This window comes from Lathyrus oleraceus, chromosome 3 (assembly GCF_024323335.1).
Source record: "Lathyrus oleraceus cultivar Zhongwan6 chromosome 3, CAAS_Psat_ZW6_1.0, whole genome shotgun sequence".
NCBI lineage: Eukaryota > Viridiplantae > Streptophyta > Magnoliopsida > Fabales > Fabaceae > Lathyrus > Lathyrus oleraceus.
Window position 1 is genome coordinate 239,171,949 of NC_066581.1, and position 72,089 is coordinate 239,244,037.

General features: G+C 37.0%; 2 protein-coding genes and 3 pseudogenes across 2 annotated transcripts; 4 read left to right on the forward strand and 1 right to left on the reverse strand.

The window, feature by feature from the left end:
* Window positions 1-5,278: 5,278 nt before the first annotated feature.
* Window positions 5,279-7,558, reverse strand: LOC127126585 (beta-glucuronosyltransferase GlcAT14A). Its single transcript, XM_051055538.1, has 4 exons — window positions 6,817-7,558; window positions 6,646-6,721; window positions 6,442-6,557; window positions 5,279-5,895 (listed from the first exon to the last, which is right to left on the reverse strand). The coding sequence occupies exons 1-4, from the start codon at window positions 7,307-7,309 to the stop codon at window positions 5,381-5,383; spliced, it is 1,200 nt and encodes a 399-aa protein (XP_050911495.1). The 5' UTR covers window positions 7,310-7,558; the 3' UTR covers window positions 5,279-5,380.
* Window positions 7,559-25,222: 17,664 nt separating this feature from the next.
* Window positions 25,223-26,239, forward strand: LOC127130635 (calpain-type cysteine protease DEK1-like; annotated as a pseudogene).
* A 258-nt stretch (window positions 26,240-26,497) lies between these two features.
* On the forward strand, window positions 26,498-27,351 carry LOC127130636 (uncharacterized; annotated as a pseudogene).
* Window positions 27,352-42,081: 14,730 nt separating this feature from the next.
* On the forward strand, window positions 42,082-43,097 carry LOC127130637 (calpain-type cysteine protease DEK1-like; annotated as a pseudogene).
* A 484-nt stretch (window positions 43,098-43,581) lies between these two features.
* Window positions 43,582-44,238, forward strand: LOC127130638 (uncharacterized). The gene has a single exon (XM_051059608.1). It carries the CDS (start codon window positions 43,582-43,584, stop codon window positions 44,236-44,238), a length of 657 nt encoding a protein of 218 aa, XP_050915565.1.
* The last annotated feature ends 27,851 nt before the right edge of the window (window positions 44,239-72,089 follow it).

Here is a 72,089-nt window from a genome sequence, read left to right on the forward strand (position 1 = left end):
TTAAGGAATATGTGCATTAAACGTGAGTCTCATCATTGAGAGGTTCAACAGAATTTCTTTGACACACTTAGGTTTCTAGACCAGGGAGTGACACATTTTTCTACGATGTTTAAGTGTCATTGTAATCCTGAGGCGAATTCCAACCGTTGCTTTTTCGCCTCTCCATTTTTTTCATTCTTAGTCATTGATTGATCTGCCTCGCTTCTCTATATAAGGGTCATTTGACATTTTAAAACTCTTTTCTCCCTTTTACACAAACTGCAAGCTCCCTTTATTCTACACACTTTTAATTTTCTTCTCTGAACTTTGGCAACACTCATTTCATCAATCTTTTTCCTTCTTAGAGTTATACATTTTTTGGTCTAGCACATCTTCTAAGTCATCTTCTATAACTGTTATCTTCGTTTTTGGCTCTTCTAGATACCATATTTCTCTTTCCTATTTACAATTCATTGTTCTAATTATCGCTAACATAGAAAACATACTTGCAAATATAATAAATATACTTAATAATGACGATTCCTCTTCTACTACTGGGACAATGATGTTAGCAAAATTTTATGTTTTGGATCTTGATATCATGATTTTCACAGTGTTTTAGATTCTATAAATAAAACCGTAAAAGCGTACCCGGATCCATGACGTCGATTCTTGTCTGATTTATTGATCCTTGTTTGCAATTGTTTTCTCCTCTCTTCCTTCTTCCTTATTTGTATCTTTGATGATGAAGATGCTTTTGTGTATTTGTGAGAAAATGAGAAGGAATGAGAAAAGTTGGTGTTGGTTGCCTAAATGTGTCCTTTTATAGACACTTTATTCCAACAGTCATTTTCCACCCCAAGAGTCATGTCCCAACAGTCATGAAGAGAGAGAAGAGGGATTTGTATTTTGAATTTCAAAATAAAACCCCATTGACTTAATTATCCATCTACCAAAATAATCATCACATTTAGGTGTCTTTTATTTAAGACAAATACTGTTTACATGAGTCACACCTAATTAATAATAAATTAATCCAACAGTCTCCCACTTGACTCATGTGACATCTTGATGTTTCAATCTTATACCATAATTGTGCACCATTCATTGAAAGCACCAAGTTATTATCTTTAATGAATTGAAATGATCGGATCATGGCGGTCACAAATTATTCATCAACTTGATTCCTTCCATGTATCACGAATCAATTCAATTCAAATAACTTTAGGGGATACAATAATGTGTCTCTCATGTCTTTTCAAAGACACCTAGTCATCACATATTACAATAACATGTATAATATAATATGGATGTCAAAACTCAACAGAAACATAACTTTAATTGAATTCACAATTGTCATACAATACGAACATTAAACTATACTTGTATATATACCAAAAATAATACAATGTTAACAAGGACTTTTACATAATGCCCATCCTTTCTACATGACCAATAAATGTTTTGGGCGGTAAACCTTTAGTTAACGGATCCGCTATCATTAAATCTGTTTCAATATGTTCAAATGACACCTTTTGTTTCTGCACTTCTTCTTTCACTGATAAGTATTTCAATTCCATGTGTTTAGCACCTTTGGAATATTTATCATTCTTAGAGAAGAACACAGCTGCAGAATTATCACAATAAATCCTTAGCGGCCTAGCTATACTGTCGACAATACCAAACCCTAAGGTGAAGTTCCGCAACCATAATGATTGAATTGTGGCCTCAAAGCATGCCACGAATTCTGCCTCCATAGTAGAAGTAGCAATGATGGACTGTTTTCCACTCTTCCATGATATTGCTCCTCCAGCCAGAAGAAAAACATATCCAAATGTGGATTTTCTTGAGTCCACACATCCTGCAAAGTCTGAATCTGAGTAGCCAACCACTTCAAGGCGATCTGACCTTCTATATGTGAGCATGTAATCTTTGGTTCCTTGTAAGTACCTAAGAACTTTCTTTGCAGCTTTCCAGTGATCCATTCCAGGATTACTTTGATATCGACCTAACATACCAACAACAAAATTAATATCCGGTCGGGTACATGTTTGGGCATACATCAAGCTCCCAACCACTGATGCATATGGAATAGACTCCATTTCTTTTCGCTCTAATTCATTTTTGGGACATTGCATTTGACTAAACTTGTCCCCTTTCTGAATAGGAACTGTCCCTCCAGAGCATTTGTCCATTCTGAATCTCTCTAAAATTTTATTTATATAGCCTTTATGAGACATTCCCAATAGTCCTTGTGATCTATTACGGAATATTTCTATTCCTATCGCATATGATGCCTCACCCATATCCTTCATTTCAAATTTATTGGAGAGAAACTTCTTTACATCATGTAACAAAGCAAAATCATTGGCAGCAAGTAAAATATCATCAACATATAAAACTAAAATTATGAATTTGCTTCCACTGACCTTCATATAGATACACCGATCTACAGTGTTCTCTACAAAACCATATGACAAAATAGTATTGTTAAATTTAAGATACCATTGTCTAGAAGCCTGCTTTAATCCATATATTGACTTCTTTAATTTACACACTAAATTTTCTTTCCTGCAGTAACAAAACCTTCAGGTTGAGCCATATACACTTCTTCCTCTAAGTCACCATTTAGAAAGGCGGTTTTTACATCCATTTGGTGAAGCTCTAAGTCATAATGAACCACCAAAGCCAAAACAATTCTCAAAGAGTCTTTCTTTGAAACATGAGAAAAGGTTTCTTGGTAGTCAACACCATCCTTTTGAGTGAAACCTTTGGCGACAAGTCTAGCTTTATATCTTTCAATATTACCTTTCGAGTCTCGTTTGGTCTTAAAGACCCATTTGTAACCGACTCGTTTTGAACCTTTAGGTAACTCAACTAGATCCCATACATTATTGTCACTCATTGATTTTAACTCTTCTTTCATAGCATTGAACCAATTTTTAGAATTGTCACTTTCCATGGCTTGTTTAAATGATACTGGATCCTCATCAATGCTCAAGTCACATTCATGTTCAAGTGAATAAATAACATAATCATTTGAAATAGCTGGTCTCCTTTGCCTTTCAGACCTTCTTACTGCTATTTCTTGTGTTTCTTCAGTCACTTGTTCTTGCTCATTTGTGACTTGTACATTGTCAACTGGTTCATCAACTATATGTTCATTTTGTGGGTTTTGAATATTAATTTGTTGTCTATTTGGGTTGTATGACGATACCACAACCAGAGGGACAACAACTTGAGAAGATTCTTTAGGTGAAGAAGATTCTCCACGAGTCTCCATAATATCCACTTTACGTGATTTCTCACTCCCACTAAACTGCCCATTTTCAATAAACCGAGCATTACCAGACTCAATTATTCTCATACTATGATTAGGACAATAAAATCTATACCCTTTCGATTTTTCAGGATACCCGATGAAAAACCCACTAATGGTTCTTGCATCAAGTTTCTTTTCATGTGGATTATACGCCCTTACTTCGGCTTGGCATCCCCAAACATGAAGATGCCTCAAACTAGGTTTCCTTCCCGTCCATAGTTCATAAGGAGTATTAGGAACTGCCTTGCTAGGAATCCTATTAATCAAATACGCAGCGGTCCTTAATGCGTAGGTCCACAATGATAAAGGTACATTACTATAATTTAACATTGACCTAACCATATTCATGAGAGTACGATTCCGCCTCTCAGCCACACCATTTTGTTGTGGTGTGCCTGGCATAGTATATTGTGCACATATGCCACGACTTTCGAGGAACTTTGCAAATGGACTTGGACATTGTCCCTTCTCATTATATTTTCCATAATACTCACCACCTCTATCAGACCTCACTATCTTTACCTTTTTATCTAATTGCCTTTCCACCTCATCAATGAATACTTTTAGCATGTCCACTGATTGAGATTTTTCATGCAATAAATACAAGTAACAATAACGTGAGAAGTCATCAATAAAAGTGATGAAATACTTTTCTCCTCCCCAAGAAGGGACGTCGAAAGGACCATAAATATCAGTGTGTATCAATTCAAGGAGTTCACTGCTTCTTGTAGACGAATTTTTAGATATTTGTTTGGAATGTTTTCCTTTAATGCAATCCAAACATATATTCCAGTCACCAAAATCTAATTGAGGTAATATTTCACCTTTCATTAACCTCATTACTCTTTCTTTAGATATGTGACCTAACCTTTGATGCCACAAATAAGCAGAACTCTCATTATTTGTACTTCGCTTACTACCAACAAATGAACCCATAAATCGTCAAATATTAACCCTTATAAGGTTAACCAACCTATTGCAAACCTTACTGTACTTAGCGATATCTCTGGATCTGGTGGGGTTTCAGTCGAAGATGGCTGCGAACCCTCTAGTCTTCGTTATATCAAAGGTACATGAGATTCTTTTACATGAGATGAAAGGATGATAACTTAGGAATAAAGCATTACAATCCAAAATACAAAGACTCGATAACAACTAAAAATGCCAAACTTCACAATGCAAGCTCTGGGTTTTCACATATGGAAAATGTCTCCTTAAATAGCAATAATTGTCTACGTGTATATGCGTTTTAAAATAATATATTTGATTGAGTAGAAAAGGAAACAAATCTTACAAATGTAAGATTCAATTCATTAAAACTTATGCGACAATTAAGCAACTCGAGACATGATGTGATGTAGGAAGGTTGACTACGTGTATCGAAGAAGAAGTCACGCGTCGAAAATATTCGACAAGAATTGTGCAGGTTTGACGTCTAATATCAGAATGACTATTATTATATCTTTTTGGATATGGAATCAGCTCACTAATACAACATTATGATATTTTTCACAATTTTCTATTTTATTTCTATTTTGAATTAAAAGCTTATTAGAGTTTCTTTTTGTATTTTATTTCTGTTTTGGATTAAAAGCACACTAGAATTTATTTACTAGAATTTATTTTTATGTATTTAAACACCTTTGAGTGTGTCTTTCAAAATTATCATAATAAAATTCAATTTTTTTCTCTTTTGATGGACTCCAAAACTTTGTCTGATGTGTTAGTGTTTCCGACTACTTCAGTATGTCTCGTATATATATTGCAACATCTTATTTAATATGTTACTTACAACAATTACGCCATAAAACATCTCGAAATAAAATGTCTCACATGTTACCTACAAATTTTTTGCCAATCACATATAATAACAACATTATCCCACATGAATTACCTAAAAACAACGTCTTCATCTATATAAATATTTTTGCTGCAAAAATTAAATTAGTTCACTAACAACACTCAAGAACACCTAACTATCTCAAAATCAATTTTATAAAATCATCTGAATCTCTCAATCTCTTACAAAATTATATCCAAACATACCAATGTGATATCCAATTTATATAAAAAAAATGTTCACCTACACTGCATTTGGTGAAAAAATCTATCCGACAGAATTTTTTTAAACAAATTTTTGAGCCTTCTTGAGCCAGGACCAGGTTTAAGCAAACCATAATTCTCAGTTCTCAAACCTGAACATGCTTTGTTCTTTCCACCCTTAGAACACCATCCACCAAAAGAAAACCCTCCTTTATACCTTTTCAGAAGCTCTCTATCAATTTTATCGAGAACAAGATCATTCCTTTTGAATTTTCTTGCGAACGGACGCATACTCAGAACCATTTTCCTATAATCTTTAAGTCCTAGAGACCGAGGATGTTGTTTTGGAGGATTGTCCCAAGTAATATAGTGAAGATCATGGTTGACAGTGGTGTTCTTGTAATCTTCTGAGTTGCATATTACTGTCTGGAAATATCCTTCTGGCGATGAGACGAAATTTGTGTAGTAGAGAAGTAGGGTTCTTGGTAGATTTTCCCAACCCATTATGCAATACTCAGCAAATGATCTTGATACTATTGTCCAAGCAGAACCTGAATTTTGAGAATATTAATTCATCATCAAGTTAGCTTATGCAAAAAAAATGTTACAATTGTAGATTATGTCATGCAACTTTTGAAGTCAAACAGAAAATTAGAAAAAGAAATTTATTACCAATAGATAAATAGTACTAATCTTAGTGGTTAAGAGGAAGTTGAGAGGTTTCACTCAACTTTATATAGTTAGGTAAAATTTCTTGATTACCACATTATACACATGAACACTCAACACCTACCACCTACCATTTAAATTACTTTCCATGATTAATGGATATAGATGTACTTGAAAGGGACATTACTTTTTGTACCATCCATAACACTGATAGTTTAATCCTTAATCTATAAATCCAATCATAACACCTAACTTCTGATGCAAATGTTTGGTTCAAAAGTTCTAATCCAAGTGACATAAATGTCAAACTAATCTATGAGTTGGCATAGTTGGTAAAGATTTGGGGCATGAAAGGATACTCTTTTTAAGGTGTCAAGAATAATATAGATAAGATAAGCTAAGAGATTGAAGGGAAATAAAATAAAAACCTGTGTAGAGTTTGAAAGAAGTTGGCAAATTCCTTTGCTTAATGATCCACCAAATCTCCGATTTATTCAGACTATATAGTCCTGGATCTATAATCATTGGCTTCCCTCTCTTATTTCTAAAATTAGATATAAATAAAAAGTCATAAAAATTAGTACAAATCAAAATCATAAAACAGAAAATCACAAAGCAACAATTCCACTCACAATTTCCAACCCAAACGACTACTATGTTGTATGAAATTAAAATCCCTTGGCACCTCAGAAAAAACTTGGATCAGATCTGAAAATCCAGAAAGTTCAACACAAATTCAAACAATCATAAACAAATCTTGAATCAAGTAAATGGCACAGAAAAATTAAGAACACTCACCATACCATCTTGTGTAACCAAGGGATAATCAGAAGCACTAAGATTAATAAACCAATCCCAATGACATGTCCTAAGAAGCATTGCCATAGCATGAAGAGTAGTTGCAAGCATAGTTGGTCCTCTATATGTAACCAAATTGGGTTTCCCAACAATCCAAACATTCCCAACTTGACTAAAAACAGGATCATTAGCCACAAATGTTGCAACATCTTTGTGTTCTGAATCTGGTGCACCTAAGTCCATGTGAATCAAATAGTAGTTGTTTGGATGGTACAATACTTTGAGTAATCTTTTGAGTTTTATAGTGTCTCCTTTGGAGGATGAGATCAAGTAAGCAAATGTAACTGGGTAGGTGTGGTTTGTTCTTAGGATGTTGAAGTAGTCCATAGTAGTGGGTTTCATGGTTGAGATTTGAAGGGTTAATCTTGTTGGGATGAAGAGAAAGAAGAATAACATTGAGGTTATTATGAAGGAAAACATGAATATTTTGATACCCATTTGAGAGAAAATTGTAAAAGTTGAATAAAAAAATTGTGGGTGAGAGAGAGGAGAAGGTGTAGGGTGAGTAATGTTGAATGGTTAATGATGTAAGATTTTGTTGGGGTGTGAGTGGGAGCTATGAATAGTGTGCTTTACATATATATTGTGAGTTCTTTTCTTTGGACACAAGGTCTCTATTTGTCAGTAAATTGTCGGTTGAGACAAGAAGAATGCAACTTGCATTCCACTTATAATTATAACCATTTGTTATTGTTGAGCTAGTTGCAATGTCAAAAATAGGTAAAATAGAATTTTGTGCTCATTTATTAAAACTAAGGTGGAGAAAGTATATTCCTTCTTTACATTTTATTTTGGTTTGGATAGTCATTTTGGATCCATTCCCCTGTTTTTTTTCTCTTCATTCCTATCATAACTCTTTATCTCACTCTTAATTTCACTTTCTCTTTATTACAAAATATTTTATTTTAAAGAGAGCATGAACTTAAAAGTATAATAGAAAGTTAGTTAGAGAATAAAGAAAAGAAAATGGATTTAAATGTTGTGATATAAACAAGTTACTTAGATATTTGGTTAACAAGATAGTTTATTTGCTATGATTAATTAATTGGATTATAAGTAATATATTGTATATGAATATATGCATAGTGTAATTCAATTTTATCAATCAATAATATAATTTCTTTTTATTTTCTCTCTCATTCCTTCTTCATCCAAAGTGTTTTTGCACTAATAAATTGGTATTTAGAGCCTTGGGTTCGTTCTTCTTGATCAGAAATTCAAGAACTACACGTTGGTGGTCGTGTTTCCAAGGACCGTGGATTGTATTTGCTACAAAGATGAATGATATCAATGGTAATCACAATTCTCTTCCAATTCTTGATGGCAAAAATTGGATCTGATGTAGAAAACATATGTTATCATTGTTTGATTTTCATGAAACTCTAGAAGTGGTTACTAATGGCTTCTTGAGCTTGCTAACAACGCTAATGAGGCTCGGAGAATCAACCATAAGGATGCCAAGAAGAAAGATTGCAAGGCTACGTCCCGTATTCAATCTGTATTAGATACGACGGATTTTGATCGGATTTCTCATGTTGAATCGGGGAAGGAGACATGGGATATTCTTGTCGAGTATTATGAAGGTGGTGAGAAGGTTAAAGTTATCAAGTTGCAGACACTACGAAGGTAGTATGAGTTACTGCAGATGGGAGAAAATGAAAAGATTGCAGGCTATGTCTCGAAGGTGCGGAATATTATTCGTCTCATGAAAGGTTGTGGTGAAGTCTTAACTGATAAGATGATAGTTGAGAAGGTAATGCACACGTTGACCTCTCACTTTGATCACATTATCGTAGCCATTCAAGAATCCAACAATCTTGAAACCTTAAAATTAGAAAATCTGGTTGGTTCGTTGGAGGCACATGAGTTAAGGATTGGAAAGGAAAGGGATTCAAGATTTGATACAAGCACTGCAAGCCTAGACATGGAGGTGGAAAATACACATCCAAAGTATTTAAATATTTTTGTGTAGAACATGATATTGATCACGAGGTAAATGTTCCTTACACGCTTTAACATAATGGAATAACAAAAATAAGAAACATTATCATATTGGATATGGCCAGATGAATGTTAAAGCAGAAGAACTCGCCAAAATCCTTATAAGGTGAAACAATCACTACTGTTGTTTATATTCTGAGCAGGCGCCCAACCAAAAAACTGAAGAACAAGGTTCCTGAAGAAGTATGAAGTAGCAAACGACCATTAATGAGTGACCTGAAGATGTTTGACTCTATTTGCTATAAGCATGTTCCTGATGCAAGAAGAAGGAAACTTGATGATAAAATTGAATCTATGATCCTGGTAGGATATCATAAGATCGGAGTATACAGGCTATTCAATCCAATCAATGATAAGATCGTCATGAGTCGAGACATTATGATTGATGAGAACTCTGTCTGGGGTTGGAATTCATGTGATGCAACTAACAAGCCATTGATGAGTTATGGGTTTGATGAAGAAAGTGGTGAGCACATTCTTGCAACCTTGCATGCATGTGTCTTGTCCTTTGAGTTCTGCTTGTGCTTGCTTGACATCTGACTTCTTCTTGCGAACTTCTCTTTTGACTTCACCTGCTGGTTCTTCACATAAGATTATCACTGAATCTTTCTTGATATTTTTAGTCCAATTCCATTCCTTAAGCTCATCTATGATCATGTCCCTGTTAATCACTACTTGTTTATTCACTGGGTCGGATAACTTGTAACCTCCAGTCGAATGATATCCTATTAGGATCATCTGACTCGACTTGTCATCAAGTTTTATTCTCAACTAATCAGGCACATGTCTATGTTTTATAGATCCAAATACTTTCAGATGACTCAAGCTAGGCTTGGCACCAGACCAACATTCTTCTGGTGTGATTCCATCTAGCTTCTTCGCCGGACATCTGTTCAAAATATATGTTGATGTCGACACAGCTTCTCCCCATAATTATTTGGGTAGATGTTTTCCTTTTAACATACTTCTCACCATATTTATGATGGTTCTATTCTTCATTTCTGCAATTTCATTCTGTTGTGGAGTGTTGAGTGGCACCACCTCATGCATAAACCCTTCTTTCTCACATAACATGTTGAAGTATTTTGGTACATATTCTCCACCACCATCAATCCTCGGAATCTTGAGATTTCAACCACTTTGTCTTTCGACCATAGATTAAACTTGGAAAAAACCTCGATCACTTCACTTTTCTTCTTGATCAGGTAAGTCCACAGTTTTCGACTGAAATCATCTATGAACGTGTTAAAGTATCTGTTACCTCCAATCGAATCAACCTGGATAGGAACACATACATCAGGGTATATGATTTCAAGAATTTCCTTCGAATTTCTTCATGCATCCTTGTTGAAGTTGTTCTTGTGTTGCTTCGCCTGCACACATTGTTCACATACTTCATTTGGAATGTCGATTTATGGTAACCATGAAACCATATTTCTTTTTTTTTCAGATCTCTGATGTCTTTGAAATTGAGATGGTCAAGTCTATAATGACATATCCATTCATCCTTGCTAGCTACAGTTGCAAGGCACTTGTGTTCCATCACATTTAGTTCAATCTTGAAGGTTCTATTCTGAGACATTGGAGCCTTCAAGATTAACTTTCCACCTGAGTCGAGAACTCTCATCATCTTGTCTTCGATCAACACTTTGTAGTTCTTTTCGACCAACCGTCCTATGCTGAATAAATTACTTTTCATGCCTGGTATGTACAATACATTGGAAATTACTGACCTCTTACCATCTTTCCTCATAATTAGAACACTACCAATACCTTCAACTGCTAGAGTACTGTCATTTGCATATTTTATCATATTCTTCATTGGGATTTTATGTTGACAAACCAATATTTCCTACCAGTCATGTGTGATGAGCATCTTGAGTCCCGGTACCATTGGTCCTGGAATCTTTCTTCATCTCTTGTTGTGACCATCAACAACATCTCTTCTTCTTCATGCTTTGCAAACTTTGCATCATTTTCTTGATTCTTGTGTTTTTCAGAATAATAACTAGAGTGACCATACTTATGACAATTGAAACACTGAATGTGACTTTTGTCAGGTTTTCGACCACCGCCTCTTCCTCTACCTGCAACACCACCTCTTTAGTTGCTTTGACATGAGGATTTTCCATGATTCGACTAGCCTTCTGCTTTTTGATTCCGACCAGTCGAATTATTCTGGCCTCCTCTACCTTTGTTGTCGATCCACTTCCCCCTTACCTTTCTTTTCTCTTGCTGATTATGCATGCAAGGCCACATCACTTTTCGACTTCCCTGCAACTCTTCCACCCATTCTTTTTTCATGAGATTCAAGCATCCCTTAAGCTCTTCCTTTGTTAATGTTGACAAATCATTTGACTCTTTTATAACTACTACCATGTGGTCAAATTTTGGAGCCAATGACCTCAAGATCTTTGCAACAATTGATCTTGATGTCAACACTTCTCCACATACCTTGATTGATTCACCAAATTTGTAACCCTAGTGAAAAAATAAGTTCGACAATAAATAGGGAGTAATTCTACTAACACTATAAAATTAGACCTAAATCGAAATTCCTGTCGAGGTACACTACTTCGACGTTTTGACATTTACACAGTTCGACAATTTCTTGCTTTTGTTGAGCAACCTACTTTGACACAAGGAATCAAAATTCAACAAGGTGGACTATCTAAACTCTATAAATCTAATTAAAAACTTTTCAAACTTTTCCAAAACTTTTTTACACACTTTGAATTAAATATGTAAGTTATACTAGATGCTTCTAAAATTCCATCATGATTATCAAGGTATAATAATTTATTGACACTTAGAACGATGGAGAAAGTCTCAATTAACATGGACATTATAAAGACAAACTTAACATTAAATATTCTCATTAGGAATATGACTTACCATTACTTGGCAGTGCAAACAAACCTCATACACAAACATTACCATTTGACTAGGAAGATGCAAACATTGCCTCAACTTGAGAAGCCATAATTCCAATAGTGAATGTAACCATTTTCTTGTGTGACTACGGTACTTGCGATACTTTCTCGAAATCCAAATGATCAACATCGGCGTCAGAATCAATGTAGACCTCTAAACCGGCAAGAAAGAGAAACTCTTCAGATTTTCCCGATCCCAATGATGTATAATCAATTGTGGTCTCAGTTGGGCCAAAGCTCATCGATAGCTCATAGAGAGGCCAAATCCATGAAGTTTCTATTCCCTCATTGGTACAACTTGGATGTCCAATGTGAGTTTCATGATGGAGTAGTGGGACACTCAATCAAAGAGTGTAAGTTCTTCCAAGAAGAAGTGCAACATATGATCAACAAAGGGCATTTGACTTTCGATGACCCTAATGTGGTGAATGGTCCATTACCCTCGTGAGTTTGAAGACTTCACGAGGTACTTCCCAGAGCCAACAAGTCAAGCAAAAAAGATCCTCCTCAACACTAGCAATCATTTGGATGTTTCATCTTTTCATTTGTATTTTCTTTGCATGTTAAATGCTATTTGCTTTTAAGCATTGTTGTTTTTTTTAATGGTAATATTAATGAAGTAATCATGCATTCTGAATTAATCATATCATATTCACTCATTTTCCATTTATATCAAAAAACAAAAAACATTTCTCTCATTCAATTTCTTTTTCAAACTGTTGTTTTAGCAAAGATTTGAGGGAAGATGATGAAAACCAACTATCATAATTGTTGTGGTATGCTTTTAAAGAGAACTTTTCAGTTGTACTACCCAAACACTGAAAAAAATAAGGAGTTAATCCCTAGTTAAACACTTTGAGCCTAAAAGTTGGTGTTTCTTTCAGGGAAAAAACTCTTAATCTTAATCAGAGGTAGGATAGTTATGGTCAGATAGTTTGACTGTGCATTCGATCTTCAAGAGAATTTGTCCATCTACATACCTCCTACATGAGGATCAACCATATGATATCCTTCATACACAACTGAAGTTTCGAAAAAGTTATGAAAAATCTAAGAGAAATTATTGGATGATCCTCATCCATCAATAACGTGGCAGTCACCATAATCTTTCAAAAAATAAAATAAAATATCAAAGAAAGAAAAAGTTCGCTAAGTCAAATACTACAAAAGGTGACTTAGGCAAAATTCTGGGCATCCCAGTGGTCCGGAAGCTTCAAAGAAATGGTCCAAAAAAAATCAGGGATAAAAAAAAAGGAGGTAATCAAATCCTCAATAATGAAAAACAAAGTAAGGTGATTGTCATTTCAAGAAAAACTCATCTTGAGTCTTCATCTTCACCATCACACCTTCAAACTCTTTTGGAAGTCGAATGCGTGTGCCAATTAACCAAACGTGGGACTGGAGATCATCAAGAAGAAGAGGTGGGTTAAAACTAATTTTTGAGCCTCATATCCTTTTATTCAAAAACTGCAATCCAAACCACGTTACAACCCTTAAAAGACCTAATTTAGGCAATGGTTGTTTTGAAAGCATACTACATCAATGTTGTGTTAACCTGAATCCAAAAGATCTCTGCTAATCATTTGTATTGATTGCATCATCTTTCACTAGGTGAATTGCTAGATCAACATTGTGTTCTGATCATTGACTCGTTCACTGTGTTTCACCAAGTTATTTCAATAATGATTGATTTCAAAATTTGCATTTGCATTGCATTAAAAGTATCCGTTTTTAATGAACAATTTTATTTGCAAGTCAACACTTAACATCAAAGGTATCGCAACAATGCGCAACCAGTTGAGGAACTTGATCAAGTGAATGAAGTCCATGCAGGGGCAAACCATCTAAGAGTTCAGTGAGTCCAACTCTCCAAAGGTCGATCGATCAAAAGCCTACCATTCCAAGAGTTGGATAATCAGAGGTAGAATGCTTCAAAGATTCAAACATTGGGGCAAGGCATTTCAAGGTCATTTCAAAGTTCAAAATACCTAATTTTCCTAACACTACAAAATTAGAATTAAGTCGAAATTTATGTCGAAGTACACTATTTCGACATTTCGACATTTACACAGTTCGACACTTTCTTATTTTTATTGAGTAATCTGATTCGACGTAAAGAATTACATAGTGAGCTATCTAAACTCTATAGATGTAATTGAAAACTTTTCAAACATTCCCAAATCTTTTTTACACACTTTGAATTAAATATGTAAATTGTACTAGATTCTTCTCAAATTCTATGATAATTATCAAGGCATAATAATTTATTGACACTTAGAACGATGGAGTAAGTCTGAATTAACATAGACATAGACAGTATAAATACAAACTTAACATTAAAGATTCTCATCAGGAATAGGACTTACCATTACTTGTCGTGGCAAACAAACCCCATACACAAACATTACCATTTGACCAGACGGATGCAAACATTGCCTCAACTTGAGAAGCCATAATTCCAATAGTGAATGTAACCCCTTGCTTGTGTGACTATGGTACTTGTGATACTTGTCTCCCTTATGAACAAAACAAAATAGAAAGATGTAATAAAACTTAAATAATATACACCAATTCACAAGCTAATATACCTTCAATCAGTAAGGAACAATTCACATAATCATCTGCGTCTCCAGATAGAAAATAATGACATTTCTCTTTTTGGGTGGTAAACATATGATGATGGTGTTGTTTTCTTCCCATTACACTTCTTGTTCAACTGCTTTTCTATTTGTAGCCAATTCCATAACCAAAACAGGATAACTATAAACTTCACCTTTTATAGACTCTTTCAGTGTTCGTCCATATTCAAGTGCAACATATCCAATACTATCAGAAATCTCATACATTAAATCAACCTCCCACTTGATTAATATATTTGGTTTTATGAGTTAACAGAAAGCTCAAACTATCAAATTTGTTGTAATTTTGTATTATTACTTTTATATTTCAAAAGTAAATAAAAATTATATTTATTTGATCAAAATTAGACTAAATTATCACTAATTTTTCTAAGTACTTTTTCTTACTGATTTCCCTGCTATTGCATAAAATATCATTAGTAAGATATCAAATATGAAACTTCCGACTATTAGTTCATGATTTATTTTCTTAAAAAGCAAAAGCACCCTTTAAACTTTTTAAGATACGAGAAATTATATAATCACAATTATAGTGATTGTACTAAAAAAAATCATAATTGTCAACTTACTAACTTGAATCAAAGTGATACACAATTTCTTCTCCAAAGAAACTACGAAATAAACAAAATTAGTGAATAATAATAATAATAATAATAATAATAATAATAATAATAATAATAATAATAATAATAATTATTATTATTATTATTATTATTATTATTATTATTATTAAAAGCTCATATAATAATTTCTCCGTGGTTGATAAAAGGAGGGAACACATAGCATACAAATCAAGGGGTAATTTGAGAGATTCTAGATCAAATATGAAATTGATCGGGGATTCCAAATTAGAGAATAATTGAATCCTAAAAGTGGGGATGTTGAACACACTTTTTCATTTGAAATAGGTTTCGGGGGGGCTTTGATTCAAAACAAATTTTGAATTTTTTTTTGCATTTGATTGATTGAGAAAAGAGTTTAAAAATGAGGTAGAATCTTAAATTGAGAAAGAGGGAATAAGGATTTTTTAGTTTATTTAATTTGAAGCGGGATTTTTTTGGATTTTTTTATCATAACGGTCACAAAATTGAAATTTAATTTCCCAAATGCCACACTTTAGAAATATTTTTCCAACATACAATCTCTATCACATGCTACATAATTTTTTATTAGCTTTTTTGACCTCATCCATCCAAGGTGATGGACGGGTGAGACCTCATGAAGGGGTCCGCCATCCTGAATAGTAAAAGGGATGATTGTTTTATATATTGTAATTGCCAAAGTGATGGCTATTTATAATACATGGGTGAAACTGAAATTCCAAATATTAAGGGAGTTCTTCCTTGAGACTAGGGATGGATAATCCACAGTCAGTTCCTATTAGATAGGTAGCTAACTACTACTATTAAGCAATAATACAAATAAATACAGTATTAGTTATAGCTATCTATTATGCCCCCGCAAAATTGGGTCACAGTCAACGACTCCAATTTTGTCTCTAAGATGTCTGAACCGACTACGATGTAACAGTTTTGTGAGAATATCTGCAAGTTGGTCATTTGTAGAGATGTGAGAGACTGTAAGTTTTCCATTTTGAACTTGTTGCCGCACAAAATTATAGTCAAGTGCGATGTGCTTCATTCTTGAATGAAAAACTGGATTAGAACATAGGTAAGTTGTACCAATATTATCACAGAAAATGGTAGGTATTTGAGATTGTATGCCAAGTTCACCCAAAAGATTTGAGAGCCACATAATTTCTGCTGTAGAATTGGCAGCAGACCTGTATTCTGCTTCTGTTGAGGATCTCGCGACTGTTCGTTGTCGTTTTGATAACCAAGAAACAGGATTACCACCGAGATAAATTGTGTAGGCTGAAGTTGATGTTTTGTCATCATGATTACCACCCCAATCCGCATCGGTATATGCTTGTAATTTCAGATGAATTGGCTTCGTAAGTTTCAAGCCATGGTTGATAGTGAACTTGAGATACCGTAATACTCTTTTAAGTTGCTGAACATGCAATTCAGTTGGTTGATGCATGAATTGTGACAGTTTATTTACGGCAAACGGTAGATCTGGCCTGGTTAGTGTGATGTATTGAAGAGCTCTAATGATGCTAGGAAACATTTTTAAGTCAGTAGGAGCTGATCCATCCTCTAACTTGAGGGGTGTAGTCATACACAATGGAGTTGTTGTAGTTTTAGCTCCTGCCATATTGAACTTATGCAATAGGTCTCTGATGTAACCATGTTGTGACAGAAACAAGCCAGTTTTGATTGGAATAAGTTCTATGCCAAGAAAATAATGTGGAAACCCAAGTTGTTTGAGAGAATTTTTTTTTCGAAAGCTCTGTCATGAACTGATTTAAGAATGAAGTATTGTTACCTGTCAGCAGTAGATCATCAACATAGACGAGTAAGAAAGCACGGACACCGTCTTTATTGTAGATGAACAATGAGGGATCACTTAAGCTTGTGGAGAAACCAACTGAAGTCACAAAGTTTTTAAGCGATTCATGCCACGCACGAGGAGCTTGTCTCAAACCATAAATGGCTTTTTGAAGTTTGCAAACATAATTTGGAAATTCTGAATGGATGAAACCAGGTGGTTGTTGCATGTATACATTTTTAGATAATTTGCCTTGCAGAAACGCATTGTTAACATCCATTTGATGTAAACTCCACCCTTGTCCGAGTGCGATCGTGAGGACTACTTTAATTGTTTGAGGTTTTACAATGGGAGCAAAGGTTTCTTTGAAATCAAGACCCGGTGTTTGAGTGAATCCCTTTGCTACTAACCTGGCCTTATATCGTGCCACACTTCCATCTAGATTTCTTTTAATTCTGAACAACCACTTGCAGCCGACCAAATTGGTATGTGTGTCTCGTGGAACTAAGGTCCAAGTGCCATTATTCATCAGTGCATTAAATTCTGCTGAGCATGCATCTCTCCAGTGTGATATTTTAAGAGCTTGAGTGATGGTGGACGGTTCAAGATTTTCTTGTAACTCATGTTTGGTGGCAACAAATGTTTTCTTTGGTTTGAAGATATTATGGTGAGACCTTGTAACAATAGGATCACGAACTGCAGGTTTAATGCATTCCGTATTAGGTGCATCATAGTTGTTGTTGGTGGTAGAACATGTTTGTAAATTAGACTCTAATCGTGGAAGCTCACTGACCGGTACAGACGCTGAATTTGACTCAGGAACAGATGATTGGATTGGTGATTGTGACTCGAGCATAGATGGTACAGGTGTGGGGAATGGACTCAGAGCATTTTCCAACGACAATACAGGTGACTCAGGGAGCTGACAGCATGTGGGAGTTTGAGTTGGAACAGGTACAACAGAGAGACTTGAACCAACTTGATCTTGTAGAGATGTTACTGGAGCAGTATTTGTGGGTTCACGCGGAACATTTATAATACTGTGAATGGGAGAATCAAATGTTGGAAGTGTTTAGACAGGTGATGGTGTTACTATTGATTGATAAGGAAATGAATTTTCCACAAACTTAACATGCCTAGAGACATAACCCTATTTGACAATGGTTATAGGCAGATGTAGGCATGTTGAGACATAGAGTATCCTAGGAATATACAAGGTTTGGACCTAGGTTGGAGTTTATTTTGCATGTATGGTTTTAACCATGGATAACACAAGGATCGAAATGAGTGAAGTTTGTTATAGTCCGGTTTTAGATGAAACAAGAGTTCAAAGGGGGAGTTCATCTCAATGATTGGTTTTGGAATTCTGTTGATGAGGTAAACTGCAGTAGTGAATGCAAATGACCAGAATTGAGGTGGTAGGTTAGCATGATGCAAGAGAGCACGACCTGTTTCAACAACATGTCGGTGTCTCCTTTCAGCTGTATCATTTACCTCGGGTGTGTGTGGTGGTGTGGTTAAGGGAGAAATACCTTTGTTAGCCAGAAAAGATTTCAATTTTATAAATTCTCCACCATTATCAGAGAAAAGAGAGACAATAGGCAAGTTAATTTTTTTTTCAACAATGGACTTAAATTGAACAAAAATGGTAAATACATCTGACATAAACCAAAACAAAATAACAATTAAGCACATAGACAAATTAGCAAATGAATCAAAGAAATCCTCAAGTCTTGCATTAGATGAAAGTCACTGTCAAGGATAGCTCAGTCTCAGAATGTTGGCATTGGCCAAGTCCTTTAGCACAAGGAATGTTGCCTAATTCTAAGTTCAAAGCTCAGATCAAATTCCAACAGTCCACCAAACGTTTTTTTAGGGTTTTTGTTGTTATTAGGTGTTTTAAGGTCCCAAGACCACAAACAAAATAAAATACACAAACAATATATACAATCACAAGATATGGCTCAAATGAGCAAAGTGAAAAAGGACTTAAACATAAACAAGTTATATGAAATGTAAATGGCAATGGATGATAAATGACTGAAATTTAAATTGTATAAAGTAAATGACTTGAAAGTAAAAACATAATGAATAAGAGTTAGTCAATGGTTAGTCAAATGTTAGTCAAAGGTTAGTGTTGAGTTTTAATTGATTAAGTCATTCTTTGGAGAACACTCAATCATTCATTCACAAGTATGAATCCTTAAACCAAGACATATTCCATGAGAAAGGGCTCAAACTTGGATAATTCAACAAGTATGCCACTAGCTCCCATGAAAGGAAAAAAGTTCAAGTCTTCACACAATGCCATGAAGAATGGGAGACTTAGAATCTCACTTACTAGAATGCTATGCCTTGAGGGTCAAATTTAACTCTATGTTAAGCAATCGTAATTGGACTTATGTATAAGCCACAACTATCTGGGGGCGGGCAATAAAAATGTATGTGTTAATATATGTTAGAGATTTGGTACAAAAAGCCAAACTCCTAAAATATGCCACACACTAAAGTAAAATGGAAGGGACCCATCTCAGTCATACTTGTATTGATTCATCTGACACTATGTCATTGATGAATCAATTAGCATTTAGACATTAGAGATTTCATTGGTCAAATGAGGGAAATGGGGAAGAATAGGGATGAAGATGAAGAGAGAGGGGAAATAGAAACACAAATTGATCATAAGAGGAATTTCATCTGATCAAAACCATCCATCCATTTTGGGAGATGAAATGTACATTTCATCAATCCCCTAAATACAATGGTTTTGATCCAACAAAAGTCAAATCAACCATGATCAAGGCCCAAACAGAAAGTCAAACATCATAAGACCATAAAAATGACCCAACATAATTTTCAAGTAATTATTCAATTAAAAATCAATTTAAAAATGAATTAAAATGCATTTTAATTTGGTCAAAATCTCAAATCCCTTCAAAACACCAAATAAATGGCCAAGGGATTTATCCTAGGTCAAACAAGGTCAAAGGACCTTAGACAAAAAAATTCATGATTTTTTGAAATTCAGAAGTATTTTAAAACAATTAAAAATATGCACAAAAATATTTAATTCATGAAAAATACCAAAATTAATCCAAAAAAATAATTTTAATTCAAAATATGGAAGAGAGAAATATTTAAAGATTTTCGGTGAAAGTCCCATATTTTTTGGATTAAAAATGGATTTATTATGAATTAAACAAAATAAGACTATTAAACAAAAAAAATCAGAAAATACAAAAAAATAATGGTCATCAGATCTCCCTCATTAATTGAGGTGGCAGATCTGATGGCCACGCGCATAGGGAACACGATGCACCAAGGTCAATGCGCTGCAAATAGAGTCAAACAAATCAAAGGCCCTGATTATAACATTTAAACACGATCAAGTAGTTGGGAAGGCGCCAACGCACCACCGGAGTCCTAGCTTCGGTCTTCTTCTTCGGTAGACCTCACCGGACTGGTCCACCACAAACCGCCACAAAAAATGAAAAGTGAGGACATGGTTTTAAAGGAAAAATGCTTATGAGCACGGATCTGACCTCCATTTCTTCCAATTCCAAGTATATTGAAAGATACATGGATTTGAAATTTGAGGTTCATGATCTGAGTTGCTTCGATTTTACCTCAAAGCAACTCAATCTTGTTGCCTACATTGGTAGGACTTCAGCAAACAAAAATTTAATCAAAATAGTTGAGAAATAAGGGAGAATCGAAGAAGAGAAGTTTCTGAAATTTCACCTTCGGGTAGCTTCAATTCAGCTTGATCTTGCTTCCAAATGGCCTGGCTTGACTCTAGAAGCTTGCAGGAAGTGAAATGGATCAAATCGGGGCTTGGATTCTTGCAGTTTCAATCTTAAAACAGAAGGAAATTTGAAACTCGATTTCAAGTGAAATCTTTAAGTTTATCCTTTAGGGAAGCAATGGTTCAAAGCTTGGGCAAGCAGGGATCTCCATTTTGATCACCAACGTCAAGTATATATAGCATAGCAAGTTGCTTTTCACACACTTTTAATTTCTGCCAAAATTAGCAAGTTTGCTTGCATGGATGCATGGGCGTCTACAAAGCCCAATCCAAGATGCCAAATGATCCAACATTCTGTGCTAATCAACCTGAAATGATATCATATGGTCTTACATTATCGAAATGAATTTTGAACATATATCTTACCAAATGAAGCCTTGTAAACAACCCATGCGTAAGTCCTTCAAATCTTGTCCAAATGAGGTGATCTTAGACTTTTTGGAAAGTTGACACCAAGGGGAACAACTTTGACGTTGAACAATTTTACATTTGAAGCTTGGATCATGATTAATTTTGAGGTGGAAGTTTGAGAAATCAAACATATTTGAAAATTTTCTAAGTACCAAGTCAAATGACCACTTCTTCCACCTTGAATAACTTTTTCTATGAGCTTCAAATAGAAACAATTCCTTCATCAAAGTTGTATATCTTTCATTACTATTCAATATGGTCACAAATTTGACCCCATTTGGATTTGGAATGAGGGAGTTATGCATTTTAGAAGTTGAGGAAAATTGCTTGTTCAATGGTAATGGCCCAAAATGACCTATAATGTTTCCTCTTGGCACATGCCCTTGCAAGTTGAATTTGACATTTATTAAAGCATAAAAGTTTGAGAGTACATCTTGAAATTTATCATGAAACTTGGATGGCCTTCATCTTGTAAAAATTGAGAAAGTTATGGTCCTTGGAAGTTGACCTCCTAACTAGGGCACAAACAAAATGACATATAATGTTTCACCATAAAAAATGACTTTCCAAGAAACAATAGCTCTTGATATCAACATGAAAGTTGTTTGGAATGTGATAAAGAGTAACTTTTCTCTTGTAATAATTTTCATATGACAAATATTGTAGGAGATAGAGCCTAGGGAACCCCAATTTTGACCAGTTGACTTTCTCTGGTCAACCTCTTTAAACCAACTTGCAAACTTGAAGTTCTCTTGATATTTTGGACTCATGGAGGATCATATATGCATAATATGATGTGAAATTAAGTATACCTTGATATATTTGACCAATTGTTGAAGAAACTTGCTAATGAAGTTACATAAGATGCCCAGATGAATTAGGATTTCCAAGGCAAACAAGCTTCAAACTCTTGATGATTTCTTGATACAAATGATAAATGAAGAACATGGGTATCCATATATGATGTCTATAACAATTGTTAACCATTGTTAACCATCTATTGATTGATCTCCTTGCATCGAGGGTCTCAAACCCTAGTTGTGAGCTTGATGAGGCATTGATGGATGCACACACTACCTACAAAAGAAACAATGCTATACATAGACATATTTTTTGGTATTTTGGTTAGTAGAAAAATAAAAACAAAAGTATGATAAAATCAAATGTGCTTGGTGATCTCTTCTAATGTAAACCTAATGAATGATGGGTAAGGAGGATGCCAGGGCGTGATCCCAAAGCCAATGCATATGATGAGATAGCATGAGGGATCTTAGGGTCAAAATTGGGGTCTTACAGGGTTCTAATATCTGTATTTACTTCTGAGTCAAAGGAGGAAGAGGAAAGTTAAACAACATATGGATCCTTATTAGAGAAAAATTCTCTCAATAGAGGAATCCTATGAGAGGGATAAGCCTTCGAGAATTGGTTCAAGAACAGGAGTATCAATTTGATTGGATGGAGGAGGTGAGATGTTGATGGGTGTGGCTTCAGAGATGGTTGGATAATCAGAAATGGTGTGTTCAGATGAAGGTGGGGATTGAGGTTGTTGTTGGATTGGTTCAATTTATGTTTTAATTTTAGGTTGGCTGGTTAAGATTGTTGTTTGTTGAGGTGAAGATGAAGGTTGAGAGTGAGATGGAGATGTAGAATGTTTTAGAATTGGGTTAACTGTGTTTTGTAAAGTGTATTCATTTATAGTAATGTTTACTGGTTTGTTTGTTTCAAGTGCATTTGTGGTTTCTGGTTCATTTAGTGTTGTGGATTCAAGTGTGTTTGTTGGATCGATAATATATGTGACTGGGAAAATGATAGATGAAGTATTAACATTTACAGAGTCATACATAATAGAAGTCTCAGTATTAGAAGTCTTACAAGGATTATGATGATTAGAGGCTTCAACATATTCTCTATCAGATTCCTTAATTAGATGACTTGATATCTCATTAGCCTCAACAAACTTGGCAGCTTCAACAACTTCAACAACCTTAGCTTCAACAACTTTAGCAGTTTCAACAACTTCAACAACCTTAGCAGCTTTAGCAACTTCTATAGCTTCAGCAACTTCTGTAGCTTCAGTAGCCTTATGGACTTCAACAACTTTACTTCTCTAGTCTTCAAAAGCTTCAGTAGTTGCAGACCTCAAAATCCTTATGGAGGTCTCATACTTCTTTGGTTGCATAGCTGGAGAAGGATGAGGCGAATTGGAAGTTCCTTCACCACCCTTTTTAGACTTTATTTTCCTCTTGAGAGTTGCATCTGAAGGAGCATCCATCAAGTTGTAAATGTCTACACCTGGATTAGTTCCATCTTCCAAACAACTTTTCATGTAAGCCATTAGAACATTTGGAGGATCCAACTTAGTGAATACGGGACATCGTCAATCTCTACCCTTTTGGTGGCGACATATTCCCTATCCAATATAACAGGATCCACGACATTTGGAATCATAAGCATTTTTTTAAGATTCCTTCCGTTGAAATATTTTCCCACTTCCGTGTAGATATCATCACAAAAGTTTATCTCTTCCATCTTAGCTACCAACTTTCTTTCAACCAGGATATCATAGATCAACCTACCCAAAGGAATCCACTTCCTATGTTTGCGGCCTAAGTTCTTTGTTTCCTTGACCATCTCCCTCAAGTATTTAAACAAAATAGAAGGAAGATTCATCTTGACACCTTTGGCTAGATAATACAACATCTATTTCTGATAAGTTTTAATGTGATTGGCAAAGTTCCCAACAGGACAATGATGAATGCATCCCTAGAGAATCTTAACCCAAATCCTTGACTTAGATTAAAGATTCTTGACGCCTGAATATAATCCATTTTGGAAGATGGTAGCCACAACTTCATTCATTTATCCCTCTTTTTGAACATTTGATAACATATCTTTCTCAGAAATTTGAAGTTTCTAATCCATAACACTAGAGATACCTGAACGTCTATAGCTTCTGTATGAATCCAAAAATATTTTACCAATGCAGGATACACTGGTCCTTTTAGCCTGTTGAAGAAAACTTCCCATCACTGGGATGAAACATCTCCTATGAGATCAAACCCATTTTTCTTTAGGTTTTCAAAATCTATAATATATTCACAAAGAACTTCCATTTAATCCACCAGAGTAGATAAAGAAATCTCAGGGATGCCTTCCATCATAGTAGCTTCGTGTTGAGACTGATTATGTTGACCTTGCTTTTATTGTTGTAGTAGCTCTTGTTGATGAAGTTGTTGATTAGAGATAGTTAAGGTTTTAGGTCGAGAGAGAGAGAGAGAGAGATGTCATACCCCGATTTTGCTCCTGATTTTTTTTGGCATGCTTGGCCTAACCTAATTTTGGTTTTACATGAGGTTTGGTTTTGATCCAAAGTCATGGTGTTGTGATTGTGGATACCCCTATGGTCTGGGTCATCTGAACAACCAAGTTTCTTGTGTTTCAAGCCACTTTCTAGTCATGTTTTTTGGTTCATGGATACTATGCCAAAACCCCAACCTTATGGTCTTATTTCATGGTTTTGTTCATACACATTATCAATCAAGTTATTCAAGTCATGACTAAACCAATTGTGAAAACCAACGTCAAACCATTTTGTTAATCCATTTCAATTTATTTCAATTTTAAACCATTACATTTGATTCCATACAAAAATACAAAAAAATTGACACTTTGACCAATTGTTGACTTTGGTCAACAGTTGACCTTTTGGTCAACTTTGACCAAAGTCAACTTGAATTCTTTTCTATCCTAAACCACCAATTGTCCAATCCTAGTCCTAATCCCATTTTACAACTCCATCTTGATCTTGTTTTGGCCATTTGCACAGGATCTTCAATGCCATCATGCCATGAACTAGGAGCCATAAACCACACACATGAAGCATACTCTAAGCTAGTGCAACCAGCTTCATGCAATGTACCTGCTGCCAAACCAATTGAATGTCATAACCAAGTTGCAAAAAAAAAACATAAACCTGTGTCAAATTTAAACCAAACAAGGTTGCAACCATAAGACAGTGCCATAAAATCAACCTGCATTGAGCCAGATGCAAACCACTTACAACACACCAACCACGTAGCAAATCTTGCATCATGGCCCTACTCAAACATTGCAGCTAACACCCTACAAAAATCTTGCCAAGTCTGCAGTGCCTGCAGCAGACCATAACCACATGACAAGGCCATACCATTTCCAAGCCATTTGTGTTCAAAACCTACAAAGCCAATCATTCACATGTTCAAGAAAAACAGTACACAATGTAATAGGTCCTCAACTCCATTTACTCTGTGGTTTTCTGAATCTTTCAGCATGGTCTGTTGTAGTTTCTCCAATTATCGTGCTTATCATTTGGGGATCCTGGTTGGTTGTAATACTGGATCGACACCTGATTGGTTTGGCTGTAATTATGGCTGGAACGGCTCTCTTATTGGCATTTTATTCAATTATGCTGTGGTGGAGAACCCAGTGGCAAGGTTCAAGCGCTGTTGCAATCCTGCTTCTTCTGGTTGTTGCTCTCCTTTGTGCATATGAGCTTTGTGCAGTATATGTTACAACGGGATCACGGGCATCTGACCGATATTCTCCTTCTGGTTTCTTTTTTGGAGTTTCCGCAGTTGCTTTAGCAATCAACATGCTATTTATTTGCAGAATGGTATTTAATGGAAATGGCCTAGATGTGGATGAATATGTGCGAAAGGCTTACAAATTTGCTCATTCTGAGGGTGTTGAGGTGGGCCCTGTGGCATGTTTACCCGAACCACCAGACCCAAATGAACTAGATCCTCGGCAATCTAGAAGGGCTTCCCATCTTGTTCTTCTCTATCTTGGTTCATTATCTGTTCTGTTAGTTTGCTCCATCTTGTATGGTCTGACGGCCAAGGAGGAAATTGGCTGGGTGCAATCACATCTGTTGCTGTTATTATTCTTGACTGGAATATGGGAGCTTGCCTGTATGGTTTTCAACTTCTTAATAGTCGTGTTGCCGTATTGTTCATTGCTGGAACATCACGAGTGTTTCTTATTTGCTTTGGAGTGCAATACTGGTATTTGGGGGCACTGTATCAGTTATGCTGTTATGGCTTCTGTACTTTTAGGAGCTGCTGTTTCTCGTCATTTATCGGTTACAAATCCATTAGCTGCAAGGAGAGATGCCTTACAAAGCACCTCAAGTTCATTCCTCTTGTTGTAGAAACTATAACCAAGCCTGCAAAACCAGTTGGCAGCATTGTTATGAATCCCAAATGAAGGCAGGCCATGAGGAAAGATATAGATGGTACTTATCCAAGCCAGGGAAAAATTTGCTTGCAGCAATCCATCAACAGAATCAGCCTGCACAACTGAGTCCAACATGTATAAATCCTGCAGAAAAGAAAAGATCACTTTCCGCGTAAATGCTAAAACAAAGTTAAAAAAAAGGTTACTCACAGAATAAGCACTTTTTAGAAAGAGAGATGCAAAGAGTGTTTTGCAACTGTGTTTGTGGCAATTGAAGAAGAAGAAGAAGGGTTCACTTGCCATAGCTTCTTCATCATGACAACTCACTCTCTACTCTTCTATGCTCTCATTCTACTTGCTTCCACTTTCTCTCTCCATTTTCAAGCTCACGCTGCTCCTGCCGGTCCATTGATTAAGCATTTGCTTCACTTATCAAATGGACAGGGTCTGCCACCAAGATGCCACAATCAGATGGGAATGTTCTTCAATTTGAGAATGGTTATGTAGTTGAGACTGTTGTGGAAGGAAATGAAATTGGGGTTATCCCTTATCGGGTCCGCATCTTTGCAGAGGACGGTGAACTCTTTGCTGTTGATGAAATTAATAGCAACATTGTTCGAATTACCCCACCATTATCTCAGTATAGTAGAGGAAGATTGGTAGCTGGGTCGTTTCAGGGCTACACTGATCATGTTGATGGAAAACCTAGTGATGCTCGGTTTAATCATCCCAAAGGCATTACTATGGATGATAAAGGGAATGTTTATGTTGCTAATACTCAGAATCTTGCAATTAGAAAGATTGGAGATGCTGGTGTTACAACCATCGCTGGAGGAAAGTCAAACGTAGCTGGCTACAGGGACGGGCCTAGTGAGGATGTTAAGTTCTTGAATGATTTTGATGTGGTATATGTTCGGCCAACCTGTTCCTTGTTGGTCATTGATAGAGGAATTGCTGCTCTTCGACAAATTATTCTTGACCAGGACGACTGTGATTACCAATCTAGTTCAATTTCCAGCACAGATATCCTTACGGTTGTTGGTGCTGTTTTTTGTTGGATACGCGACATGCATTCATCCAACATGACAACAAGCAGGAAGCAAACACCAATGTGAGTCACCATCTGCAGGAATATCAACTTGCAACAAACCAGGAAATTTCCAAAATCTCTGACCTGCAAATCCAAGAGCCAGCAGTACCGTGCCGTCAGTGTGAACAAGAGTCCATGTGCGCCAGGGAAATGCCGTTGAATACATGGTTCGTTTCTGTTGTCGCCACCTGCTATAAGTCTAGTATCTGCTGCAAGCCAAATCCAAACGTGTATAACATAAACCCAAAACCGCAACCTGCAAAAACCGCAGAAGCTCCACATTAATACAAACAGCAAGCCGAGGAGATACTTTTACTGATGGGTTGTTTAAATACACAATGACTTCTATGATGCACCTAAACCTGCGATGTCTTTAGCTGTACAACCTGTCTCAAAAGATTCTGGAGAGCAATTTTCGAAAGCTTTGAACTACTTCCGAAGAGAGGACCCTATATTCCGTGTTGGCTTGGACCCAGAGAATGGGCAGACAATCATTTCTGGAATGGGAGAACCGCACTTAGATATCTATGATGAACGCAGTGTGAGGGAATACAAGGTTGATGCAGTTGGAAAGCCCCGTGTAAACTTCAGAGAAACTGTTACTCAACATGCTGATTTGGATTATTTACATAAGAAGCAATCTGGAGGGCGAGGACAATATGGACGTGTGATTGGGTATATTGAACCACTTCTTACTGAGTCGGGAACTAAGCTTGAATTTGAAAGCATGCGTGTTGGCCAAGCTGTTCCATCAAATTTTGTCCTTGCGATTGAGAAAGCTGCCAACTCATGTGCATTAATTGGACATCCAGTTGAAAATCTCCGAGTTGTCTTGACAGTTGGTGCTGCTCATGTTGTTGATTCCAGTAAATTTGCCTTTAAAATGGCTTCTGTCTATGCTTTTAGACAGTGTTACACAGCTTCCAGACCGGTTATATTAGAACCTGTTATCAAACCAGGACAGGTGTTATTCCAAAGACTGACCCAATGCTAATTGACTGACCACAACCTAGTAACATACCTGGGGGAATACTGCTGTGTAAAACCAGACCAAAGTTGAACTTAGGCGAGTGGAAATGCATGGATAAGGTTTGCTGCAGAATTGAGCAACATTAAACCTACAGTGCAAAACCATTAACCAACAGTCAGAGGGCAAAGTCCAAAAACATCCCAAATTGGTATGAGGTCAAAGCAGAGAAGAGAGTTTGTGAAGGATACCTTTTCTTGAATCTAGCATGGATAGGGTAATTCTGTGTCTGAGCATCCAAAATGCTTTGCAGAAGCACTCCTTTTGAACAGCAAGGACCCCATTGGAAACCCTAATTCAAAGAATATAAAAGGAGAATGAATTGTAAGCAAAAGGACCTAGAGGCAAGAATCTGAAGCAAAGAAAACCCTAATTTCCAAAGGTTAGAGGCGGCCACTATTCACAGAAGACTTGGAGGCGAAAGTCTGAAACAAAGAAAAATCCCAAAATCGATTACCTGGAGGCCAGCTTCTTCACGCCTTTCACCACCGTCGTGACACTTTGTAAGAATTTCTCCTTTTTTCCTTTTATCCTTTTCATATGCTTGTTGATGGAGATATCGTGTGAGTGAGAGAGAGATGTTGAGAGTTGAGAGAGAACGATTTTGGTGAGATAGAGAGAGCGCGTTTGAGAGGGTTTTGGTGAGAATGAGAGATAGGTGCGAACGAGATTGAGAGAGCGATGAGGGAGAGTTTTCTCTGAGCTTGAGGGAGTTCGTGAGGTGGGGAGGAAGATGACGATGAAGACGAACCTCTGTGTTTCCATTTTTCTTTTTTCTTTTTTCTAATTTTTTTTCTTTTATTGTTTAATTTAATTTGTTTTTAACACAAAAAACCATAAAAATGTTTATTTTGTTCTTTTATTTTAAATCTTTTTTAGCCCGGTTCATATATTTAACATAGTATCTCAGTAGCAGATAATGATGAATGGTCTGGTGGAGAAGGGCAGTGTGTATATTCTTGAGTGGGGTGGGTTCAACACTCATGTGTGGCATTTTTTGGCATTTTTATTTCTCTTAGTTATATTATTTTTCTTTTAGCATTTTTTATTCTTTTAGCATTTTGTTAATATCTTTTTTATGTCTATTATAATTTCATTTGTTAGTAAATGCATAGTTCAAAAACCATTTTTTCAAACTATAAAAATCATGCTTTTCTCGGTTTAATATCGAGCCCACTTTTTACACCCTTGTAAGTCGATTGCTTTTTAAGCATCGCCATCGACCTCACATAGCTTACTCTTGGGCTTTCTTACAATGAGCCGGTTCCTTCGCACTTACACTCATACATTGTTTAATGCTCATTCATTTTGTTTCTTTGATTATTTGATTTGATCATGTACTTGTTTAAATATCTTATTGTTTGATTGTGGCCTACTTGTATGGTGTATGAGGCATATATTTATATTGTTTTGATTTCCATGACAACCCCCATTCATAACAAATGTATCCCCCTCCCATGAAATGTATAATATTCTTTCATTCTTTATTCATCTGTTAATACAAGAATTAAAATGAACATTCGATAACCATTTCAAAACAAGATCAAAACCTCGATCCAACGTCGAGTAATCATTTTTCAAAACCTAACAGAACCAGCACGTATTCATCCACCCCCTTGTAAGTCGATTGCTTTATGCATCGCCATCAACCTTGTAAGTCGATTGCTTCATGCATCGCCATCAACCTTGTAAGTCGATTGCTTCATGCATCGCCATCTACCTTTATCCCTAACACTTCTCCTTGCTCCATTCGTCGATTCTTGTTCCGATTAGGTAGCACCCATTAGGTAGAACCCTTTGTATGATAACATAGGTAGGATTCCCATATCCTTTTGCATGCTAACATTAGATAGATATTCCCATTTGTAAATCCTAACACTTAAGTACACATTGCATGACAACTCTAGGGCAGAGCTTCCCCCACTTCTAGACCTTTCTGAGCGTCTCCGATCTTGTGGCATGTAGTCCGTTCTATTGCAAAGAGGTAACTGCCTAAGACTCGATTCAGCGAGCTGCGACACCTACTGCTAGGACGTGAACACATCGCCCACTCTCCTTTGACACAACTGGTGTCCTCCTTTGTAAGTCCATGTTCAGATGGCAACCCCTCCGTAGGGGAACTACATCGCCCTGATCCTTGTTCCAGACGAGGTATGTAGGCAGGTGGTCGTGCGAGACCACTCCGGGCACCTTTCTTTTTCTCTTTGTGTGTGTTTTGGTTCGGATGCTGATGTAAGCCCAGTGATTGGCATTCAGGCTCCATGTTTGCCTCTTTGCGAGTTTGTTTGGTTCGGATGCTGACATAAGTCCAGTGATTGGCAGTCGGGCTCCACGTTTGCCTTTTTGTGAGTTTGTTTGGTTCGGATGCTGACATAAGTCCAATGATTGGCAGTCGGGCTCCACGTTTGCCCTTTTGTGTGTGTTTTGGTTCGGATGCTGACATAAGTCCAGTGATTGGCAGTCGGGCTCCACGTTTGCCTCTTTGTGAGTTTGTTTGGTTCGGATGCTGACATAAGTCCAGTGATTGGCAGTCGGGCTCCACGTTTGCCCCTTTTGTGTGTGTTTCGGTTCGGATGCTGATGTAAGTCCAATGATTGGCAGTCGGGCTCCATGTTTGCCCTTTTGTGTGTGTTTTGGTTCGGATGCTGATGTAAGTCCAGTGATTGGCAGTCGGGCTCTATGTTTGCCACCTTTTTGTGTGTAGGTGCCATGTTCAGATGGCAATCCCTATGTAGCCGAACTACGGCAACTCTGATTCTCATGTTCAGATGAGATACGTAGGCACAAGATGCGATGTCTTGCCGAGTTTGACTAACAACTAACAACTAATCTTTGTTTGCTTTCGCCCTCGTTGCGATCCTTTCTCTCGCCCTCGTTGCGATCGAGACATTCCCTTTCTCTCGCCCTCGTTGCAATCGAGACTTTCCTTTTCTCTTGCCCTAGTTGCAATCGAGACCTTTATTCCCGTAGTTAGTTTGAACTATGTTTTGCTCTGATTCTCATTCCCGACGAGATATGTAGGCATAAGACGCGATGTCTTAGCGAGCACACATCTCTTCCACCCATAGGTACCCGAGCTACGAAGACTCTGATTCTCATTCCAGATGAGATACGTATGCAGTGGATGCGACATCCGTGCGAGTCATTTTCTTTGACCCTCTCTTTTAGTAAATAGTACATTAGATGAACATACACCCTTTAGATAAGAAACAAACAAGAGTGGATCCCGTAGAGTACTACGGATGCGTAGGGGTGCTAATACCTTCCCTTCGCATAATCGACTCCCGAACCCAAGATTTGGTTGCGAGACCTTGTCTTTTCCTTTCCTTTCTCCAGGTTTACTTCGAGCGTTTCCTTTCCCTCCTTTGGGATAAATAACGCACGGTGGCGACTCTTCTGTCATTTCTTTCTCGCCGGTTGTTTCTTCGCACCTCCGTATTTTTCGGGTTGCGACAGCTGGCGACTCTGCTGGGGATAAACAGTTTCCCTAAGCGAGTCCCTCCTAGCTTTTGTAGGTTTCTTGTTTGTTGGGTGTTTATTCTTTTGTACAGTTATTTATTTTCAGCATTTACCTGCTTTACCTTATTGCATTCATGTACATATGTTTGTTGTATCTGCTGCCGTTTATCTGTTTGTTGGGGTGGGGTGTTCTATGAGAGGTAAGCCCATTACCCAGGCTTGAGTGTACACATAGATTTTAGAGTGGATGTTCATGAGGCTTGCGTGGCATGTTGCTACGTTAAGTCGTTCGTGAAGAACCACACCCAGACGAGGTTTCTCTTGGATATATTATGTCCTACGGATGTTCCGTAACGACATGATGTTCCTTTAGAAATCGTCGACTCTGGTGACCATCTCCCGAGAACTCAGTCGAGGCCTCTCCTCCGAGACGTGATTATGTTAGCTCTGGTGGGCGCATTCTCACTGCTCAATCCGAGGACCCCGAGACTGGGAACTTGCTTTAGGATGTCCTGTTGAGGGGAGTCAGTAGAGGTCTTTTATCCCGTAATAATGCCAAACCTTCAGTGGTAAACGTATTATTCTCGACTGAAGGGCTGAAGCTGACAAACTTCTGTTCTTAAAACCTACCAGTGAGGGGAGGGTTTGATCTCTACAGATACGGTTTCTGCCAGTGGTGCTGTGATGGTGACTTTGGTTCAGCCAAATTTATGGACATTTATTTCTGGGACGCCGGAGTTCTGTCCGTGGTTTATCAATGGGTTCCGTTTATTTCGGATCCCCGGGTTGAATTTGAAAGTACCTGTTCAGAGGATCTGACTGTCATCCGTTCAGTGGATGTTCCTGTGATGATAGTGATGTGATCTCCAGTTTCGTTTATTTCGGAACTCCCCAAGTCGGATTTATGGTGACTTAGTTCCGATGACTGTGACTAGTTCAGAGAATAGGCCTTCAGATGACTTGGTGGCGCAATGACTTGTATTCATGCATTTGCATCGCATTCATCTGCATTCAACTCGTGTCTATCCGTACTCAGGGTCCACTTTTTGAATAAGATTCTGGTTGAGAGATAGCCAGATGTCAGAATGTTATTGATGAAAAATTATCTGTCTCTGTGAAACCAAAATCAAAGGAATATTCCTGGTACGGATAGACATTGCATGCGTGAGTCATACTAACCCATTTGTTGTTTTGTAGGTGTCAACCGATACGCATAGCTCTTCAATTCAGACATACAGTCAGACTCAACAAATCCAAGCTGATGGATCTTCCCAACGCCGATATCCTTGAACTGAAAGAGATGATGAGGGGATTGTTCAGTATTGTGCAAGGGCTTGCCTTGGGGCAGAAAGCCATGTCTGAGAGATTGGAAAGGATTGAGAGCTGGATGATCAAGGAGAAAGTTCAGGGAAAGGCTTCATCATCCGATGTAACAAATCCCTCTGGCTCGGTAGCAAAGAAACTCTCTGACAGTGGTCCGCTCAAAAAGGAGGTTGAGTCAAGTGGTGTGCCAGCAAAGAAAGAACGCAGTAAGGATCGTTATCATCCTTATGCTGTTGCTGTAACCACTCTTGTTGGTAACTCACCTGTACCCCCGCAACAACCACCACTTCAACAGAAGGCACCGAGAGCTAAGAGCCAGGTGAGGAAGAAGAAGGAGGATCGTCAGTTTGAGGAACCACCTGTGACTTATACCCTTTTGTTCAGGAGATTGAGAGATCTGGGATTAGTTCGGCCGAGGATTTTGATTCCTGTAGAACAGCAGCGGAGGCTTCCAAACTATGATGAGAATGCCAGGTGCGAGTTCCATTCTGAGGCACCCGGGCACAGTGTTGAGGGTTGTAGGGCTTTCAAGCATGTTGTCCAAGACTTGGTGGACTCCAAGATCATCAGTTTGGCACAGATCATGGAGGGGGATGTCAACCCTGTACCCAGGCAGGGTCCTGTAAAGATGAAGATGGTGAAAAAGGTCAAGAAAGGAATGGAGATGACTGAGGAAGATCAGTTAAAGGTTCCCATGTCTGTGGTCCCAGAACCTCTGGTGCAGGATGGAGTCTTCCCTGTGGTTGATAATTGCTGTGCAGCCGTTGCCATAGAGGGGTGTGTATTGATGGGAGACACGACCCAGAAGATGAAAGAAGTAGAAATGGACATTGGAAAACTTGAAATACCCAGTCAAGCAATCGAAACCGTCCAGGTGGAGAGCGCTCTTGTTGTCGAGAAAGAGAAGAAGTTGTCCATTTCTTCCTATAAACAAGCTCTAGAGGTGGTGAAGAACCAAGAGGCCCGAGGTTGGGGCAGGATCATCGACATAGTGGTAAAGGCAGACATGTTCGGGATTGGTTATCCAGATCAAGAGTCGTCTAGACCAAACAGAGGACGTCGTCCACCGTACGTCTTTGTCAGTGCAGGAATGTTGGATTCTGATCATGCTTGTTCAGTGAGTGAAGAGGTTGACTGTGACCGCGAGCTCGAGCTGTGGATAAAGTCGTGCGTGCCAGGCGATTGGAGGGCCTCCAAAAGCATCACTGTCGCTCATCCGGAAGTGTAGTATTTTTGTTTTAATTCTGTTTGCATGAAAGCCATACGTTCTGCCCGAAACGTACTGGTCCATTGTAAGGGCCATCTCATGTGTTTCATTTTGCAACGTTTTGCATCAGTAATAAATGGATGTTTTTGTGATTAAAAACGGTGTTCCCTGTTTTTCATTTTTTGCAGTTTTAAAAAAAATAATAATAATAAAATAAAATAAAATAAAAATGGCAATGTTTTTCGCTTTTCTTTTGAACTTGTCTCGTTCCAACCTCAAAAGTGATTACCCTCCTGATCTCATCGATAACAATTTGGTTACACCTTTGTATGACTTCGACAATTCGATCTATCATGCCGAAGGAGAAGGCGAAGAAGATTGTGATTTGTTGGAATTAGCCGGGTCGTTGAAACCAGAGGAGAAGGTGATTCAACCGCATGAGGAGTGCTCAGAATTGTCGCTCCAAGCACCGCCGAGGTCAGAAAGCGAATATTGAGGCCGCTTCAGAGGCAAGTCAAGAACAGGATGGTATATGTGCGCCCGGTTGTATCTAGATACACCAAGGTAAGATACCAATGTTGTGGAGGCACGAGTTACCATGGAGAGAAGACTGTCCTCCAGGGAAGCGGAAACCGGTGCTGAAAGATGAGAATGTGTGTGGACTGTCGAGATGTGAGCTGAGCTAATCTGAAAGATGAATTCCCGGTACGTCACAACGAGGTATTGGATTGATTATAATGCTCAGTTTATCTTCATGGGTGGCTTCTTGGCCGAGACCAGATTGAACTGTTGCCAGATGATATGACGTAGACCATGTCCATCACACAAGGGGCACCTTCTGGTTATAAGGTGATGTCGTTCAGTATCGAGAAGGCCGGTGCCAAGTATCAGAAGTCTAGGGTGACTTTGTTTCATGATATGATTCATCGTGAAAGCAAATGCCATGTTGATGACATGATGGCAAAGTCCCAAGCAGAAGAGGGGCATCCGGTGGATCAAGTTGTTTGACAGGTAGAGATAACTCATACTGTTGAGTTCGAATTAGCGCACTTATGGAGTGCTGCCGAGGCATGTTGCGAACGAAAGAGGAATCAAGGTTGATCCTACAAAAAAAAAAAAAAAAAAAAAAAAAAAAAGAGTAGTAGGAACCTCTGATTCTGATACCTTCCGGGGAAGAAACGACTGCTAATCTGGTACCTGACAGCCCTTAAGGGGTCTATGAGGTGCGTATTGAGTCAGTATGACTAGTCTTGTCGAAAAGAGCACGCAATTTACCTAAGCAAAAAGTTTATCGACTGTGAAACAATACACTCACTGCTCGAGAAAACTTGATGTACTTTGGCATAGGCTGCTCGCCGATTGAGACAGTGTATGCTGGTTCATACCACCTTGTGGATGTCCAAAATGGATCTGATTAAGTATGTGCTTGAGGAGCTAGCATCGAACGGACGGGTTGTGAGAGGGCAAGTGATGTCGACTGAATACGATATTCAGTATACCTCCCAGAAAGCAACCAAGAGGAGGGTATTGTATGGTTATCTCGCCCAACAACCCACTGATGATTGTCAACCAAGGAAGTCTGAAGTCCCTGATGAGGACATCTCGAGGTACTCGAATCGAAAGATTGAGAGTGACCGATCCCGGAGGAGGGGCCTGACCCCGAATCCGAACGGGTTTTTGATGTCTGATGGGGAGAGTTTAAAGAGAGTGAGCTAGTGCTTCCCCGATAACATGTGAACGCACCAATGATAGTGGCTGAGTACGAAGTTGGTATCCTGAGTGTCGTACTTTGGTACGTGCATCTACTGGGGCAACGCCTTCCTCATGCGGTACGGGATGGAAGTGATATTGCCTGCTGGAGGCTAGATTTCATTGTGAAGAGTCCGGATGGATGAGAAGTTAGAAAATGGAGTGTGGATGAGGACTCGGTATAACGCGTTGAGCCTGACTGAGGAAAGAGGCTGACAGTTACTTGTCATGGGGCAGTTGTACCCCGTAAATGAAGCGTGTTGTTGATCGAGAAGTGCGACCTCGTGGGTAGCATGGAAGAGATATGGTGTTGAAAAGGATCCTTCCTCCTCAAGACGATCGTGAGGCAAGTGGATAAACAGTTATGAATGTCCATTCGTGGTCAAGAAGGTTTCCTCTGATTGAGCCTTGTTGTCGACAACCACGGATGATGAGGATTTTCCATTCCCATGTAAATGCGGACGCAGTTAAAAGATACTTCGTGAAAAATAGACCCGCTGGACAAAAAGAATAAAAGAGTCCAGGCAAAAAGGGGCATCCCGGCGAACCAAGAAAAAAGAAGAAAGGTTCGGGCAAAAGTTAGGGATAATAAAAGAAAAGAACTGTACACCCGGCAAGTCGAAAACCCCACAAGGGCGACTTGGGCAAAAAAGGGTATCCCGGTGGACTGAAACCCGAAAGGGCGGTCCAGGCAAAAGAGGGAATGAAACGAACAACTGCGTCTAGCATGATCGTTTGTGCTCATGATGACTTGGAGAATCTCCAACAGAGACCAATCGGAAGCATCTTGTTCAGAAGACAGAAAGTGCGGAAAGTCTTGAGGACATATGGGGTGTAACCGAGTTGGAACCCGATGAGATCACGGTTCCGCATTGCCAATAAGATAGATTTTTTCCCTTTGTGCGCAATCACCTCTTTCCAGGGTTTGCTTCCTGTGTGTTGCTCGGTTGTGAGCCATCTTTTATTCCAGTCAATAAAGCGTGTGTTCGGTCAAATAAATTTTGTTTTTGTGTCATTACCGTTTTGATTACGAAAACATCCGTTTATTTTGATAAGAATATTTGCATTTTGAAACATAGAGGTCCCTTCCGATGCATGCTTATGAGGTTGAAATCTGGAAATCTTATTCGGAAGTTTGAGTGACTTAGGCGTTGAAATATCGGAACACCTGGGGCATACCTGGGGCACGCTTTTATCTAACGACCCCTGCTGCAGAGCCCGACCAGGGGCAATGGATAGACTAACGATGAAAAGCCCGTGACAGAGTTGCGACGACGATCCTGAAAGCTAATCAAGAAGACTCTTCAAAGTCTAAGGACTGGAAAGTTTGTATGAATCCCAGGAATTCGATCTTCGTGGGATGAATCAGAAAAGTCCAGAAGCGTCTGGGAGTTCGTAAAAGAGGGAGGGCCGACACTGTGGGTGGACGATGGATGCCGCAATTCGGCGACTCGACAGGTGTTCCGTGTCCAATAAGCGGTATTTCCCCAGTAGGTGTGAGAGGGTTACCTCCCTAACAGATTTGAGATCAGTGTCTCCTCAGCGAGCCTGAAGGTTACTGCCTTCCCAGTAGGGTTTGTGTTGATGGTTTTCCCTCAGTGAGATCCCCAAGCGGATCGGGTTCGGAGAAAATCATCCCCAGTAGAGATAAGAATGGGTTGCCTCCCCTAGCAGGGTAATCTCCAAGCAGTTCGGGTTCGATGGAGTGCATCCCCAGCAAGGTTTGTCTTTCCCCAGCAGGGTGGAAGTTGACGTGGTTATAAGATCCTCAGCACAGTTCCTGGAGTTCCCCGGTGTTGTCTCTGGAGGAGACGTGTGTTTATGCATTCATCATTTAGATAAGCATAACATATTGCATCATTAGTGCATAGCATTTCCATGATCATGGGGCATTGTGTAAAACAAAAAAACTCATGCATCAACATTGCAAACATGTCCATTAGCCCTAGGCCGTGTTGACCAGCCGAGATTGGGTTGTTGGAAAGAGTTTAGCATCGCGCCATTGGATCGGCTTCAGAATTGGGTTCATCAGCATGGTTGAGAAGTTGGTGTTTTCCCAACAAGTGACTCCTTAGTTGAGCGGGTATCCCCAGCAGTGTTACTCCCTGAAGTTGGCAGCATCTTGCAAGCTTGGGTCCATTCCCTTAGCAGCAGTGGGTGTGTCTGATCTCTCCATGTAGAGTCTACCCCTTAAGCAGAAAGTGTCTACCATTTCCTTCCGCGCTCCCCACCGAGTTACATCCTCGTGGATGACGGTTGTTTCTGTTCCCTCCCTAACGGGATGGGTTTTCCCTATTGAGTTTCTTTCCTCATTAGGATGAGTCTTGATTCAGTTTGCCTTCGTGGATCGATCCTAAATTGGCTTCTTGTTCGCTGTCTCTTGTACTTCTCTGGGGCATAAATGAATGGTTGCTCACTAACCGGCACTCGTTCATCTCATCCTCAGCGGAATTGTGGGCCTCTACCTACAAACCGGTAGTTGTAAGTCCTATCGTTGTGGTTTTCTACCTAATAGCTGGTAGTTGTAAAATCCCACTTTCACCCCCTAGCAGAGGTAACCTTTGTGGTTCATGTTGTTTGTGGGCTTCTACCTACAAACCGGTAGTTGTAAGTCCTATTTTTGTGGTTTTCTACCTACTAACTGGTAGTTGTAAAATCCCACTTTCATCCCCTTGGTGGAGTTAACCCTGTGTGCTCATCCTATCGATGACTGGTTACTTTTCCGTGGTTTTCTGCCTACTAACAGGTAGATGTAATCCCCTCTTTGTGGTATTGATAGTCTTGTTCCCTTTGGATACTTGCCTTGATCAAGCAGTATTGTCCCCATTGGGTCTTCCCCTTCTTTTTGGATACTTGCTCCGAGTAAGCAACTTTATCCTCTTTTGATTAGTCATCTTTTGCATACCTAGTCTGGTACCCCGTTGCCTTTCTTTTCGGTCGTTTATCCATTTAACAACCTGCAACCCGGTTATGGATAATCTTCCATGCGAGTGCATTATCTACGTTTTGACGGCTATAGATAATATATCTCATGCACTCTTTGGTCAATCTTTCGATTGTTATCCCCAGCATAGGTCTTTGGCATGCGTGCCGGCTCACGTATCACTGTTTTGTTATCTTCGCCGATGCTGATAGACATGAAGAGTTTTCCCGGTATCCAGACCGAAGTGGCGTTCAGGCCAGGTTTCCGATTTCCAGATCGAAGAAGTTCTCAACAATCAGGACGAAGAACTTATGGTATTCAGACCAGTTTTCCCGGTATCCAGACCGAAGTGGCGTTCAGGCCAGGTTTCCAATTTCCAGATCGAAGAAGTTCTCAACAATCAGGACGAAGAACTTATGGTATTCAGACCAGTTTTCCCGGTATCCAGACCGAAGTGGCGTTCAGGCCAGGTTTCCGATTTCCAGATCGAAGAAGTTCTCAACAATCAGGACGAAGAACTTATGGTATTCAGACCAGTTTTCCCGGTATCCAGACCGAAGTGGCGTTCAGGCCAGGTTTCCGATTCCCAGATCGAAGAAGTTCTCAACAATCAGGACGAAGAACTTATGGTATTCAGACCAGTTTTCCCGGTATCCAGACCGAAGTGGCATTCAGGCCAGTTTCCGATTTCCAGATCGAAGAAGTTCTCAACAATCAGGACGAAGAACTTATGGTATCCAGACCAGTATTCCGGTGTTCAGACCGAGGCGGTAGTCAGACCGATGCGGCGTTCAGGCCAATTTCCGATTTTCAGATCGGAGAAGTTCTCAACAATCAGGACGAAGAACTTATGGTATTCAGACCAGTTTTCCCGGTATCCAGACCGAAGTGGCGTTCAGGCCAGGTTTCCGATTTCCAGATCGAAGAAGTTCTCAACAATCAGGACGAAGAACTTATGGTATTCAGACCAGTTTTCCCGGTATCCAGACCGAAGTGGCGTTCAGGCCAGGTTTCCGATTCCCAGATCGAAGAAGTTCTCAACAATCAGGACGAAGAACTTATGGTATTCAGACCAGTTTTCCCGGTATCCAGACCGAAGTGGCGTTCAGGCCAGGTTTCCGATTTCCAGATCGAAGAAGTTCTCAACAATCAGGACGAAGAACTTATGGTATTCAGACCAGTTTTCCCGGTATCCAGACCGAAGTGGCGTTCAGGCCAGGTTTCCGATTTCCAGAGTTTTCCCGGTATCCAGACCGAAGTGGCGTTCAGGCCAGGTTTCCGATTTCCAGATCGAAGAAGTTCTCAACAATCAGGACGAAGAACTTATGGTATTCAGACCAGTTTTCCCGGTATCCAGACCGAAGTGGCGTTCAGGCCAGGTTTCCGATTTCCAGATCGAAGAAGTTCTCAACAATCAGGACGAAGAACTTATGGTATTCAGACCAGTTTTCCCGGTATCCAGACCGAAGTGGCGTTCAGGCCAGGTTTCCGATTTCCAGATCGAAGAAGTTCTCAACAATCAGGACGAAGAACTTATGGTATTCAGACCAGTTTTCCCGGTATCCAGACCGAAGTGGCGTTCAGGCCAGGTTTCCGATTTCCAGATCGAAGAAGTTCTCAACAATCAGGACGAAGAACTTATGGTATCCAGACCAGTATTCCGGTGTTCAGACCGAGGCGGTAGTCAGACCGATGCGGCGTTCAGGCCAATTTCCGATTTTCAGATCGGAGAAGTTCTCAACAATCAGGACGAAGAACTTATGGTATTCAGGCCAGTTTCCGGTATCCAGACCGAAGTGGTGTTCAGACCAGATTTCCGGTGATCAGACCAACATTGATACTCTCATGTTCCAATGCTTAGTGTTCAGACTAATGTGTGGCGTTCAGGCCATGGGTATTCCTGTGTTACCATTTATTTTGGTATCCAGGTCAACTTTCTGTTTCGGTACTCAGGCCGATTTTCACCGTACCAGACGGACTCTTCTTTCGAGATTGCTTCTTTGCCGATTCTGACAGACATTGTTAACTATTTCATGGGGATTCAGGATCAAAATCCGGGTCTTCTTAGTATTTAACCATCTCCCACTTTGATCATATGAAGAATACACTGCTTCATATTCTCTAGTTGAAGACGCTTAAATAGGGGCAGCTGTCATACCCCGATTTTGCTCCTGATTTTTTTTGGCATGCTTGGCCTAACCTAATTTTGGTTTTACATGAGGTTTGGTTTTGATCCAAAGTCATGGTGTTGTGATTGTGGATACCCCTATGGTCTGGGTCATCTGAACAACCAAGTTTCTTGTGTTTCAAGCCACTTTCTAGTCATGTTTTTTGGTTCATGGATACTATGCCAAAACCCCAACCTTATGGTCTTATTTCATGGTTTTGTTCATACACATTATCAATCAAGTTATTCAAGTCATGACTAAACCAATTGTGAAAACCAACGTCAAACCATTTTGTTAATCCATTTCAATTTATTTCAATTTTAAACCATTACATTTGATTCCATACAAAAATACAAAAAATTGACACTTTGACCAATTGTTGACTTTGGTCAACAGTTGACCTTTTGGTCAACTTTGACCAAAGTCAACTTGAATTCTTTTCTATCCTAAACCACCAATTGTCCAATCCTAGTCCTAATCCCATTTTACAACTCCATCTTGATCTTGTTTTGGCCATTTGCACAGGATCTTCAATGCCATCATGCCATGAACTAGGAGCCATAAACCACACACATGAAGCATACTCTAAGCTAGTGCAACCAGCTTCATGCAATGTACCTGCTGCCAAACCAATTGAATGTCATAACCAAGTTGCAAAAAAAAAACATAAACCTGTGTCAAATTTAAACCAAACAAGGTTGCAACCATAAGACAGTGCCATAAAATCAACCTGCATTGAGCCAGATGCAAACCACTTACAACACACCAACCACGTAGCAAATCTTGCATCATGGCCCTACTCAAACATTGCAGCTAACACCCTACAAAAATCTTGCCAAGTCTGCAGTGCCTGCAGCAGACCATAACCACATGACAAGGCCATACCATTTCCAAGCCATTTGTGTTCAAAACCTACAAAGCCAATCATTCACATGTTCAAGAAAAACAGTACACAATGTAATAGGTCCTCAACTCCATTTACTCTGTGGTTTTCTGAATCTTTCAGCATGGTCTGTTGTAGTTTCTCCAATTATCGTGCTTATCATTTGGGGATCCTGGTTGGTTGTAATACTGGATCGACACCTGATTGGTTTGGCTGTAATTATGGCTGGAACGGCTCTCTTATTGGCATTTTATTCAATTATGCTGTGGTGGAGAACCCAGTGGCAAGGTTCAAGCGCTGTTGCAATCCTGCTTCTTCTGGCTGTTGCTCTCCTTTGTGCATATGAGCTTTGTGCAGTATATGTTACAACGGGATCACGGGCATCTGACCGATATTCTCCTTCTGGTTTCTTTTTGGAGTTTCCGCAGTTGCTTTAGCAATCAACATGCTATTTATTTGCAGAATGGTATTTAATGGAAATGGCCTAGATGTGGATGAATATGTGCGAAAGGCTTACAAATTTGCTCATTCTGAGGGTGTTGAGGTGGGCCCTGTGGCATGTTTACCCGAACCACCAGACCCAAATGAACTAGATCCTCGGCAATCTAGAAGGGCTTCCCATCTTGTTCTTCTCTATCTTGGTTCATTATCTGTTCTGTTAGTTTGCTCCATCTTGTATGGTCTGACGGCCAAGGAGGAAATTGGCTGGGTGCAATCACATCTGTTGCTGTTATTATTCTTGACTGGAATATGGGAGCTTGCCTGTATGGTTTTCAACTTCTTAATAGTCGTGTTGCCGTATTGTTCATTGCTGGAACATCACGAGTGTTTCTTATTTGCTTTGGAGTGCAATACTGGTATTTGGGGGCACTGTATCAGTTATGCTGTTATGGCTTCTGTACTTTTAGGAGCTGCTGTTTCTCGTCATTTATCGGTTACAAATCCATTAGCTGCAAGGAGAGATGCCTTACAAAGCACCTCAAGTTCATTCCTCTTGTTGTAGAAACTATAACCAAGCCTGCAAAACCAGTTGGCAGCATTGTTATGAATCCCAAATGAAGGCAGGCCATGAGGAAAGATATAGATGGTACTTATCCAAGCCAGGGAAAAATTTGCTTGCAGCAATCCATCAACAGAATCAGCCTGCACAACTGAGTCCAACATGTATAAATCCTGCAGAAAAGAAAAGATCACTTTCCGCGTAAATGCTAAAACAAAGTTAAAAAAAAGGTTACTCACAGAATAAGCACTTTTTAGAAAGAGAGATGCAAAGAGTGTTTTGCAACTGTGTTTGTGGCAATTGAAGAAGAAGAAGAAGGGTTCACTTGCCATAGCTTCTTCATCATGACAACTCACTCTCTACTCTTCTATGCTCTCATTCTACTTGCTTCCACTTTCTCTCTCCATTTTCAAGCTCACGCTGCTCCTGCCGGTCCATTGATTAAGCATTTGCTTCACTTATCAAATGGACAGGGTCTGCCACCAAGATGCCACAATCAGATGGGAATGTTCTTCAATTTGAGAATGGTTATGTAGTTGAGACTGTTGTGGAAGGAAATGAAATTGGGGTTATCCCTTATCGGGTCCGCATCTTTGCAGAGGACGGTGAACTCTTTGCTGTTGATGAAATTAATAGCAACATTGTTCGAATTACCCCACCATTATCTCAGTATAGTAGAGGAAGATTGGTAGCTGGGTCGTTTCAGGGCTACACTGATCATGTTGATGGAAAACCTAGTGATGCTCGGTTTAATCATCCCAAAGGCATTACTATGGATGATAAAGGGAATGTTTATGTTGCTAATACTCAGAATCTTGCAATTAGAAAGATTGGAGATGCTGGTGTTACAACCATCGCTGGAGGAAAGTCAAACGTAGCTGGCTACAGGGACGGGCCTAGTGAGGATGTTAAGTTCTTGAATGATTTTGATGTGGTATATGTTCGGCCAACCTGTTCCTTGTTGGTCATTGATAGAGGAATTGCTGCTCTTCGACAAATTATTCTTGACCAGGACGACTGTGATTACCAATCTAGTTCAATTTCCAGCACAGATATCCTTACGGTTGTTGGTGCTGTTTTTTGTTGGATACGCGACATGCATTCATCCAACATGACAACAAGCAGGAAGCAAACACCAATGTGAGTCACCATCTGCAGGAATATCAACTTGCAACAAACCAGGAAATTTCCAAAATCTCTGACCTGCAAATCCAAGAGCCAGCAGTACCGTGCCGTCAGTGTGAACAAGAGTCCATGTGCGCCAGGGAAATGCCGTTGAATACATGGTTCGTTTCTGTTGTCGCCACCTGCTATAAGTCTAGTATCTGCTGCAAGCCAAATCCAAACGTGTATAACATAAACCCAAAACCGCAACCTGCAAAAACCGCAGAAGCTCCACATTAATACAAACAGCAAGCCGAGGAGATACTTTTACTGATGGGTTGTTTAAATACACAATGACTTCTATGATGCACCTAAACCTGCGATGTCTTTAGCTGTACAACCTGTCTCAAAAGATTCTGGAGAGCAATTTTCGAAAGCTTTGAACTACTTCCGAAGAGAGGACCCTATATTCCGTGTTGGCTTGGACCCAGAGAATGGGCAGACAATCATTTCTGGAATGGGAGAACCGCACTTAGATATCTATGATGAACGCAGTGTGAGGGAATACAAGGTTGATGCAGTTGGAAAGCCCCGTGTAAACTTCAGAGAAACTGTTACTCAACATGCTGATTTGGATTATTTACATAAGAAGCAATCTGGAGGGCGAGGACAATATGGACGTGTGATTGGGTATATTGAACCACTTCTTACTGAGTCGGGAACTAAGCTTGAATTTGAAAGCATGCGTGTTGGCCAAGCTGTTCCATCAAATTTTGTCCTTGCGATTGAGAAAGCTGCCAACTCATGTGCATTAATTGGACATCCAGTTGAAAATCTCCGAGTTGTCTTGACAGTTGGTGCTGCTCATGTTGTTGATTCCAGTAAATTTGCCTTTAAAATGGCTTCTGTCTATGCTTTTAGACAGTGTTACACAGCTTCCAGACCGGTTATATTAGAACCTGTTATCAAACCAGGACAGGTGTTATTCCAAAGACTGACCCAATGCTAATTGACTGACCACAACCTAGTAACATACCTGGGGGAATACTGCTGTGTAAAACCAGACCAAAGTTGAACTTAGGCGAGTGGAAATGCATGGATAAGGTTTGCTGCAGAATTGAGCAACATTAAACCTACAGTGCAAAACCATTAACCAACAGTCAGAGGGCAAAGTCCAAAAACATCCCAAATTGGTATGAGGTCAAAGCAGAGAAGAGAGTTTGTGAAGGATACCTTTTCTTGAATCTATCATGGATAGGGTAATTCTGTGTCTGAGCATCCAAAATGCTTTGCAGAAGCACTCCTTTTGAACAGCAAGGACCCCATTGGAAACCCTAATTCAAAGAATATAAAAGGAGAATGAATTGTAAGCAAAAGGACCTAGAGGCAAGAATCTGAAGCAAAGAAAACCCTAATTTCCAAAGGTTAGAGGCGGCCACTATTCACAGAAGACTTGGAGGCGAAAGTCTGAAACAAAGAAAAATCCCAAAATCGATTACCTGGAGGCCAGCTTCTTCACGCCTTTCACCACCGTCGTGACACTTTGTAAGAATTTCTCCTTTTTTCCTTTTATCCTTTTCATATGCTTGTTGATGGAGATATCGTGTGAGTGAGAGAGAGATGTTGAGAGTTGAGAGAGAACGATTTTGGTGAGATAGAGAGAGCGCGTTTGAGAGGGTTTTGGTGAGAATGAGAGATAGGTGCGAACGAGATTGAGAGAGCGATGAGGGAGAGTTTTCTCTGAGCTTGAGGGAGTTCGTGAGGTGGGGAGGAAGATGACGATGAAGACGAACCTCTGTGTTTCCATTTTTCTTTTTTCTTTTTTCTAATTTTTTTTCTTTTATTGTTTAATTTAATTTGTTTTTAACACAAAAAACCATAAAAATGTTTATTTTGTTCTTTTATTTTAAATCTTTTTTAGCCCGGTTCATATATTTAACATAGTATCTCAGTAGCAGATAATGATGAATGGTCTGGTGGAGAAGGGCAGTGTGTATATTCTTGAGTGGGGTGGGTTCAACACTCATGTGTGGCATTTTTTGGCATTTTTATTTCTCTTAGTTATATTATTTTTCTTTTAGCATTTTTTATTCTTTTAGCATTTTGTTAATATCTTTTTTATGTCTATTATAATTTCATTTGTTAGTAAATGCATAGTTCAAAAACCATTTTTTCAAACTATAAAAATCATGCTTTTCTCGGTTTAATATCGAGCCCACTTTTTACACCCTTGTAAGTCGATTGCTTTTTAAGCATCGCCATCGACCTCACATAGCTTACTCTTGGGCTTTCTTACAATGAGCCGGTTCCTTCGCACTTACACTCATACATTGTTTAATGCTCATTCATTTTGTTTCTTTGATTATTTGATTTGATCATGTACTTGTTTAAATATCTTATTGTTTGATTGTGGCCTACTTGTATGGTGTATGAGGCATATATTTATATTGTTTTGATTTCCATGACAACCCCCATTCATAACAAATGTATCCCCCTCCCATGAAATGTATAATATTCTTTCATTCTTTATTCATCTGTTAATACAAGAATTAAAATGAACATTCGATAACCATTTCAAAACAAGATCAAAACCTCGATCCAACGTCGAGTAATCATTTTTCAAAACCTAACAGAACCAGCACGTATTCATCCACCCCCTTGTAAGTCGATTGCTTTATGCATCGCCATCAACCTTGTAAGTCGATTGCTTCATGCATCGCCATCAACCTTGTAAGTCGATTGCTTCATGCATCGCCATCTACCTTTATCCCTAACACTTCTCCTTGCTCCATTCGTCGATTCTTGTTCCGATTAGGTAGCACCCATTAGGTAGAACCCTTTGTATGATAACATAGGTAGGATTCCCATATCCTTTTGCATGCTAACATTAGATAGATATTCCCATTTGTAAATCCTAACACTTAAGTACACATTGCATGACAACTCTAGGGCAGAGCTTCCCCCACTTCTAGACCTTTCTGAGCGTCTCCGATCTTGTGGCATGTAGTCCGTTCTATTGCAAAGAGGTAACTGCCTAAGACTCGATTCAGCGAGCTGCGACACCTACTGCTAGGACGTGAACACATCGTCCACTCTCCTTTGACACAACTGGTGTCCTCCTTTGTAAGTCCATGTTCAGATGGCAACCCCTCCGTAGGGGAACTACATCGCCCTGATCCTTGTTCCAGACGAGGTATGTAGGCAGGTGGTCGTGCGAGACCACTCCGGGCACCTTTCTTTTTCTCTTTGTGTGTGTTTTGGTTCGGATGCTGATGTAAGCCCAGTGATTGGCATTCAGGCTCCATGTTTGCCTCTTTGCGAGTTTGTTTGGTTCGGATGCTGACATAAGTCCAGTGATTGGCAGTCGGGCTCCACGTTTGCCTTTTTGTGAGTTTGTTTGGTTCGGATGCTGACATAAGTCCAATGATTGGCAGTCGGGCTCCACGTTTGCCCTTTTGTGTGTGTTTTGGTTCGGATGCTGACATAAGTCCAGTGATTGGCAGTCGGGCTCCACGTTTGCCTCTTTGTGAGTTTGTTTGGTTCGGATGCTGACATAAGTCCAGTGATTGGCAGTCGGGCTCCACGTTTGCCCCTTTTGTGTGTGTTTCGGTTCGGATGCTGATGTAAGTCCAATGATTGGCAGTCGGGCTCCATGTTTGCCCTTTTGTGTGTGTTTTGGTTCGGATGCTGATGTAAGTCCAGTGATTGGCAGTCGGGCTCTATGTTTGCCACCTTTTTGTGTGTAGGTGCCATGTTCAGATGGCAATCCCTATGTAGCCGAACTACGGCAACTCTGATTCTCATGTTCAGATGAGATACGTAGGCACAAGATGCGATGTCTTGCCGAGTTTGACTAACAACTAACAACTAATCTTTGTTTGCTTTCGCCCTCGTTGCGATCCTTTCTCTCGCCCTCGTTGCGATCGAGACATTCCCTTTCTCTCGCCCTCGTTGCAATCGAGACTTTCCTTTTCTCTTGCCCTAGTTGCAATCGAGACCTTTATTCCCGTAGTTAGTTTGAACTACGTTTTGCTCTGATTCTCATTCCCGACGAGATATGTAGGCATAAGACGCGATGTCTTAGCGAGCACACATCTCTTCCACCCATAGGTACCCGAGCTACGAAGACTCTGATTCTCATTCCAGATGAGATACGTATGCAGTGGATGCGACATCCGTGCGAGTCATTTTCTTTGACCCTCTCTTTTAGTAAATAGTACATTAGATGAACATACACCCTTTAGATAAGAAACAAACAAGAGTGGATCCCGTAGAGTACTACGGATGCGTAGGGGTGCTAATACCTTCCCTTCGCATAATCGACTCCCGAACCCAAGATTTGGTTGCGAGACCTTGTCTTTTCCTTTCCTTTCTCCAGGTTTACTTCGAGCGTTTCCTTTCCCTCCTTTGGGATAAATAACGCACGGTGGCGACTCTTCTGTCATTTCTTTCTCGCCGGTTGTTTCTTCGCACCTCCGTATTTTTCGGGTTGCGACAAGAGATAGAGAGAGAGAGAGTTTGGAAGATGAAAACTTTCAAGTGTGGGTTGTGAGAAGAAGTTGTGTAGTGTGTGAGAAGAAGTTGTGTAGTGTGTGAGAAGTGATTACATATTGGGTTTAAATAGAAAATGCATTCATTAACTTTTTTAAAACACACAATATGACAAGGGAGGCGAAATGAAATGATTTTTCTCTTTAATCAATAAGTAGTATCCCACCTCAACGATTCATATGGCTAAATGTATGACAACTGTCTTACATTAGAACCACACATACAACACATGATTTCCACCATTAATTTTTAAAAAAAATATTTGAAAATAGAAAATCCAAGAGGGATTCTGAGTGAGACACTTTGGCTTACCTCTTCTTACCTTGTCTTATTTAAAAAAACACTATTGGTGCTTCTAAGATTTAAAGAGCTTCAGAGGTTCTGATGAGCTGCTTTCTTATTGAGTACATCAGAAGCTAGGTCCTCAGAGTTAGATTAGTTTATCTTAAGTCTTGCAGATTTAAAACTAGCTTTGACTTTCTCATAGTCAAGCTTATCATTATACTTAAATTGATTTAATTCCTCAATAATGTTAGTTTAGTGTTACATACTCTGTAACCCTTTGAGTGTAACAGAGTGTCTTAACATGATACATTTTTTAGTAAGAATCAAACTTGTTAGTTTTTATGCATAAATAACAATATTAGATATAGAGAGAAAAAGGTTAATACTAATATATTATGAACCAATGATTTTACTCTCTTGTCCTTCTTCAGAACCTACAAATCCAATGTGCTTAAGTTCCAAATCTTGGAACATATGCCTTCTTTCCTTTATATGTTGAGAGCATCCATATTCTTGGAACAATGATTGGTGTCTTAACTTTGCTACTTAGAATGTATATAATATAAATCATTTTATCTTTTGGTACCCACATATTTTTGGGTCCTATGAGATTAGTTTTCCCATAAGTTTTATCAACCCAAGGTTTATGAGTGTGATCATAGGTTGAATGGGATTGCATTTCCCTTGGCTATTTCACATTCTTTTTGGGTTTAGGTTTCAACAAGGAGTTATTTGGTTCATGATAACCAATATCTCTTTCCCCTTTACCATTAATTTCATATATTATTGAAGCATTTTTGCTTCTATATATGTTTTTAGCAAGAAATTATTGAAAAGAAACTTCATATTTTTTAGAAGCACATTCAATGTCCATATGAGCTTCTTAAAGAATTTCTTTTCTAAAATTTTCACTCTTGCTTTTTAGGGCAGAATTTTAAAATTCTAAGCTACTTAATATAGATTTAAGAATAGAGTTCTCTTTCAGAAGTTCATTATGATCTTCAGAATTGACTACTTGAATTTTTTTTCAAATTATTGCATCTTTACTGAAACTTCTGACTCTTTTCAAGAATCTCAGCTGAATATAATTTTAATTCAGAAAGAGTGAGATTAGAAAATAGCTCGTCATAGTCTGAATTTGATTCATAATCTGATCCTGAGTTTTTAAAGGTTCTGACTTAAGATCCATATAAGCTTGTTCTTCTTTAGAGGCACCCTTAGATTCATATTCAGAGACACTTGAAGATTCATCTTCAAACTTACCTTCAGAGTCTTTATTTTTTCCCTTGAAGAGTCTGATCTTTGAAGCCACAGATATGACTTTCTTCTATTATGAAGAATTCATCCTTATGGATTGAATCAAAAGCCTTAGTTTTTTCCACTTGCTTGTTCTCTTCATGAGTCTTTTTTAAAGAATCAAATATAGACTTAACATAGTAATTATTTGTAATCTTCTCATACTATGAATAGGAAATATCTTAAAGAAAAATATTTCTGGACCCATGATGATTCTTTTGATACTTTCTTTATTGCTCATTCATCTAACTTTTTTCAAGCCTTACACCATTAGCATCCAAAGGATGTGTGTAGCCATTTAAAACCTTATCCCATAAATCTGCATCTTTGCCAAGAAAGAAATTTTATATTATGTCTTTCCAGTAATCATATTTATCTCCATCAAAAATTGGAGGTTTGACAAAGTAATAGTATTTACAATTGTTTGAGTGAGTCATTTGTGTTTCAAGAAAAATGGATCTTTATCTGACACGATTAAGTGTTTGACACAAAGTAACACAAAACCAGAACCGTAGATCTAATACCAATTAAAGGTGCAAGAAACAAAAAAAGGGGGGGTTTGAATTGGTTTTCTGTATTTAAAGACTTTTGCAACCCAATATCTCAAAAAGAAAAGATAACGAAAAAGATAAGAACACAAGTATTTTTATCCTAGTTCGCTATTAACGAAGCTATATCCAATCCACCCGCCTGAGTGATTTATCCTTTTCAATAAGGACTTAATCCAATAATCAAAATGATTACAACTCAAAGACCAATTGTCTAAGACTTCTTGAGAAATCTAACTATACTATTGTGTCCCAAGACAATACAACTCATAGACTAACTGTCAATGACTTCTTGAGAATTCTGACTAAACTTAGTCTCTCAAGGAAATTAACAATTGTTAATCAAATAAATTGTGCTTACAAAGATGCTTCTGATTAAGCATAAAAAACACAATGAAAATCAAACTTACAACAAAGAATATTTGAAATAGAGCTTGATGTGAGTCTTCAATCTTTTCTATCTCGAAGATGATTTGCTTTAAGGAGTTTTCTTCACCATGAAGTTTATTCATTCTTCCGTGTGAAAGCCTTCTATATGTACCTGTTATTATTTTTAGTTAACCATCCTTGTTGTATTTTAAAAATCACGTGACCTCTTTATAGATAACAAATAAGACCATTAAAGGATAACATTAGAGCAATCTTCAAGGTATACTACAATTGTAGAGTAGGTAGGTTCAACTGTAAATCTTGGGTAGTAGGTAAAAAATATTTTATATCCGTTTGAAGTATAGTACTATTGATTTGACGTTTGACTAGTACAATACATAAGAACTATTTATCCATTTTAATACCCTAGAACATTGTTTTTGCATATGAGATTTTTAACAAATGTCCAGAGTTCAGAACCTTGAGGCTTGAATGACTCAGAGTGCATCAGAGATGTCTACTCCAAAAGTGTTGACCGGTGACAACCAGAGTTGACTTTAACTATATAATTCAAGTGATCACTTGAATTTAGATACTGATGATGTCCAAAGTTCAAAATCTCTTTTATTAGAGTCCAGAATCTCTCTACAACCAGAGTTCAAAGTCTGATTTGATCAACATTGTCCAGCATCTTGGTATGTTCAGAGCTATCTTCACTCATCTTCTTTCTTGATCAGATTTAGCTTTTACTTCCCTTTAAGTATGTTCAGAGCCTGCGCACTAAACAAACTATTAGAAAACAAAATTGTTCTTTTATATTTTATTATCATCAAAACTCAAGGATAGTTATAGAATCAAACTTGTTCCAATAGAAGGTTATTATCATAAAAAATTTGTAGTTAGTAAGATGAGTATATTTACTAGCAATCCAAATGGTGAACATTTGATGGCCATCACTAGATTTTCGGTTATCTTTTGAAAACCAAACGTTTTAAATTCATTAGGGTAGGTTTCCTACCATACTAGAAGGATAAACTGATGCGAGTTGGATATCGAGTGTTGGAGATCACAAATATACAACTGGATGGATATTTACACTATTTAGAGGTACAATTTCTTGGAAGAGAAACAAACAAACATGTATTACTCTTTCGACCATGGAATCAGAGTTTGTGGATCTCGCTTCTGCTGGTCAAGAAGCAGAGTGGTTGAGGAACCTTCTATCACCAGTTCCATTGGCTAAAGAGAATGTTTCAAAAGTATTGATACATTACGATAGCCAAGTCATCCTAGCTAGAGCATTCAATGAAGTGTACAATAAAATATCTAGCACATAGGTCTTAAACATTCTTTTGCGAGAATATTGATTAACGATGAAATCGTTTCACACACATATAGATGAATAATCTATAATTTATCTGATCCATTTACTGAGTCATTGGCAAGAGATTTAATAAAGACTACCTCGAGAGGTATGAGATTAAAACTCCTTGAATAAGAGTTCCAACAACGGTAGCAACCAAATATAAAGTTAAGAAAATCTTAACCTAAGATTCAATGGGTAACAACAAACCGTTGATTTAGAGAAACTTCACCTATGTGTATTTCGAGATGGTTTCATCTCAAAGTGAGAGTTGAAGTTTCATTCATGAAAAATTCACGAAACAAGAAAATCACATGGTCATAAATAATGTTAGACGAGAGATGTAGGAAAATAACCATTAAAGAGTGTGTGTGAGGTAACGTCAGTCTAATCACAAGGGATAACAGGTTCAAAACATTGTTACCTAAATTTTCGATTAGACTTTGTGATGTCCTTACTAAGGTTAAGTTCAAATCGAAAGATATTTAATGGTATTAACACTCTTTGTTTCCCTTTTCTGAAATTGATCTCGTCATTATTAGAACTAGTGGAGGGGATTGTTGTAATTAATAAAAATAAATGACCATGAGTGTGTTCCAAAATGACAAGAAAATATGCAAGCGAGTAATGAACAATAAATGCATGAGAAATAGTCTCACGTAGAAAGTATCATTCACTTTAAAAGCCTTTATAAGGCGTTATATTCATTAACTCAACAAATAAGATAAAGAGGATAAAGTGGCACATGGACAACAAGTAGTCCTAAGCCTTATGCCACTTATCTGCTTCACACAACCCCTCGTCGGTGTCACCATCGGTTCCGACTCCGAGACCGGGTCTGAGGGCATGAGCATAGAGACGCTAATGGCGGCTTGTAGGCGACACTTGAGCACTTAGGTATTTAAATTGATCTTGTGAAACATGACTACCTTGGACTATAAATTGATCATTTAGAATTCATAACATTACATTATAAACGTGCATCCTCTTCAATAATAATTTCAGATTTCATCTTCTCTACATTCAAGTTTTCATCGATCTTGTGCAGACTCAAAATAAGCTGAATTATCCTAGATATTCTTGTGAATTGACTCTAAGAGATTTGAAAATACTTAAAATACTATAAAAACGTGATTTGTTCACGATTCAAGTCTAAATCCATTTAACTTATAAACATTATCTAACAATAACTACGAGTGGATTAAGAGAAAAAATTTATATTATTTAATATTTTTAAAACTAAAACTTTAGATTTAAACATGTAAAAGGATTCAACAAATATACCACCTTTAGATTTTAGTCTTAGTCTTGTAACTTCTTTTTTTGTTTAACTCTGATCCTTATACTTTTTTTTTTCATTTTTCTTTTGTTTTTGTTTGTTCAAATAAAATTAATTTAAAATAGAATTGTTCCTTGTAAAATATATAATACTCAATTTTAGTACACAAGAACTAAAACTAAATGCACCATAAATAATACTTTATACTATACCCAGATAATTTATCAAAAATAATCCACAAGAGATTTATATATATATATATATATATATATATATATATATATATATATATATATATATATATATATATATATATATGGTACTTATAATAATACATTAGTATATTATTTATTTATAAATTAAAATATAACTCAAAGCTTAAGGTTTAAATCAATATTTTTGGGTGCCTCCTCCTCCTCCTGATACTCTGTGTGTTCATGGTCAACATTACTATTGGCATCTCCCACTGAAACCAAACCAAAGTCAATAGTAACTTGTTGATTGATAGAATTTTGATCTATATGCTGAAAATGGTGCAAATCCCATGCATCAAAACTTGATGACCCATCAACGTGCTGGTTCATTACGTCAAATTCATAATATTGATATCCACACACATTACCATTCTTGAGACACTTTAAACTCTTGGATTCAGCATCAGGTTTTTCTTCCAACACAATCACCTTTCGCTTGGTCTCATTATTCTGTTTGGTTACTGATTCTTCATTCTCTTTTTCCTTCCCCTTGTTTGGATCATGGCTAGTGTTGCACATGGCAAACATAGGGAAGAAAAAATGCTTTATGTAGTTTAGAGTGTGAAAATTATTGTGAATCTAAACACATGCTTTTATAGTATTTAAATTTTCAAATGTATTTAGATTTGGTAAGTAAATTAATCTTGAGGATTGATTTATTAATATTATACTTAAAGTAATATTTTTTCTCTTTTTTAGATATATTTTTTTTATATAAAATAAATTTTAGATTAATTATTCTAGGAGACACAACTTTATCAATCGTATAATTCTATACGAGAACTTAAATCATGAGGTGTAAGTGGAACATTCAATGATTTATTGATGGTTTTTTAACTTTTTGGTAAAAAAAAAAATATGTATGTGTATTTAAATATTATTTTGAACCAAAAAAATAGTTTTAATTTATAAATAAATCTGTTTATTAAAGAGAGTTAATAAGTAAAAAAAACTTTTGAAGATAGTTAATAAGTATATTTTAAACATTTATTATCTTTTTAGTAAAGCTATATAAAATAGTTGACAAGTTGAGAGTATAATTCACAACAAAAATATTTTAATACTGCTTTATTACTTTTCAAGTGTTAGGTTTTTAAAAAGAAAAACAGATTTTATTTTCATTTTTAAAGTTAAAAAAACTAATTAACTATTGTTTTATTTTAATTATTTATGACTATTTATATCAAATAAAAATGAGAAGATAAAGTTACAAAGTATTATTTTATCTTTTTCTGAAAATGTCTTTAATATAAATAATAAATTAAAAATTTATAAATATTAAATATTTTAATTCATAATTTAGACTTCCTTTCAAATTGATTACTAATTATAATATTATATTATATAATAAGAATGGCTTACTTTTAATTAAATTTTAATAAAAATCGCATAATTTAAATAATAATAATACTACATTCGTTCTTTTATATAAGAGACAACTCATTTTATTGATTCATTGAATAATCAATATATTTAACCTGTTTATAGGTTAGATATATTGATTATTCAATGAACCTAAAAATAGGTTGTCTTCTAAAAAAACAAAGGTAGTATAATAAATAATATGTTTTTAATAATTTTAATGATTATAATATTATATTATATAATACATGTTTTTTATCTTTCATTAAAAAATTATAGGACTTACTTACATTTTTTATCATATACTTTTTAACATTCTCGAAATGTGTAAGAAGCTTGGTTAAACTTGCATATATATTAAAGATGTGTTTGATTAAAATGAGGAGGACGGAAGGAGAGAAATTTTAATAGAGGAAAAAGAATGGTATGAGAGGTGAGAGATTTTTTTAAAATTATATATATATATATATATATATATATATATATATATATATATATATATATATATATATATATATTATATATATATATATATATATATATATATATATATATATATATATATATATATATATATATATATATATATATATATATATATATATATATATATATATATATATATATATATATATATATATATATATATATATATATATATATATATAGGGGAGGGGATGGGAAATGAGAGATTTTAGTTAAAAATATATTTGGTTCACGAGAGGAGGAGAATGATTTTACTGAAAAATTATATGTTAATTCTTATGATCTTATATAAGTGATGTGATATTCAAAATTGAAAATGTATAAATATTATTTTGTTAATAATTTTTTTAATATTGAATGATTAAAAAAGTTTTAACATACCACTTAATGTTAAACAAAATTTAGTACACTTGATTTGTATTATAACTTTTCGATACAAATTAAACTATGTATTGATTATAACTTTTAAATACATAAAATCCCTTATTGTATATATGTGTAATAAACATAAAAATAAAAAATTATTTAAAACAAACAAACAAAACTATAGTGGTTATAATTTATATTAAGTACAAAAATATGAAAAGTAATTTGAAGGTGGAGAACAACTATAATAAATTGATGAAAGTAAAAGAATCACACATAAGAGAAGTAGTTACATGAAAGAAATTAAATAATTTTAAAATATTAAAATAAAATTGATAATATTTTAGTAAATATAATAATTTTTAAATTATCAAAATTCACTTTCCCTCCCCTCTCGTCCCCTCAAAATCTCCCCGATTTATGTGACGTAAAAAATATATTTTGGAGTGGTTTTGTGTCGGAGAATTTGCAAAATGGCATAATGGTTGAAATAGATGGTGACAATGTTGATGTCTTGGGTGTGAGTCTTAGGTTTGTTAATTCTACATTCCTCATTAATTGGTATAAGTTTTTCTATTAATAGAGATGCCGAATTACCCATAAACAAACGTTTTAAAATTTATTTTATGCAACTTTCATCATACCATCTTCACATTCTTCTGATTCAAGTTTTGCAGCAGACCCTAAACACAAGACTTAACAATCTTTAGATTCAATTTTTAATTTTGATCTATCTTTTATTGATATTTAATAATAAAGTATAAAACTTTAAAGAAGATGATAACAACTTTCAATGATGGTGAAAGATACACGATTAATTTATATAGTTTTTAAAATTATGAAGTTTTGATTTATGATTTTTTGTGATTAATTTGTGGTTGAAACTTTGATGGAGAGATAACCATACATGTTTGTTTATTCATGACTATGGTGAAAGGGACATACTTATTTGTAATAGATATATGTTATATGATGTTCTAAATTACTGTAAAATATGTTGAAATTAATATTTATTTATGTTAAGTTTAACATGTGTTATAAATTTATATATGTATGATTTATAAATTATTCAAGTATGTAAATTTGAAATAATTAAATATATATTTGATTTATGGTGTATACTTGAATAAAAAATAAATGTTAAATATTATTTTTTGATGCAAGTAATTTATTTTAATCAATAATGCATTATTTCTGGTTGAAATAAAAAGAAAAAAGAAAATAAAAATCGTGAATTTGAATTTATGGTGCATGTATTGGTAACATAAAATAGTGTAATTAAAATGTTAAAAATATGTGTCTTTTGTTTGTGCAAGAATTTGTTAAAATTATTTATCTCATTATAAATGTATCGGGATATGAAAATATTGGTTCTTGCTCATATTGATATTAAAAATGATTTTGGTATATTTTAGATCATTGTAAATTGACAAGTGATTAGGGAGAAAAGTTATATGAAATATTAATGATGTTGATTCATTGTTTATTATGTATTGTGATTTTTGTTTGGGAATAACATATAACACATTGTTAAACATGAACCTAACGTATACAATTTATGATGCATATATTTGTTAGGCAAAGAAAGTGTTTATATTAAAAGAATATAAATAAATTATAACGTGTCTTATACTTAAATTTATGTGGCGTATATGACTTACATGTTAAAATTCTTTTATGAAATAAAATTTTGTATTAACGAATATTTATGATCATGATAGTTATGTGATACATATTGGATATATTCAATTGGAAGTAAAACATCAAAATAAAATAATTATTAAATCTTTTATTAATTTTGTATTAACGAATATTTATGATCATGATAGTTATGTGATACATATTGGATATATTCAATTGGAAGTAAAACATCAAAATAAAATAATTATTAAATCTTTTATTGACAATGGAAGAATGACATAAATTTTTTGTATGTGATAAACCAAGCTGGTCCTTTGAATTTGGATATTTTGGGTGAATCAAAAGAGTTCTGCCCTATAATTTTTTTAGCAATAAATACATAAGGATAAAATAAATAATTGAATAAAAAACACATTTTCATTTAACATTGTGCAAAACAAAAAGAATATAAGTATGGATCTTTAAATAAATTTTTATACTACATCAAAATATAAATCACTATAAAGTGTTAGATATTTCAGTAAGATTAAATGGATCCAGGTTGAATCGTGAACGAAGTCACTTTCCTTAAAAGTATTTCAAGCATTCTCTTTGATGTCTTAGAGTTGGAAAGCAAGAATACCCATGACAATTCAACATCTTAATCGAGTATGCACAAGACAAGTGAAAAACTCGAATGCAAGGAAACATGTTTGTAATATTTAAAAGGATGTGCAGATTTTGAGTGAATGATTTTTGAATTCAGAATCATGTATGTATAGGTCATGCATATGTTGTTTCATAAGTTTGCAACTCTTGATGAAACAACATCTTTTTAACATATGTTGCAATGGTTCACCTATAATAATATAATGCACCACTTTATAAAGTGTTGTATATTTTGAATTCAAAATCAAACTGTAAGCAACAACCAAAATCCTGGAGCAATGATAATTAATTCACAGCATGTCGGCCGAAGTCCGGCCTCTAGAGCGCTGCCTCATTAACGTCGCAAATAACCCGATTACTCTGATGTGTCGTGCCTAAGTTCTCAAGTGCCGCCTACAAGCCGCCACTAGCGCCTCTACGTCCACGCCCTCAGACCCAGTCCCGTAGCCGACGACTCCGGTGAGGGGTTGTTTGGATGTGACGAGTGACATAGTGCTTGGGATCACCACATATGTCCATGTGACACCTTATCCTCTTTGGCTTATTTGGTGAGTTTAATGTTTCAAGGTCTTTATAAATGCTTTTAAAGTTAGCTTCACTTTCTATGTGGGACTATTTACAAGCATTTATTGCCATTAACTCACTTTCCCATTTTTGTCATATTGGAACACACCCATGACAATTATTGTTCATAATTTCCAACAATCTCCCACTTGTTCTAATAATGACAAAGCTAATTCCAGAAAATGAGATATAAAGAGTGTTAATACAGTTAGGTGTCTTTCAATTTAAAACTTAACCCGAGTGAGGATAACACAAAGTTTAGTCGGAATATTAGGTAGCAATATTTTTAAACCATTAATCCATATGATTAGACCGACGTTACCTTACACATACTCTTTAAAGGTTCTTCCTCTACATATCTCGCTTAGCACTTATTTATGATCATATGATGTCATGTTTCATGAATTTTACATGAGAGAAACTCAAACTCTCACTTTGAGACGACACCATCTTGAAATTCACATAGGTGAAGTTCATGTTGTATCCTTTTCCACGTGATACTTTTCCTCTGTTATGAACTTCATTAAGAGGTTTTGAAAACCTCAAACCTTTATTTAAAATAGTCAACATTATTACCCAATGCTTGACTTACATCTAAATCAACGACTTGTTGTTACCCATTGAATCTTGAAGTTAATGTTCTGTTAACATAAGATTGGGTTATCACCGCTGTTGGAACTCTTATTCAAGAAGTTTCAACCCCATTCCTCTCGAGGTTGTTTTTACTAAGTCTCTGGCAAGTGGCTTAGTAAATAGGTCGGCCAGATTATAGCTTGTTCATATATAAGCGAGTTAAATTATTCCATCCTTAATCAATTTTCTCACGAACGAATGTCTAAGTTATATATGCCTGGAATTTCCATTATACACTTCGCTGAATGCTATAGATAAAGTGGCTTGGCTATCGTAGTGTATCATCACCTTTGAAACATTATCTTTAGCCAATGGAACTTCCAACAGAAGATCCCTCAACCATTATGCTTCTTGACCAGCGGAAGCGAGAGCCGCGAACTCTGATTCCATGGTCGAAAGAATAATGCATATTTATTTCTTAATCTTCCAAGAAATTGCTCCTCCAACTAGTGTAAATATCCATCCAGTTGTAGATTTATGATCTTCAATGTTAGATATCCAACTCATATTGGTATATCCTTCTAGTATGGTAAGGAAACTACCATAATGAAGGCCAAGATCTTTGGTTTTCAGTAGATAGCCAAAAATCCTCGTGATTTCCTTCCAATGTTTTTTACTTGGATTAATAGTAAATCTACTCATTTTTAATAACTGCAAATGATATATCAGGTATGGTACATTGCATTAAGTACATAAGACACCCTATTGCACTTGCATATTCCAATTGCGTCGTTGCTCTTCCATTGTTCTTTTGAAGTTTGACGACATGATCAAATGGAGTGGTTACTTCCTTAAATTTTAGGTGTTTGAACTTATCAAGCATTTTCTCAATATAGTGTGTTTGACTAAGTTCATAACCACCACTATTTCGCTTAACTTTGATCCCTAAAATTGTGTCAACAAGTCGAAGATCTTTCATCTATAAAGTGGAAGTTAGAAACCTCTTTGTCTCTAAAATTTCATTCAAATAATTGCTAATTATTAGCATATCATCAACATAGAGACAAAGAAATACTACAGTTTTTTCACACCTTTGTGTATAAACATTTGTCACAAGAATTAAGATTAAATCCATTTGAGAGTATCACATAATCAAATTTTTGATGCCATTGTTTTGGTGCTTGTTTTAAGCCATATAAGGATTTGACAACCTTGCATAGCTTTAGTTCATTTCCAGGAAGCATGTAGCCTTCTGGTTATTTCATGTAGATTTCCTCATCGAGATCTCCATTTAGGAATGTTGTTTTAACATCCATCGGATGAACTATAAGGTCATGTTGGTGTAAGCCCTAGAGACCAATAATTTTGGTACTTGTATTGAATTATTTATCAATAATAAAAGAATTTTTATTTATTATGTTTGTTTAATAAAGTCCATAGAATAGCTAGTCTGTTTAATGTATCAAGTGTGACTTAATCATGAGATCCCATTAAACATAAGGACACTATTCTTAAAGTATCCGTAGTCGTGCTTGGTTGTGAAGTGAGATAACATTAAAGCATTAAGACTATTATGTATATAGACTGATGATCACATCTCATGGATCATGGATAAGGAGTTATCAAGTCTTAGACATAAGTATGAATAATGAGAGTAATATTTATACTGGATTGACCCGCTATGAAAATACTATATAGAATGTTATGCTAAGTGTCATAAGTTATTCTCATGGTGATAATGGTGTATACCACCCTTTGACCTGAAACCACTATGTACCCTAGATGTAGATTCGAGTGCCTTATTCCTGATCAAACATTGTCCGTAACTGGATGACCATAAAGACAGTTGATGGGTACTCCACAAAGCATGTTGAGGGACATGAGTGACCTAGATGGAATTTGCCCATCCTGCATAACAGGATAAATGTCTACGGACCCAATATTGAACTAGAAAAGGATGACACGGTTTATGCCTTGTGTTCAATATAGACATAAGGGCAAAAGGGTAATTATACACATAAGTATTATCACAAAAGGATTTGTCAGATCACATGACATTTTCGTGTCTAGGGTAGCAGTGATGTATTGCTAGATAACATCACTATTTATTATGTTAAATACGTGATTTAATATAATTGTTAATGTCGCGAAAACCTACAGGGTCACACACAAAAGGATGAATTGATGAGAGATAGAGTAACTAAGGAACACTGTAAGGTACGGTTCACTTAAGTGAATTGTAGAACATCGTAAGGTATGGTGTACTTAAGTAGAATATGAAATATGGTAAGGTACCACACGCTTAAGTGATTTTGGCATATTATAAGATATGGGCCACATACACTTAAGTGAGCTGTTTAGCTTGAAGCCCACACAAGTGGTTCTATAAATAGAACCCTTGTGCAGAAGCATTTGTGCAGTTGCAATTTTGTTTCTCTCTCTCTCACTCACTCAAAGCCTTCATTTGTAGCAGCTAGCACTGAGATTGAATGAATCTGTTCATGTGGATTGAGTAGAGGCGTTGTCACCATTCAACGTTCATGATTGCTACGTATATCTGCATCAAAGGTTTCAATCTCCACAAAAGGTAACAATTCTATCACTGATCATGCCCATTCGTAAGGATCACTAAAGGAGAAATTTTTTAAATTCCGCTGCGTTTTGGACCGCTCTTCTCCTTCAGTGGTATCAGAGCCACTTATGAAACCATGCATCTGATAGCTATTTATTTTTTGTATTTTCTGTATCAATACGATTAAACGACAGAATAAATCAAAGAATAAACGAGTAATTAAATTTGGCATCATGTGTGTACGATTTGGATGATTGATGTTGACTATGCTTCGAAATCCGACGTTAGTATGGTGAAGCAGCCATACATCGATCGTCCATAGGTTACATAATTGAGATCGATCAAGTTATATATGTGATATAAGTAATCCTGATGCAAAATACGGTATATATGATATACTGTTTCTGTTTCGTTCATTCAAACACTTAATGGTTATTTTCCTTTGAGCGATTAATGGTCATTTGCTTCTTGATCCGACATTAGTCTGGTGAAGCAATGACGTGTTGATCAATCATACTGAATTAATAATTGAGGTGTGTTTGACGGTCTGAAATTGGTGCATTAGGGTTCATGATGGCACAAGGGTTGTGTTGTCAAAGAGTTATGCGATTAGGGTTGTGACTGCGCAAGAGTGGTGCTTTAAAGTATCAAGTGTTGATGTGAAAAACGACGTCGATTTCAAAAGAATTGTTCATTAAAATTTTGCGTCCGCTGACCGGTCCGCGGAACCACCATCCGCTGACCGGGCAGCGGAACCCCCGTCCGCTGACCGGGCAGCGGACCCCCGGCTAACTCTACATAGTGTGATCGGTCACCGAAATTTAATTTGGTTTTAATTAATTAACATAATTTAAATTAATAATAATAATGCGTTTATTATTATTGTCTTGTGGTGATCGATTATGACCTTAGTTTTCCTTTATTTTGTTTTGGGATTTTAAAATACGACCTGCGTGTCGTGCTTCTCTTTTAGTCTTTTAATGTAACTTCTTTTCTCATCTCACTCCCTCGTATGTAAAACGAGTTTCTTTTATATAATGTAATGTTATGAAGAAAGGGAAGAATACAATACCAAAGGAGGACAACCTTGAAGATCTTGCTTGGAGAAGCTTAGATCGTTATTAGGTTAGCTTAGGATCTCTCATTGGCTTGGGAGAACAATTGCGCTAGGGGCCATAACTGTTTCATTATTATGTTAATGCATGTGAATGTATGTTGATGCATTTGAGAGACGATTTATATGATAAATAAGCCGGTGAGATCAGAATAATTGCAAATTCCCTTAAATTAAATATTAAGTTTATGCTTTCCAAGTTTTAACACTCATCAAGACTAGTATCAAATAATGTAGGTTTCGCCTACGCGAGGTGCATATTCTATATTAGCAAGGTGAGATGGGATAATTGTAATATCCAATTGCTAAAACAATAGGTCAAACTTAACGAAACAAATTATAATAAGATTATATATGTTTAGAAGCAAGAGTTGGAAATGATCCATGTGATGGATTGGAATAAGGAGTTATTCACCCAACTAAAATATTCGAGAGTTGTATTAGATACAATTGAAAGGAGTTCCTACCTAAATAACCTAGTTTTGTGTAATCTGCCTATGCGGACTTAAAACAAAGTGAAATGTGGATCTCGACCCACTAGAAAATCTTCAAATGGGATTTTCCGAATCAAATGGTGAGGGTCATTTGTTTTGAGTAAAATAGTGGGAGCATATTTAATTAAATGCCTAATTAAATATGTTATTGATACTTATATTGTCATTATTTTCATGTAGATTACCATGATAACAAACACCTCTAACAACATTTTGCGATCAATCCTTGACAAGGAAAAATTGTTTGGGACAAATTTTCTGGATTGACACGGAAATCTGAGGATTATCCTCAAACATGATAGAAAGTTGTATGTCTTGGAGAAACTTGTTCCTGAAGAGGAACCTCCTAGTTCTGCACCTAAGGCATAAAAATATACTTATAAGAAGCATGTCGATGATGCCAATGAAACTGCTTGCCTCATGCTAGCTACCATGAACTCAGAGTTGCAAAAGCAACATGAGAACATGGCAGCGTTCGATATGACCGAACACCTAAAGATGCTCTATCTAGAGCAAGCAAGGCATGAAAGGGTTGAAGTTTCAAAAGCCCTTTTCAAGTCAAGTTAGCTGAGGGAGCTCCTGTAGGTCCCCATGTGCTCAAGATGATTAGGTATGTGGAGAACCTTGAGAGGTTGGGTTTTCCCCTCGGAAAGGAACTTGCGAGTGATTTGATCTTGCAATCGTTGCCAGATAGATTCAGTCAATTTGTCCTTAATTTCAATATGAATGATATGGACAAATCTCGTCCTGAACTGCTAGCCATGTTAAGAACTGCTTAGCAGAATCTGAAGTCAAAAGGGAAGTCCATTCTGATGATCAGAAATGGAAAGAGACAGAACAAAAGACCCACCAAGCAGAGTGATAAAGGGAAAGACAAGGAAGTTGCCAAACCCAAACCCACTGTTGCTGCTTTGAAGACTAGTGGAGACATAGCAAAGGAAGGCACCTGCTTCCATTACGGTAACACCAGACACTAGAAGAGAAATAGTCCAAAGTACCTGAAAGATAAGAAGAATGGAGTAGAGACTTCAACTTCAGGTATTTTTGTTATTGAAATTAATTTATCTACTTCTGCATCAGGGGTGTTAGATACTGGATGCGGTTCTCACATTTGTACCAATGTGCAGGGGCTAAAAAGGAGTAGAGATTTGGCAAAAGGTGAAGTTGACTTACGAGTTGGCAATGGAGCAAAGGTTGCTGCTTTAGCCGTAGGAACTTATGTATTGACTTTACCTAGTGGTTTAATAATTCAGTTAGAGAACTGTTATTATGTACCTGCAATTAGCCAGGATATTATTTCCGTTTCTTGTTTGGACAAGTTTGGTTTTTCATTTATAATAAAGAACAATTGTTGCTCCATTTATTTGAATGATATATTTTATGCTACTGCACAAATGAACAATGGACTATATGTCCTTGATCTTGAAATGCTAATTTATAACATTAATACTAAAAGGATGAAACCTAATGAGTTAAATCAAACTTACCTTTGGTATTGTCGATTGGGCCACATAAATGAGAAACACATTTCCAAATTCCATAAAGATGGACTCTTAGAATCTTTTGATTATGAATCATATGAGACATGCCGATCTTGTTTAATTTGAAAGATGACAAAGTCTCCATTCACAGGAAAACGTGAAAGAGCTAATGATCTTTTGGCCCTCATACATACTGATGTATGTGGACCATTGAACATACCAGCCAGAGGAGGTTTTCAGTACTTCATCACATTTACTGATGATTTTAATAGATATGGTTATGTGCATTTAATGAAACATAAATCAAAGTCCTTTGAAAAGTTCAAGGAATTACATAATGAAGTACGAAACCAAATAGGTAAAAATATTAAAACTCTTCGATCAGATCGAGGTGGTGAGTATTTCAACCTAGAGTTTGATGACCATCTGAAAGAGTGTGGGATCATATCCCAACTTACTCCTCCTGGAACACCTCAATGTAACGGTGTATCTGAGAGAAGAAATCGAACCTTGTTAGACATGGTCCGACCCATGATGAGTCACGCCGATCTTCCAAACTCCTTTTGGGGACATGCACTATTGACAACAGCTTACACACTTAATCGTGTTCCATCCAAAAAGGTTAAGAAGACACCATATGAGATATGGAGTGGTAAGAAACCACATATGTCTTACATGAAGATTTGGGGTTGTGAAGTTTATGTGAAACGACAAATTTTAACTAAGCTTGAGCCCAAATCTGACAAATGCTTATTTGTGGGGTATCCTAAAGAAACAAGAGGGTATTACTTCTACAATCCTTCTGAGGGCAAAGTGTTTGTCGCTCGAACTGGAGTTTTCCTAGAAAAGGATTTTATTTCCAAAGGAATCAGTGGGAGGAAAGTAGAGCTTGAAGAAATTCAAGAATCATAAAGCATTGATACACCTATGGAGGAATTAGAGCAGGAAACACAAGTAGTTGTGGAAGAGCAACCTGGTCAAGTAAAACAAGACCAACGTAGGTCAAGCAGGATACGTCACCTACCTGAGAGATATGGATATCTTATAACTAATCAAGGTGATGTATTACTCATGGATCAAGATGAGCCTGTGACCTACCAAGAGGCCATAACTGGTCCCGAGTCTGAGAAGTGGCTAGAAGCCATGAAATCTGAAATGGATTCCATGTACACAAACCAAGTTTGGACCTTGGTAGAGCCTCCTGTAGGAGTTAACCCTATAGGATGCAAGTGGGTCTTCAAAAAGAAGACTGACATGGATGGTAAGGTACATACCTATAAGGCAAGATTAGTTGCAAAAGGATATAAAAAAATTCATGGGGTTGACTATGATGAAACCTTTTCACTAGTTGCAATGCTTAAATATGTTCCAATTTTACTTGCTATCGTTGTATATCATGATTATGAAATATGGCAGATGGATGTTAAAACTGCTTTCCTTAATGGGAATCTTCTTAAGGATGTGTACATGACACAACCTAAAGGATTTGACATACCAGAAGAAGCCCAAAAGATATGTAAGTTACAAAGATCAATCTATAGATTGAAGCAAGCTTCCAGAAGCTGGAATCTTTGTTTTGATGAAACACTAAAACAATATGGATTCATCAAGAACGAAGATGAGCCTTGTGTCTACAAGAAGGTTAGTGGGAGCATGATCATTTTCCCGGTATTATATGTAGATGACATATTACTCATTGGAAACGATGTCCCTAACCTGCAACAAGTAACGTCTTGGTTGGGGAAATGCTTTTCTATGAAGGAACTAGGTGAAGCATCCTATATATTAGGAATCAGGATCTATAGAGATAGATCACAAAAATTTCTTGGCCTAAGTCAGAGTACATACATAGACAAATTGTTGTGACGCTTTAATATGTATGATTCCAAGAAAGGATTCATACCTATGCAACATGGCTTGTATCTATCAAAATCACAATCCCATTCAACTAAGGAAGAAAGGGATCGCATGAATAAGATTCCATATGCATCTGCAATAGGATCTATCATGTATGCCATGTTATATACTCGACCATATGTCTCGTATGCTTTAAGTGTTGGTGTAAGCCCTAGAGGCCAATACTTTTGGTACTTGTATCGAATTATTTATTAATAATAAAATGCTTTTTCTTTATTATGTTTGTTTAATAAAGTCCCTAGAATAACTAGTCCGTTTAATGTATACAGTGTGACTTAATCATGAGATCAGATTAATCATAAGGACATTATTCTTAAAGTATCCGTAGTCGAGCTTTATTGTGAAGTGGGATAACATTAAAGCATTAAGACTATTATGTATATAAACTGATGATCACATCTCATGGATCATGGATAAGGAGTTATCAAGTCTTAAACATAGGTATGAATATTAAGAGTAATATTTATACTGGATTAACCTGCTATGAGAATACTATATAGAATGTTATGCAAAGTGTCATAAGTTATTCTCATGGTGATAATGGTGTATACCACCCTTCGACCTGAAACCACTATGGACCCTAGATGTAGAGTCGAGTGCCTTATTACTGATCAAACATTGTCCGTAACTGGATGACCATAAAGGCAGTTGATGGGTACTCCACAAAGCATGCTAAGGGACATGAGTGACCTAGATGGAATTTGCCCATCCTGCGTAACAGGATAAATATCTATGGGTCCAATATTGAACTGAACAAGGATGACACGGTCTATGCCTTGTGTTCAATATAGACATAAGGGCAAAAAGGTAATTTTGCACATAAGTATTATTACAAAAGGATTTGTTAAATCTTATGACACTTTCGTGTCTTGGGTAGCAGTGTTGTGTTGCTAGATACCGCTCACTGTTTATTATGTTAAATACGTGATTTAATATAATTGTCAATGCCGCGAAAACCTATAGGGTCACACACAAAAGGACGAATAGATGAGAGATATAGTAACTAAGGAACACTGTAAGGTACGGTGTACTTAAGTGAATTGTAGAACATTGTAAGGTACTGTGTACTTAAGTAGAATACGAAATATGGTAAGGTACCACACGCTTAAGTGATTTTGGCATATTATAAGATATGGGCCACACACACTTAAGTGGGCTTTTTTAGCTTGCAGCCCAAACAAGTGGTTCTATAAATAACCCTTGTGTAGAAGCATTTGTGCAGTTGCAATTTCATTTCTCTCTCTCTCTCTCTCTCTCTCTCTCTCTCTCTCACACACACACACACACACACACACACACACACACACACACACACACACACTCAAAGCCTTCATTCATAGCAGCTAGCACTGAGATTGAAGGAATTCATTCGTGTGGACTGAGTAGAGGCGTTGTCACCATTCAACGTTCGTGATCGCTCCGTAGATCTGCATCAAAGGTTTTAATCTCCATAAGCGGTAACGATTCTATCACTGATCATGCCCATTCGTAAGGATCACTAAAGGAGATTTTTTTTAATTCCGCTACATTTTGGATCGCCCTTCTCCTTCAGTGGTATCAGAGCCACTTACGAAACTATGCATCTGATAGCTATTTATTTTCTATATTAATATGATTAAAAGACATAATGAATTAAAGAATAAACGAGTAATTAAATTTGGCATCATGTGTGTACGATTTGGATGATTGATGTTGACTATGCTTCGGAATCCGACGTTAGTATGGTGAAGCAACGATTCCACGATCGTCCATAGGTTACGCAATTGAGATCGATCAAGTTATATATATGATATAAGTAATCCTAATGCAAAATACGGTATATATGATATACTGTTTTTGTTTTGTTCATTCAAACACTTAATGGTTGTTTTCCTTTGAGCGATCAATGGTCATTTGCTTCTTGATCCGACATTAGTATGGTGAAGCAATGACGTGTTGATCAATCATTGTGAATTAATAATCAAGGTGTGTTTGATGGTCTGAAATTGGTGCATTAGGGTTAATGACGACACAAGGGTTATGCTATGAAAGAGTTATGCGATTAGGGTTGTGATTGTGCAAGAGTTATGCTTTTAAGTATCAAGTGTTGATGTGAAAAACGACGTCGATTTCAAATTAATTGTTCGTTAAAATTTTTAGTGTGATCGGTCGCCGAAATTTAATTTGGTTTTAATTAATTAACAGAATTTAAATTAATAATAATAATGTGTTTATTATTATTGTCTTGTGGTGATCGGTTATGGCCTTAGTTTTCCTTTATTTTGTTTTGGGATTTTAAAATACGACTTGTGTGTCATGCATCTCTTTTAATCTCTTAATGTAACTTCTTTTCTCATCTCACTCCCTCGTATGTAAAACAAGTTTCTCATCTCATAACTGGTCCCGAGTCTAAGAAGTGGCTAGAAGCCATGAAATTTGAAATGGATTCCATGTACACAAACCAAGATTGGACCTTGGTAGAGCCTCCTGTAGGAGTTAACCCTATAGGATGTAAGTGGGTCTTCAAAAAGAAGACTGACATGGATGGTAAGGTACATACCTATAAGGCAAGACTAGTTGCAAAAGGATATAAACAAATTCATGGGGTTGACTATGATGAAACCTTTTCACCAGCTGCAATGCTTAAATCTGTTCGGATTTTACCTGATATCGCTGCATATCATGATTATGAAATATGGCATATGGATGTCAAAACTGGTTTCCTTAATGGGAATCTTCTTGAGGGTGTGTACATAACACAGCCTGAAGGATTTGACATACCAGAAGAAGCCCAAAAGATATGTAAGTTACAAAGATCAATCTATGGATTGAAGCAAGCTTCCAGAAGCTGGAATCTTCGTTTTGATGAAACAGTAAAACAATATGGATTCATCAAGAACGAAGATGAGCCTTGTGTCTACAAGAAGGTTAGTGGGAGCATGATCGTTTTCCTGGTATTATATGTAGATGACATATTACTCATTGGAAATGATGTCCCTACCCTGCAACAAGTAAAGTCTTGGTTGGGGAAATGCTTTTCTATGAAGGACCTAGGTGAAGCAGCCTATATATTAGGAATCAGAATCTATAGAGATAGATCACATAAATAGCTTGGCCTAAGTCAGAGTACATACATAGACAAAGTTTTGAGACACTTTAATATGCATGATTCCAAGAAAGGATTCATACCTTTGCAACATGGCATGTGTCTATCAAAAACACAATCCCCTTCAACTAAGGAAGAAAGGGATCACATGAATAAGATTACATATGCATCTGCAATAGGATCTATCATGTATGGCATATTATGTACTCGACCAGATGTCTCGTATGCTTTAAGTGCAACGAGTAGGTACCAATCTGATTCCAATGATGCTCATTGGGTAGCTGTCAAGAATATCCTTAAGTATTTGACAAGGACTAAGGACTCATTCTTGATATATGGAGGCTAGAAAGAGCTTGTTGTAATTGGATACACTGATGCTAGCTTCCAGACAGATAAGGATGACTTTAGATCACAATCTGGTAATGTGTTTTACTTAAACGGTGGCGCTGTGAGCTGGAAAAGTTCAAAGCAAGATACAGTTGCTGATTCTACAACCGAGGTCGAGTATATTGCTGACTCAAGTGCAATAAAGGAAATTGTTTGGATCAAAAAGTTCATTAGTGAACTTGGCATAGTTCCTAGCATTGTGGATCCCATTGGTCTCTATTGTGATAACAATGGTGCTATCGCACAAGCTAAGGAGCCTAGATCTCACCAACGATACAAACACATACTTAGGCGTTATCACCTCATTCAAGAGATAATAGATAGATGAGATGTGAAAATATGCAGAGTACCTACACTTGACAATATTGATGACCCACTAACAAAGCCTCTTGCGCAGTAGAAGCATGATGACCATACTAGATCTATGGGCATTAGGGGTATGCTTGATTGGCTCTAGTGCTAATGGGAGATTGTTGGTGTAAGCCCTAGAGGCCAATACTTTTGGTATTTGTATCGAATTATTTATTAATAATAAAAGGCTTTTTCTTTATTATGTTTGTTTAATAAAGTCCCTAGAATAGCTAGTCCGTTTAATGTATCAAGTGTGACTTAATCATGAGATCACATTAAACATCAGGACACTATTCTTAAAGTATATGTAGTCGAGATTTGTTGTGAAGTGGGATAGCATTAAAGCATTAAGACTATTATGTATATAGACTGATGATCACATCTCATGGATCATGGATAAGGAGTTGTCAAGTCTTAAAGATAAGTATGAATATTAAGAGTAATATTTATACTGGATTAACCTGCTATGAGAATACTATATAGAATGTTATGCAAAGTGTCATAAGTTATTCTCATGGTGATAATAGTGTATACCACCCTTCGACCTGAAACTACTATGGACCCTAGATGTAGAGTCGAGTGTCTTATTGTTGATCAAACGTTGTCCGTAACTGGATGACCATAAATACAGTTGATGGATACTCCATGAAGCATGTTGAGGGATATGAGTGACCTAGATGGAATTTCCCCATCCTACGTAACATGATAAATGTCTATGGGCCCAATATTGAACTGGAAAAGGATGACACAGTCGATGCCTTGTGTTCAATATAGACATAAGGGCAAAAGGGTAATTATACACATAAGTATTATCACAAAAGGATTTGTCAGATCGCATGACATTTTCGTGTCTTGGGTAGTAGTGATGTGTCGCTAGATACCGCTCACTGTTTATTATGTTAAAT

Excerpts from the sequence above, each read along its gene's own strand:
- LOC127126585 (XM_051055538.1), bottom strand. The coding sequence starts at position 7,309 with ATGGGTATCAAAATATTCATGTTTTCCTTCATAATAACCTCAATGTTA. Across the intron at positions 6,722-6,816 it reads TCCCTTGGTTACACAAGATG|ATCTGATCCAAGTTTTTTCT; the intron begins GTATGGTGAGTG and ends CTGGATTTTCAG. Across the intron at positions 5,896-6,441 it reads TTCTTTCAAACTCTACACAG|GTTCTGCTTGGACAATAGTA; the intron begins GTTTTTATTTTA and ends CTCAAAATTCAG.
- LOC127130638 (XM_051059608.1), top strand. The coding sequence starts at position 43,582 with ATGCCACAATCAGATGGGAATGTTCTTCAATTTGAGAATGGTTATGTA.